The 72,089-nt window shown below is 44.1% G+C and overlaps 2 protein-coding genes and 1 long non-coding RNA gene across 5 annotated transcripts; 2 read left to right on the forward strand and 1 right to left on the reverse strand.

Annotated features, from left to right (window-relative positions):
* Nucleotides 1–7,225: 7,225 nt before the first annotated feature.
* Nucleotides 7,226–10,404, reverse strand: LOC123072510 (uncharacterized). 3 transcript variants are annotated; one of them, XR_006435204.1, is made up of 5 exons: nucleotides 9,965–10,402; nucleotides 9,203–9,669; nucleotides 8,173–8,666; nucleotides 8,038–8,086; nucleotides 7,226–7,432 (listed from the first exon to the last, which is right to left on the reverse strand). It is a non-coding gene; the product is annotated as an uncharacterized lncRNA (long non-coding RNA). The 3 variants fall into 3 exon arrangements; XR_006435203.1 differs by having other exon boundaries at nucleotides 8,173–8,228; nucleotides 8,578–8,666; nucleotides 9,203–10,402; XR_006435202.1 differs by having other exon boundaries at nucleotides 9,203–10,404.
* Nucleotides 10,405–13,218: 2,814 nt separating this feature from the next.
* Nucleotides 13,219–23,587, forward strand: LOC123067941 (uncharacterized). The gene is made up of 8 exons (XM_044490511.1): nucleotides 13,219–13,368; nucleotides 14,181–14,322; nucleotides 19,298–19,386; nucleotides 19,466–19,552; nucleotides 20,930–21,115; nucleotides 22,220–22,432; nucleotides 22,554–22,700; nucleotides 23,216–23,587. The coding sequence occupies exons 1-8, from the start codon at nucleotides 13,219–13,221 to the stop codon at nucleotides 23,585–23,587; spliced, it is 1,386 nt and encodes a 461-aa protein (XP_044346446.1).
* A 12,304-nt stretch (nucleotides 23,588–35,891) lies between these two features.
* Nucleotides 35,892–37,477, forward strand: LOC123066668 (putrescine hydroxycinnamoyltransferase 1-like). The gene has a single exon (XM_044489707.1). The coding sequence runs from the start codon at nucleotides 35,950–35,952 to the stop codon at nucleotides 37,267–37,269; it is 1,320 nt and encodes a 439-aa protein (XP_044345642.1). The 5' UTR covers nucleotides 35,892–35,949; the 3' UTR covers nucleotides 37,270–37,477.
* Nucleotides 37,478–72,089: the final 34,612 nt, after the last annotated feature.

Genomic DNA, 72,089 nt, shown 5'->3' on the forward strand with positions numbered 1-72,089 from the left:
GGTGCTCCGGTGGAACATGAGCCCTTGGATTAAAAAGAGAGGGACAAGATGCGGTGCAAGGGGGGCTACTGGTACATTTTGCAAAACTGACCTTCGAGTCTAGCTAAATCGAGCGAATCGACCTCACAAACCCAGTCCGTCTATCCCCTTTTCCTCTGTCCCTGTACGACTGCTCCAGGTTGCCGGCTGAGCTACTGGAAAAATCCCTCTCCTGCTTCTGGCGTTGAAACACGAGTGCCCAAGATCGAAATCATGATGTCCGGCGGCGGCTCGCTGTCATTTGCGTCTCTATGCCGACGCGGGGCTGTAGCTTTGTGGATATGAGGAGAGAGAGGGCCAAATTAGAATCTCTTAAGTGCAGTGTTTTAGATTCCGCACAACTAAAGCACGCAGTCAATAAGTCAAAGCTACTTGGGCGTATGATCTGCTTGACAAATCTTAGGCCCCCCTGAAGATGTGACGGTTGCTTATTTGGCTGACAAATCAAAACGCTATGATACTATGCCAAATGCCGTCAGTTAGGCTGCTTTTGCCTGTCGAAATGGGTGTTCTGCTTTGCCGGGAGATTCAACATTATGCTGTCTGATTGCCTAGGGCTGGTAAATCCGGTTGAAGACGTAGACGACCGAATAGGGCTCCAAATCTTCAGGTTCTTGTGCAACTTCAGAAGCTAAGTAGTGTGCAATTATCTTTGTAAAACGAGAAGCCAATATGGCAGCTCACAAGACTGCTAATTTTACCTCTCGTGCTAGTCCAGATCATGTCCGGTTGTTTCAGGCTCTGGTTTTTGTGGCACCATGTATTCAGCAAGACTTCAAACGTGCTACAAAAATAGTATGCGACTTCTTTTAGCTCAGATGGGCAGTTGTTGTACAATTTTACATGCATGCTTGTTTTGTTCCAATATGAACGAAATGATGTTCTGCCATGGAATCAACTAAAGAAAATGTGTCAAGAGATCTTCGGTTCAGCTACAAAATAACAGCACCACAACTACTTATAAAGTTGTTTTTCTAATACTCACTCCGTCCGAAAATACTTGTCATCAAAATGGATAAAAAAAGATGTATCTAGAACTAAAATACGTCTAGATACACCCCCTTTTATCCATTTTGAAGACAAGTATTTCCGGACGGAGGGAGTACTTAATAGTACAGAGTTATATCCTGGTCAATTTGTTTTACAGAGTTATAACTTTTGATCTTTCCAACTGACTGAAGAATAAATTACATGAAAATTCTGCATTTTTTCCAAAGACAAAAATGAGTAATCAGGAAACAGATACATAAGCTGATACAAGAGCACAACTTCGATTTTCTCAGGAACAATGCATGGTTTAAAACAGAAGCTCGGTCAGATAGATGAACCGTATAAATGAAGAGGACACATGCCTTCATATGCAGTCTAACATATCTTCTTCATTTACAGCAGAGTAAGACTGCTACTTGAAAAGCAGAATCTACAGATATTCATACAGCTCAAACTTTACATATTCTATTGCAATGTCCATTTGAGATTTCTTGAAATTCAGGCATGAGTAATGTCAGAGTTTTAATCACTTCAATGCTGCAGACCGTCATCCAGTTATAAATTTGCCTGAAAATAAGACAAACATCATTGCAGGTTGTAAGTTATCATCACTCTCGGGCTCATATGTTGACCCCTATGTATGCACAATAATAGCGATTTAGTTCATGAACTGAAGCTCACACATTGGACATACTAATTCTTTTTAGCCTGTTGTAGCTATTTCCAACATTTTCGACCAACCGGATCGTGCCTTAACTATTTGAGAAAAAGAATCTAACAAGCGACAAAATCTACTCCCGTTGCCATAGTTGACCCGATGCTTAGAGCAGCACTTTCCATTGACTCCATGATTACCTATTTTCCTGCAAATATAATCACAAAAAATCACATTCAGGTTCAAAAGTAGAGAACTAACCTACTAATCCATAGTTGACCCAATGGAGTACAAAGCAGCACACATCCAGATTTTTACCTCAGAGAAAAGCAACAATGTGCATTGCAGAAAGACAAATGAGGAACATTAACAATCAATGCCATGAAAGTTCAATTGGACATTGTAAAGGCCCTTTCCATTTAATATAAGAAAATTTAAGTGGGTCACAAGAACATATAATACATTGCTAGTTCATGTCCAAGAAAATCACAGGAATATCGGTAGTAAACCTACTCTTGCCATGTATGGAGGCTCTCAGGTTTCCATTTTTCTCACATACATGTCAAATTGCTTCATATCATGGCAAGAGTACATGATATGAAAATTGTATACAAATGAAGGATCAGAACACATAGATCGCATCATCAATTTTCCACTATCTGCAGTAATTACTGGTAAGAATTTCACCATTATAACTGCATGTCTCGCATCGATTTGGTGCTCACGCTTTTCAATTTCCCAAATGCCAGTGGCTTCAAACAAATTGGGGGAACTGGCGAATTGGAAGATTAAAATATGACTGCACGTGGTTGACAAAAAATCAAATTCAGTGCTCATACCTCGGATCCTTGAGCTGTAGAAAGATGATGGGTGGCTCGTAAGCAGCTACAGCGCCGGGTCGCTATGTAGACGAAATCGCTGTGAGCCGCCGGTGGACCACATGATCTTGATCCAGGGCAGTCATGCGTCAACGGCGGAAGCCCTGGAGGGCTCAAGCCTGCTGCGATGGTACAGGATATGGCAAGGGGACGAACTGGGCTCGGGAAGGTCCATCCACTTGATTTAGATGTACTGCAAGGACTGTTTCGCAAATGTACCATCAGGTCCATGTGCTAACCGGATCATGTCCCTCAGTTTTGCATCGAACGAGCCATATATCACCGGTGCATCTGGTGCACGAGTTCGCTCGTTTCACCAGATACATTCTCCTCAACCGAGAGTGTAAGACATGCCTTGTTCCTCTTGTCCCTCCTCAGTTACTACCTCCATTCCTAAATATAAGACGTTTAGGTAGCCTATAAGAGAAACTCTAACCGTTTCCTTATTCAGCGCTAAGGGAGGATAAATTTGGTTACCCTCCCTTACGCCGCACCTATTCGATCCCCTAAACCTCATAAGGGAGGATAAATTATCCTTCGCCGCCAAACCCCCCCCCCCCCCCCCAAAAAAATCTCCCTGAATATACTCACCACACACTCGGCTGAGAAAAACCAGCGCCTCCTCTCTCCCGCCTCCTCTTTCCCGCCACAGCCGCCACCACCCCCCGCCACCGATGACTAGCCTTCCCGTCGGAATGGGGAGACCGGACCATTCTGCAACCCCGCCGGCCACTGCCGCCAACTTGCCGCCGTCGGAAACCACCCCCGCGTCGCCGCCCGCGCCAAAAAAGAGATTGGGGATAAAAAAAAATTCACCGGGTTCAAGCTCCGGCTCCAACCGCGGCGAAGGCTTGCCGGGGTGGTGAGCGCCTCTTCGATGACGACCGACCACCCTCCCACCGCTTCCGCGATGCCAAAAGAGCTCGAAAGCCGATAACGGAGGCATCGGCCCTAGCCGAGGAGGCCGAGGAGAAGAATAAGAAAAAGTCGACTCTAGCATCCAATCCACAGCCGACGGCATGTGCAGAGTCTCTGGCGACACCCACGGGCTCTACTCCTGCGCGTTCGGCGGCGACAGCTGGTAAGAATGGTCACGACCGCCAAGTGCTCGATGAAATGCCAACAAGGTAAATAAAAACCTCTTCAACATTTTGGCTGATGGTGATTGTTGGTCGCCGATGGTGATGTACTTCGGATGTTTTTGTAGTGCAGTGATGAACGTGACCAAATTCTTAGCATATTTGGAGTCGTCGGCCACGATGGGACTTGATGAGCTCAACTACGACTCCATTTGGCATCATTCGGAGGCGTCCCAAGACATAGAGCAAGAGGAGGTGGCCGAGGAAGAGGAGGAGGCTGATGAGGAGGTGGGCTATGACGAGGAGGTTGTGGAGGTGACCGAAGCAAGCGCGCGGTGTCAAGGTCACACACCACCAACTACAATGCAAAAGAAGATGTTGCTCTTTGCGATGCTTGGATGAACATCTCCATGGATGCAACGATTGAAACGGATCAAACCAAGACTATGTTTTTGGCGAGAATTACCGACTACTACTACAACTCCGTGGATGTGACATCAAGCCCTACACAAGGTTATTTTGGGCATTGTTGGAGCATCATTCATGACCAATGCAACCGATGGTGCAGGTGCATCAACCAAGTGAATCATGCACCACCGAGCGGTGTCCAAGTGGTGGAGTATGGTCCCTACACAAGAACTATTCAAGCATAGGAACACAAAGTTCGGCCACAAGCCCTTCACGTTGTATCATTGCTACAAAGTGCTACTACCTCCGTCCTAGTTTATTTGCCCCCTTTGTTTGTGCCAAATTTGACCAAAGATTTAACTAACAAGTTAATACATTTCACAAAAAATTATACCATTGGATTCGTATTTGAACATAGTTTTCAATGATATTATTTTTTATGACATGAATTACTATATTTTTAGTTAAATCTATGATCAAAATTTGGCAAAAAATACGATAGGGACTAATAAACCAGGACGAAGGTAGTATGCAAGAACGAGAAGAGGATCCATAGAGTTTCAGATACCACTCCAAATAAGAGATCAAGGTTAACCATATCCGTTGAAGAGGACAATGAGGTTGATGAAGAGGCCAACAATAGACCGGACGAGAATAAAATTGCAAAAGAAAGAAAGAAGAGAAATGCATTCGGTGGCACATACAAAGAAGAACTTGTGGCTATGATTGAGTCCAAGAAGGTGTTGGCGGACGAACGCAAGGAAGAGAGGATGGCAAGGTGAAATGAGCTCAAGGTGTTGGAAAATGAGAAATGAAAGACCAAGTTGGTGGCCCAAAAGAGAAAGTTGAAGGCGGAAGAGCGTAGGCTTGCACTTGACAAGGAGAGGATTCGTGATTCCAAGAAGGCCGAAGAGCATGCTATCATGTTCATGAATCCAACCACAATGGATGAAATCGCAAGAAAGTATTGCGAGCTCACTCATGGGGAGATCTTGACCCAAGTGGAAGCCGCTCTTCAGAATGGTTGTGGTGGCCGAGCGGGTGGTGGTGGTGATGGTGGCCGAGAGGATGGTGGTGGTGCCCTTAGGGGGTGGTGGTGGTGATGGTGGCCGAGAGGATGGTGGTGGTGGTGGTGGTGATGATGATATTTTCTTCGCTGATGACCTTGTTTGAGTGATGGTGACCGAGGGGGTGGTGGTGCATGCATTGGTTGGCTCGATCCCCAACATGTAAATGCTATGTTTTTGGTGATTTTGGATCAAACATTGTGTTCGAAGTGATGCCTTTTGGGTAAACTATGCATGTGTTTTATTTGAAAATCACGATGATGAAACTATATGTTATGACGGTTATGTTATGCATGTTGAATTTCAATAATGATATATATTATGAAGTGTTTAGGGGATCAGCTAGGTGCGGCCACCTATAGAGGAGGATAACTTTCCTTCACTAACTTTACTAGGCCGGATACTCCACTAACTTTTAAGGGATCGGTTAGAGTTGCCATATTTTTAAACTGCCCAAACATCAATAAGTTAGCTCGTGGTGTCCTTCAGCCCATCCATTGGAACAACATACGGGTAAGATGTGTAATTTCTCCCCCTTCGCACTTCTTCCAAAGGCCGGGGGGGACCCGTCATACACATAACTTCACCAATGATACTGTGTGAGCCGTCCTTTTTTTTCTAAAATAGTTTGAATTGCTTACCACATGTGCCATGTGGTAATCCTTGTTAGTCAGCATGAAGACTCGGTCACGCAGCACGATTGCCTGGGACTCGACCACGATCGCCCACGTTCTCCACTAGCCCTTGCAGCTAGAGTTGTCTCCTGATCCTATATGCAGTGGTGGGGGCAGGACTAATTTTCAGCTGTGGTGAAGTTTTTGAAGGAGAAAATCATGTATACTACAACAATGCATGAGCTCAGTAGAATACTTTATATTCAAGAAATATAACTGAAATCCAAAAGTAAATACTGACACTCAAAATACCTCACTAGATGAAGCTTATATGAATTATGGATCACCAATTTATCGTTTAATAACTAAACACACAAGATGTCTATAAACATAGAAACCATAGATAAACCACGGATTTGTAACTAGTACAATATAATCATAAAAAACACACACTATACAAGTGAGAATACCTACCTATAATAAAGCTTTACTTTATTAAGTAGACCGTGGCAAAGGCATTCTTCTTGGTCTATTTTGACATTCATTCTTAATTTCAGCAAAATCAATTCTTCTAAATATCCATATCTAGTCACAAGAGGAAACAAATCAATTAGTTTTTCAATGATGCGAGAGCACTAGAATAAAAGCAATGCACAAGTACAGAGCTAAAACGGTAGACCATACGTATGTATTTTAATACTTGATGTAATACAATTTCAATCTACAGAAGTCAGCGGCATAATACAAGTACTCGATCTTTTTTTCCCGACCGCATCTGCTGATCTGCTCACCCTTGCGGCCTCGCTGAGTCGCCATTCACCTGCCCGTGGCAGATGCGCGCCGCCGGCCGCTACCACCCCGTCGTGTCCTAGTGCCCTATCCGCTGCTGCTGCCGCCTCATCGGCAAATCCTATTTGCCATCCGTGTGCGGCAAATAGACGAGCTTTCGCTGAAGGTTTCTCTCGGCAGGCCAGGCAGGCCAGCCCAAGTGTTTCTGTTTCGTTTTTTCATTTTTCTTTTCTATACCACTATTTCTGTTTCACTTTTTTTCTTCTCTTTTCCTTTTACTAGTAAGAGTGCACGTGCAACGCACGTATCAAACATGAAAAACTCTAACGAAATATAGATAGATTTTTTGAAATTTTTGAAAATTCATACAAAGTGCATTTCTTGACTCACAAAAAAATTTGATTATCATTCGTCATGATCAACATTCTTGTTGAAAAAAACATCCCACGTCTTTGCGTTAATTATATAATCTCTGATCTAAATGCACACTTTCTCAATGCATAGCGCCCAAATGATTATAATCCCCTGTAAATGAATTTCAGTATTTGAACAAAGTATACAGGAGGGCTTCGGCCCATTGCAGTATGTGTCAAATATACAACCGTTTGAATTTTTGCTAATCATATTGTTATAGTATAATCTAATCAGAAATTAGAATCACCTTGTTGGATAATAGATTATTTAAAAGGTTAATCACCATTCTCCGTACACACATACAAGTACGATTCAATAAAGATCCATTTATGTATCAACAATAATAAAGAACTATTACTATGAGAAAATGAAGTGTCTTTCACAGAAGTGATAAGATGCCAGGTGAGAAAATCAAGTATCAACATTTATATATCTCCAGCCAATTGAAGATAATGTCATGCAAACCAAACCATGCCTTCGCACTTTACAACAAGAATTCCTGCCAAGCAAAGCAGAGAAGTGCAGAATAAGGAATTTTGTTTATAGAGCTATCCTCCAATTCCTAAAACACATATAAAAGTCATGCATGACACACTTTACATTTTCAGTGTTGGCACTGCAAAAAAAGCATATCATGATTTCCCTATATAGTACTTTCTTGGCGCATATATACGGAACTCCTAACCCAAACTCAGCCAGGAAACTGTAGGTTCTTATCAACAAAATTCCATCAGACTATCAGAATGGACAAATGAGGATTTTTTTTACTTGGAGAACCTCACATCGACCATCCGACATGTCCCAATTTTGTGAAAAATAGCAGATCGTCAGCAAGCTGACACAACATTGTTCATCAAGCTCTAAACACTGAATGCAAGGGGAGCTCACAATACATGTTTACCCCGCTGGTTTTGCAACTGGCCAGTCGGCTGATGGTACCAAACCAACTGCAATACATAATAAGACTTGTTGGTTGATGCAACCAAACCAACTACAATACATCCTACGCCAAATCGGTTGACACACCATAAATGGGTTGCAACTCCAAATAAGAAAATGTTCAGACAGAAAAAGACAACAATGAACTTGAGATCTTGCCTGCACCTTGTCAATCTCCTCCGGGTCTTGTTGACGCCTTTGAGAATTGTAAGCACTACACGCAGAGGAAAACAACATTCAGGCAAGTCGGCGTCACTACATCAGTGCATCCACCAAGTATAAAAAAGGTTCCCAACTCACCTCCACGGCAAACTCAAAGGAAATAATGGATTTACACAGGTTTAAAGTAGGCTTTTCTGAAAACAAACTCAAAACTGAATTAGAGCACAATTTACAAAATTAAGGTAACTCGGAGAAAGATATGAAAAAATTCCTGAAATTCTCATAACATTTGTACTGTGAATGACAACAGAAAAAAGAATAGAAGATCTGAATAACAGTAATTGGAAGGATAGAACAACATTTGCTTTAAATAAAATTAGCTAGTTGAGGCTGCAAGAACAACATAGAAGCAAGCATGGATCTAGCAAATGTTGGGCAAGCACACCTGACCAGCTACAGACCATTTAATCGTTAGTGCTAAAAGAGATATAACTCAGAAACGCAGACCTACACGTTTCCTTGTGTTCTTGGCTATTTGTGTACCTGCCCTTTGTCCGGATGGTCTTCTTCATGTTGCACGGGCCACCACACTCGGAACTCGCTGACGCGTTTGCCATTAGCTGTTGATCCTCCTAAACCACATCTCCAACCATTATGAAAGAACAAAATGATTCAAGCTTGACGAAAATATGAATTGGTTTGTTACAAATTATGTGAAAATGCACATGCACCAAATCATGAAGAAAAAGCAAAGCGATTGAAAATGCAAAGACTCAGTATCACACATCAATTCAACATGAGTACACACGCATAGTTCATATGATGGACATGAGAATAACTATACACAGAATCCAGCTTCTAATTTTGAACTAAAACGCTAAATTGGAACGTATGAACAGAACAGGAATCCCAGCTGGAACCTTCAGAATTTAGAATGTGGCGGTTGGGTGTAGGAAGAGCTAAAACAATTGATATATCCAACAGAAAGTATTGATTGGCATCTTTCATGCTTTCTAATTATTTTTCTTGCCCTATCCATGGGTGTAGGAAGAGCACATTGGGCAAATCATAACATACAAGAATCCCATACATGCCAACGTTCAGAGAAGCATGTACTAATTTAGCTTGTAGAAATTCAGAGAAACATGTGTTGAAGAAGCTAACTCACGGGAAAGCATGCCGCTTGGTGGCGAGGGCCTCAACATGGTGGCGGCGGTGGTCAAGCAGAGGAGTGGAGGCCGGAGCAGCAGCCCGCACTCACGTCCATGGGTATTTCTTGTGCTTGAAGACCATATTGCCTCATCAAGTTTACACACTCATGGCAAAGAAGCATCTGTATGCCATTTATATCTCGAACCTGCACAAGAAAGGTTAATATGCAAATTTCTGCCATATTTCTTTGCTGGGTTCTAAATCTGACATAGACAGGCAACATAAGGTTAATAGGCTCATCTATCCTTGGTAGGGAAAAAGTGGTACCATGCAGGAATAGTAGGAAATAAGTTAGAGAACACTAATAACTTAAGAGCACATATAGCTTGCACATGCATGGACTCACACTCAACATCAGGGAATAAGATAGCACATAACTGCATGACGAACAGATCAGCCATGCCCATCTACTTCCCTCATTGCCTGCAGGAAATGTCCTGTCAAATCCATTCAATGAACACATAACTGAATTGTGCAAATTCAAGTGAAGTAAAAAACACAAACTTCCAGGTTTATCAATTCACTAAGTTGGCAGGCATTATAAGTCTCACACCGCCCTAAACAATTTACTAAGCACGTACATTATAGCTTTAATACATTGGACAGAAAAACAAATTACCTTCTTCGATGCTACGCTGCATTTAAGTCTCACGCCCACTCATGACGACAGAAGAAAAAAGCCACAGTAATTTAAGCAAAAGAGAGTGAGGGAGAGAACCTTGGAAGAAGCGGACGCCGGCGTCGAGGAGCTGCTGGGACCAAGAGGAGGAATCGCACAGATCGAGCCGTCGAGGGAGCAGACCTCCAGGGCGCCGCGGCGAATCAGCTCCAGGCATAGCGCGGCGCGGACGATACTCTGCCCGCCAGTCACCACGAACCGCACGCCCTCGATCCCCTCGTTCTCGCTCAGATGCATCTCGGCTGCAGCTTCGGGTGTGGGGCTACGGGGCGGCGCGGCAGATCATAGCGACCGCAGCGGGACTCGGGCGGCGACGCGGCGTGGCCGTGGAGGTGAGGAGGGAAATAGGGGAGAGATGGTGTCCGTCGCGCGGGGCGGCGGCAGAGCCTGGGAGGCGTCCGTGGGGAGAGGGGAGCACCGCGGTGGGGAAGGAAGGCGGGGGCGCGGTTGGGGCAATGGATAATTTGTTGGGTTCAGATGTGTTTAGCGGCGTGATGTGCGGAGGGACAGGACGTGCGCGGGGTAGTCTGCCTGGCAGAACATTTAATCTGGAGCGTTAATTTGTGTGGCAGACCTTAGATGTAATATGGGTTGTTGGATGTAATTTAGTTTGATTGATCTAACATCTCCAATATTCCTGTGTACACTTTGGTGTGTGGCTTTAGAGGAAGTTATGTTTGCTCTTTTAATAGTAGTATAGAAGATGATGAAAAACCAAAAAACCCTAAGCTACTAAGGCCTAAAAATTAAATCTACACGATCCACGCGCATATCCACAACGATCCTCCTCACCACCGACGACCGGGGTCGTCAGCGGAGCGGAACCGTCAGAGGATGGCGGCGGAAGTAACTCTCGTGATGGCTGCTGGCGAGATTACTTTTTCTTTCTTCATGGGAAGAAACTTTAGTTTTTGCAGGAGACGGAATCATCCTTCGTTCCGTCGGATCAGAGAGTTACTCACCTTAATTAGTATGTCCTCCCAGTGTCGTAACATGATATGAAAAGCGATGCTATATATACGTACAGCAACGAAGGCCCGTTTGTCATACAAACTTAAAGACGAGCAAACTAACACAATGCGGAGGCGTACACAAAATATCCCACCACTCAACACAAATTAGGCAAATACACGCTTGTCGTAATCTCCCACCAATATCAGGTGGCTTTGTCGAATCTAAATCTCATTTGTCAAATAATAACACTGATAGAACTGCTAGTTAAGAGTCAAATTCTTGAAAGCTATCCAATTTGTAGCCATGCATACATAAGCATAAGTAACCACATAATGTTTACTTTGTTGTTCTCATCACGCCATGTTTCTTGTACCGTTTTGGTAGGCGGTTGCAAACTTGCAATAGTGTGCAGTGCGAGGGGAGGCAGGCACCATATTTGTCTATCAGTTCCATTTAGCTAGGAGGCAGTTGAGGAGAGAATCTCGAGCTAAACGAGGGTGATGGATCATGCTTCTGCTAGTGGTAGTACGATAACGCGGCTGGATATAAGGACCCCTGTCTCTTTGCACCAGGGCACTGAAGCAAGCGGGTGCATCTTGGGGTACATCAGCATCGCCGATCTCCACTGGACTGAAGACGGCGGCACCCTCACCAGTTCTTGAGCCTTCTTCTTCCGATGGGGATGGGGCGGCAGGTACGTACGCTCCTCCACTTAATCCCCTCCTATCGATTTTGCTTTATTACCACTTAATTCTGGTAGAGTAGTATATTCAGCCATTAGGGGCGAGTTCCTTCCTCTGCTTTCTCAAACTGCAGTAGATTCTATGCATCACATTTAAACTGTTGGATCAATCTCCTAAAACTCTAAGCTCCCAAGAAATTAAGGCCGCCTTTAGATGAATCCTGGCTGGGGCGACGCCTAGGCCTCGCACACGTAACTGGGTGTCTTGTTAGGCCGGCGGGGTGTGGGGTTTGTTGAGGTACTATCGCTCCTCACACACATACGAATCACTGTGAGGAAAAGGACCCAGCGTACGTACAGGTGCGCTGCGCGCCGGTGGTTAAGGGGAAGCCGGATGCTCGCCCGGATAGATGAAATCGATTCCTAGCTAAGTACTCCGGTTTACATTTCCCACGTTACCTTCATCGTCCGGTTCCAACATGGCCTTCTCATTGCAAGAAAAGGTGCTTCACTTAGGTTCCTGTGTCTTTTTTCTTTTGTTCATGTGTCTGTTAATTGTCCACCAAGAGCATGTTACTATCCTCACACACATATATACCACTTCTTTTTTTTAGAACGAAGGCTCAAGAAAGAGCCCGGCTTTGAATTAACAAAGCCATCAACCGGCCAGGCGAACAAGACTGCAACTTACAACAAGAAAGAGGAAAGCGGAAAGAAAAAGATACAAGGTGCTCAGCAGAACAACTCGAAGGCAAAGAGCACACACCACTCTTGCCATCGAACGACGCAAAGCCAAAAACTAGCTAACCTACGGAGGCGCCAGGAGGAGAGCACCACCATTCATGATTTGTGTCGCTAGCTGCCACCAAAGGGGACAAACAGGGCACACCTGATCTGACTCCGCCACCGCAAAGGGTCCCTACCCTACCACCCGGGTTCGACGGGTGCCGCACCGGCGGCCGACGGAGTGATTCACCCTAGAATCCAAATCAGAGTGCCCCGGCTGCCAAAGGAGAGGCACCAGGGACAGACCCACATGAAACGGAGGGCCGACCACCACAACACCGTCGATGGCAGCAGCAAGGCAAAACACCGGACGAGAGTTATCGGGCACAGACGCTGGAACCTCAGAGAAGGCCAAAAGGATGCGACACCATGCCCCTGGTCAAGGATAGGAATCGCCACAACGAAGGCCTACCGCCGGCATGGAGGCAGGGACCCCAATCCCCTCGAACCTGCGGCTGGAACCCTCCGCACCTGGACTAGAGAAGGATGCCGTTGATGAAATCAGGCCATCATTTGCCGCCCTCGAACCACACCCAACTCCACCACCACTCGAGCCATCCCCGGACGACACCCTCAGGAAGGAACACGCCACCAAAATGCCGTTGTCGCCAGGAAAAGGGGACCTGAGGCTTTCACCTGAGCTCTTGGACGGGATGGGAGGAGGAGGAGTCCCACCGAAGCCTCCAACAAGGTAAACGATGCACAAAGGCGCCGCCTTCGGTGTGGCCGCCGCGCCGGCCAGGGGTTTCCCCCGGATCCGCCCCCAAGCACCAGATCCGCGCACCCGACGTCGAGATCCAGCGGCCAGAGCCGCCAGAGGCCGAGATCCGCGCGAATCGGAGTGGATCGAGGTTGAAGACGCCACTTCTCCATGGCGCAACCAACTGGCGAGGAGTCGCCGCCGCAGCCGTCGCCCGCCGCCCTCCGCGCCGCCCTCACGGCCAGGGAGGTGGCCCACCTGCACCTGCCGACGCCACCCGCCGCACAGGCTGCATCGCGCGCCGCCGCCCCGGGAGCCGAGGCCCTCCACACGGGGTGAAGCCGCCGAGATCCCGGCCGCCACCTTCATCAGAGCCGCGCGGGCTCGCCGAGGAGCTCCTCTGGCGGCGGCGGCGGGGGGGGGGGGGGGGGGGGGGGGGAGGAGGGGGGGAGGGGGCTAAAGTGTGGCGGCTAGGGTTGCCCCCCGAGTCGCCTCGAAGGAGACGACGCGGGGGGGGGGGGGGGGTGCAAAATCTCGCGTCTAGCTCGAGTTCACCCACATATATACCACTTGAGCAAACGAATCACTAATACACGGGGGGCTCATAATTAGGGCTAATTGGCGCAACGAGAGTTATTTCAACCAAACTAATTGATAATATACCAGGGATACAAAGCTACAACTAATCAGCGGTCGGTTAGGAAAATGTTTATCGCCAAGTTGCATTTTCCTAACCGACCGCATATATCTAATGTTTATCGTCAGAGGACGGCGACGGAAGAATTGTTCTCAGATTTTGATCTGGATTTTGGGCAGAGTTCATCCTGAATGATGGAACCATACAGGCCTACGTCTGTTGGTGCCTGCGGTTATTAGTTTTTTGTGTGTGCAAAGATACCATTATTAATTTGAATTAAGTAGATTCATTAGATTAATCAAGTGAAAGGATAAAACTATCCCCAATAGGAAATTAACAATATGTTCTCAAACTAGATTCTAGCCATCACATATAAACCGCTGGATCAACCTAATATATACATTAAATTCTCGAGTACGATGTACCGTAAAAACCTCCAAGTTCTTTTGTGGGTATATAGAGCTTAATTTAGTTTGCTGCTTTCATACATATACAGGATGATCTGCCTGATGATGAGTTCGCCCGCCCTGACACCAGCTTTAGCGCCTGGCTGGATAATATCGAGCAGTCACAGCGCGTCCAGACCGGCGTGCGTGCAGCGGTGATCGCCGTGGTGGTGATGATCGCCCTCGGGCTGTGTTTGCTGTTTTAGGAGGTGGAGGGCGGCGGCCAGAAAGCGGCAGCTCGTCCATCCCGTGTCCGAGGGTGTGTTTGCCGCCGCTGTTCCTGCGCCGGCTCCAGCCCCGGTTCCCGACCCGGCCGGCGACGCTTGAGCACCTACCTCCATGCTTTTCGACATATCATTACTATTATTACCACTGTGTTACGACTGGAAATCCAAATACCCAGGCTCCTGATATCTATACCGGCCAGTCATACTTGTTTGGATTTGCACCAGCTACTGTATTGCAGTTGCAGACCATATATGCATTTACATATTGATATGTGAGCTGATCTGATGATGCCTAGCCATTTATCACTTCAAATTTGTAGAGTGGCACTGCAAATTTGGCATCTTTTTCTAGAACACAGTCATCACCCCAGTAGTTAAAACACCACCATGTGCAAACAGAAGAGAACTCACGTCCAATCTCGTTCTCTGTAACATGAGTTCAGTTTATTAGTTTACATACAGTAATCTGCATATGCACATATGACAAGCATATCGAGACTGGGAAACGTGTCCTGTTATTGTAAACAGGGTTTCTCCCTGCCGTATGTATGTTCTGTATGAGTCTAGGTTTTGGATTCCAGATGAAAAACAATCTTGTGGGGCTTTAATAAGATTCTGGATCACACTGCAGTGCAAGTTCAATCATGGCCATTACATTTGAGTGGTCCTTTGCATTGCTTATCTGCCCCCATCTGAGATTATGTATGCCTTGCTTATCACAAGATTCGGATCAATCAGGACCTGGATCACTTCGAGAGTTCTAGTAGAATCCCATACTCATTTGCGATACCAACCGAGTGCAACCACGAATCAAGTCAAACTAGTACACTTGACTGCAACTTCTGTAGAAAGCAATGAACTAGGAAATATCCCCTGAAACATCACTGCCATACAACATAACAAGAGTTTCATAATCCATTATGCAAACCAGCAACAGCGCAGTATAAATCCATTAGAAATGAGACATAACTGAGGTTAAAATAAAGCCACTAGTTTGAGAGCACCCAAAGGCGTTGGAGTTGAACAATCCAGCAACGAGCAGTCGTCATCGCTCATCTGTCCACATGAAACCATTAGTTAGTTACAGTACGGTTTGATGATTTACAGAGCAGCAAGAAACACATGGAACCCAAGGGAATGTAGCAGAAACTGACAATATCAAAAGAAATTAATATGATGCATTCTGCATATAACAGCGCAGTATAGATCCATTAGAAAGGAGACATAATTTCAGAATTTTTAAATCTTTTCTAGTATTTTTTATGAATTTACTATTCACGTGGGTGCGCACGCACCCATGTTCACCTTTGTATTTTCGATGTTTTTTTGGTATACTTGATTTGGTTTGGGTATTAGTAGTGGAAGGCAAGAAAAGTTTGGATTTAGTTGAGATTTTCTTAAAATTTGATTAGAATGAGTCAATGCATGATGTTATTTTTGAAAATTGTCGAGTTGATTGAATTAATGCACGCGTCAAATGGACCGGCCCTAATTGGTTGCGCTTAAGAGAAAGGTAGACGCTTCCGGGCGTAATATTGGGCTGGTGGGAGTAAGGCGACGCTACCAACTCTACCTTTAGAAGTAAAGATGTGTGATGTCGAAAAATAGTTGACATGCATATACATGGGATTCCTCCTTCTAGTGAACATCAGTTGCACACAAGCCTTTCGTTACCCATTAGCTATACCGGCATGTATTTGAGATTCAGCATGTCACCTAATAAAAGAATTGAGATTTATGTAAGATTTCTTCTGCATTCTCGCAAACTTTAGTTGCAACTAGCACCTTAATACACATGTAGCTTTATTTGTGCATATGTATTTGCAAGCCTCAGTCAATTATCATGTTGCAAATGTTTCTATGCACTGTCAATTTCCTTGGTCACTCATTTTAGAAGTTTATCACAAACTGTAATGTACTACTCCTTGCATTCTACCAGCACATGATTTATTTCAAAAGCTATTCCATTGGTACAAGAGAAAAAACTTCATGGCACAATTTTTGTTAGTTTGGTTCATTTGATGGTGCTTCAAATTCTTGATTACCCATACATAAAGTTTCATGAAGAATCATGTATAATGTTTAAGATCGTAAACATCAGAAGCCTGGATTGGGGTATGTGAAGTTCCCTCTATCAAGCTGGTGTTGGTGGTGGTGATGTAAGGGAGCGGCGAGCATGACATGGCGGTAGCAGGTGCCTTCCCGTTCCCTCGTTTTGTTCTCTTTCCCCATGCATTCTTCTTCAAGATCCATTGATGTTATTCTATTCCTCAACGTCTCTGTTTGTGCAGGTGGTTGAACTGCATGGCTTTTCCGTTGCCGCATTTTCCTCATCAAACAGATCATTGTCTCTTCTCTCCATGACTCTTATAATTATTACTCTCTCAGTCGCCTATAATTCGCTCTGTACTACGGCAGAGAAATGATAAATGTATGCAATTGCTTGTGTATTTTTTCCTTGTAAGAGTACATATTTTCTCTTTAAAGCAAACTAATATGAATTATAATAAATTAATATATCTTGTTTCTTTGTTGTAGTGGTTTTGGAATTTGTTTCGATCATGCATAAGAAAATTTGTTGTAGTCCTGATTTTGCAGTAATGATTAATTGCAACAGAAATAGGGTATAACTATTGTATATTAGGACTTCTATGGTGAATAAATCTGATGCTTGGGTCTTAGGAAGACACAAGGAGGAGGCTTTTTTTATTCTCTGATATTCATATAAGTATCTGATAGAGTAGTTACAACTACCAATTTGTCACAGGCTAATAGATTTCCCACCTTATCCTCAAGTTCTTTCTATCGATTCATTACGATTTGTTTGAAAATTGATTTTTGTTGTGATGTGTTTTAGTTGCAAGAAGTACCAAAGGTTATTGTAGATGTCTAGCTCATCTTAAAAATGGATCCTGGTAAGATTGTGAAAATAGTTCTTATGATCAACAAATTTGGTTTGCTACAAGTTTGATTTAAATCCTTTGTCGTGCTGGTATGCCTTTGATAATTGCCCCTTGAAAAAACTCTTTTGTTTTGATGCATTGCAACAAGTATGTGTCTGCACTACTATGTTGGATCCCAAGGCTTTAGATGTTATGTTTCCTCCTTCAAGAGGAAAAATGCATGGATTTATATGTGTAAAATTCAGTTGGTGATGCCTAAATGTGTTTATGGTTCTGGACAATTGTAGGCTTTTCTATGAATACATGGTAACATCATATGTCGTGATTTGTATTTACTACTCCCTTCATCCAAATATATACGACCTAATACGTTTTTTGAGGTTGCCTTTGACAGCATGTTAGAGCTATATTATATGACATGCATGTTACAAAAAGCATACCTTATATTCATATGTGAAAAAGAGTTTCCAATGATAGAAATTTTATATCATACATCTCATATATTATTAATCTTATCAATAGTCAAAGGCAACCTTAAAAAGCAGATTAGGCCCTATATATTTGGATAGAGGGGATTATTTTTTTGGCGAAAGTATTTACAATTTAGGTGGTGTATTTCCACGAAACAAACCCCGCCCACTCAAGACTATTATCTCCTGTCTAGAAGAATGGTGGCATATATAGTTGATATTGTTGGTGCAAGCCTCATTATTAAATTATGTGACATTTATGTTACTGTTGTATTGAATTTTCCAAAAATATAAATTGCACGATATTTTTGATGTTATTCTTGAGTACTTCTCAATTGTGAGGAACAACCAAAGACTCCAACTATCCGTTTCTCTGTAAAATTATTACACGCTCTCATAGTTCCGGGAAAGATTTCTTGAAGTTTGATTCCTCTTTACTCTTAGCCTTTGATATTATCTATCATTCTTTTTGTAACAAATTATGGTCTATTAAATTAAACTATTTTGTCTTTCCAAAATCAACAAGTTTTAATGAAATTTTGTTCCTATTTTAAAGCTGTCGCAAATATGCAACTCTGAATTACTTTCTGACCATTGTAGATTTTGTTGTTTTTATGATATTTCTGGCTTATAACAGAACAGTCGGTTACTAAAGCCATTACTTTCAAGTTTCAATATACAGATAAAGTAAGCAAACCATGTTTTGAGCTAATTACATATGCCATTTTTATTCCCGGGGTTATATACCAACACCTTGTGGTGCAAAAATACTAAGCCAATACTTTCAAGCTTCGATAGAAAAAATGATTATGCTTCATGTGTTGATTTATTTGGTAACTCTAGAGGATATTGCTTAAGAGTATAAATGGGATTTAGGGTATATTTGTGTTCAGGAACTTGGTTGACATGTTTAAATAGATACTGGTACTTGGCTCGGGATGGGAATACATCATCCTCTAGAGGTTCTTACCTCTGTATAAGCAAGCAGTAGATCACTAGGGTTACTCCTAAACAGATTAGGCAATCTTCTTGCAGTTTATTTTTGAGTTACCTCTTCAGTAACAGTGAGAATGATTCATGATTTCCAAAGTTCAGGAGACCTATATATAAGGAGGTGCTTCCCCTTAGAGACGTTCGTGCCCTGATTGCAGGTCTAATAACACAATCAGTGTAATATGAGGCATGAATATATATCACGAATATTGGATTATGGGCAATTCTTAATATTTTCTCTACATTAAATACCTCAAATCCTCTATACGAATTAATACCTTAATATTTATGTATAAAATAGAAGCATACCATATCTTAGGCCATAAATTGCATGAATGGTAACCATTAAACTTTTTGCATGAATATATACCATATGTTCTATACTAATTATATACATAGAGAAAATCCGACCCTCGGGCCATAAATTACATGAATGGTTACTAAATCTGTCAGATGCACAAAAGCTTATAAATATGTTAGTGCACGCACAATGAAAATTGACCATTCAAGTCTTCCAGAATGAAAGAAAAAAAGTCTTTTACAGTAGCCCTTCTACTATCATATCTTGTTCTAGTTGCCGCAGGAAAAGGTGCAAGAACTATACAACAATGGGAAAATACTAGCCATATCCCCACATATCAACAATCTAATAAAACCATTATGGTATGAGCAAGTATACATCTTACTTTATATAATTTATAATTGTTTTGATGGCTAACAAGCAGAGGAAACATCAAACCAGATGGAAGATGGAGATATCTATGATTGCATCGATGTGAATCTACAACCGGCTTTTAACCACCCGTTGTTGAAAAACCACACAATTCAGGTAAATATAAAGTTAGGATTTACAACCATTCTTTGATTCAAATGATAATGACTCATGTTTGGGGACAAATGAATAGTATGTCCTCTGAGACACATGAATATTAGTTTGGCAGAGAATTGTTTAAACAGATCATGAGTTTTGGGATAATACATCGTGTTGAATTATAATATTTCAAAATATTGCTTCTTCTACTCCCTTTTTGTTTCAAATCAAAATTGTGTGTTTGTTTCAAAGTTACCTGATATGCTACAAGAGGCATCGAACTCTGACCCTGATTAATCAAATTAGAACGGGGTGTAATTTGCCCCCATCGTCCCGGGTTCGCTCTCAGATTCTCCGAATCCAAAATTGTGCGCATCTTCTTGCACTTGAGTTCTTCACCACGTGTCACTCAGCCCCATCTGCCCATCGACGAGTAGGTGAGGTGTAGAGGGATTTTTGTTGGCTGGCGCGAGGCTATAGTGTTGGTGACCTGCGCAGAGATGAGAAGCTCACATCAGATGGTTCCTGTGGAAAAGAAGCTCGATGTGGAGGAAGAGATGGCAGAGAGACATGATACAGTTGCGGTTGTGCTATGGCATTGGCCATGGCACTATAACAGACCAATTTGAGGGCTCATTTGATTCAAAGGAGTTCCAGAGGATTTTCGGAGGGTTAGAATCCTTAGGAGTTTTTCCTACATTGGTCATTTGATTAATAGAATTTAATCATATAGGAATTTTTCCTATGGAATCATGTGTACTACATTTAATTGGAAATCTCACATCCACTCCAACCTCTTTTTCATTTCCTTTGTTTTTCCTATGTCATCAAACACTGTGTGCTAATCCTACGAGATTCAAGTTGATTGCCGCTCCAACCCTTTATTTTCCCTATTCCCGCATTTTGAGAATCCTACGAATCAAAGAGGGCCTGAATGGGTAGCGAGAGTGCAGGGTTTCTTGTGGTTTAGGGTTGACCATTGGCGTGTTGGGATTACGTGGGACAACCCAGTAAAATCTCTCTTTCTCTGTCAACATTTTTTTAGAATTTAGGCATATAGGATCTTCAATTGTTTTTAGGTATGCATATTCTTTACGATCATGATGCGAATCTGAAACTTTGAATCCCTGAACCCAATCTCCGATTCGCGAATCAGAGATGTAAACCCGAACAAACCCAATTGTACGAGGTAGCGAATCATGAATTGCAAATCAGGTAACTACTATTGTTCATAACATATTCTGCAAAATAAATAGAAGTGAAAGTGAAATACATAAATCTTATGATATATGGGCTTCGCCAGTAATGAATTAAATGGCATAATTTCTGTACATCTGAGTGTGCTTTGGCAACATATACATGACTATAAGCTAACCAAGTTTTCTTGTCAAACAGATGGAACCAAGTTCTTTTCCGATTGGACTAAACATAAAATCTTCGTTCCCACGTGTCGTTTCACAAGCGCATTTGTCTATTGTCAAATGCCCAAGAGGAATGGTTCCAATACTACGTAATGGTAGAAGGGATCAAATATCAGCACACTTTATAGATCAAGCGATTAGCAAGGATGCACAACTCGAGGTGAGTTCTCTAGAGTTATTTTCAGGAAAAAAAGATAGGTTAATTTTGCAACTAGCCAGAGCTATTGCATGGCTAGCGTAAGTATGACATAATTGAGCAAAAAACAAGGCAACTTAAGCTGATTTAATTCCAAAATATTATTCTTGTGCAAAGTCATGTTTGAATGCTAATATTTGTTCTTTCGATAAAGATTCTAAGGTGAAGTATATAAGGCCAATAAGTTATAGATGTAGGACCTTCAATTTTGAAAATTTGAGAGGTTAGTATTTAATGCTATATCTTAAGAATGGGAGTGGGCCAACCCACTGCGGCCTCAACCCGGTCCCCGCTAGCTCCTCTGGTCTGTATAGGGACATGGACCCAGCCCAATGGTCCAACAATGAATGGCCTCATGTCGCATTCGATAATACGGTCCAACACATTTAAGTAACATATTTGTATGAGAACATGGATTAGTTACACAACAACATACCATCATTTGGCAACTGAATTTTATATCAAGTTAGGATATTTAGACATTATTCGTTTAATGAAGAAGGCACACATATACAACTCCATTTCAATTTTTACGATGAACCTGTTAAAATTACAAGTTAGCATATTTGCAACTCAACAGTATAAGCAATTTTGGGTCAATAGTTTGAATTTTCTACAAGCACGAAACTAACAATCTAAAAGTTATGTGATATTGTAATGTCATATTACATCCCAAGGCAGCAAAATCTAGGTCAACCTTCTTGCATTGATGGGTCCTCCCGCCCCAATTTAATTACGAGCCAACCAAAAACCCCGTTGAGTTCCAAATTTTGTGTCAGGACGATATCCCCTGTCGGTCCATGCCCATTGTCATTATGCCTTCACCTAGTTCTTTCAACTAAACAATACATTGAGTCTTGATGTTCTTTCAGTAATCTATGAAGGAATTTCATTTGTCTTACCATGTTTCTCCAAGACTTTGTTGAAGCGTTTGATCTATATTGATCTCTCTAACTCTCAATTGACAATATTAAGTTAAATTCGCTGATTTCATAATTCATTGTAGTAACCTATATGTAGTTAATATCTGCTCCTCACATATACCAACATTAAATATTTTGTCTTTAGGAGGCAGGGCTGAAATATTTTGATGATTTATATGGGGTACAAGCTACAATAAATGTTTATGAGCCAAAGGTGAAGAAGGATAGCGGGGATCTTAGTCAAACAGGGATCCAAATTGATAACGGACCAAAGGGTCATATGGACAGTATAAATGCTTGTTATTCAGTATCTCCAAGCTTCTATGGCGATACTTTTGTGAGGTTTCATGTTGGTTGGGTAAGGAGCAATATTTCTTTGGTTACATATAATGTTATCAACCACACAGTTTTTATATCATGAAGATACAACCATAATTTGATGCAATATTTGTTTATCTTTGGATAAACTTGGGTAACAGCGCGATGGTGTACAAAACAAGTCATGCATTGATCATGATTGCCCTGGTTTTGTTCAAGTTAGCCACAATGTTGGCCTTGGAGGAAGAGTAAAACCTGTTTCAGTTTACAATGGACCACAATATGTGATACACATTCTTATTTTCAAGGTATTCACTTAGTCATTGAATTTTACAATTTCATATATATGTTATACGGTGCATATGGAAATATTCACTTGTCTTATTTGTTGCGCAACAACACATTTTGGCAGTTCACTATGATATCTGTTGAATAACTTAACATAGTCAAAATCCTTATCTAGATAAATTTAATACAACCTTTTCGGGACGGAGGTAATATATATTATCTTTTGACACACATTTGAAAAATTATCAAGAACAGGGGCCTAAATTTAAAAGGTACCTACCAATAAAAGAATAGAGATTGGATACAAACTTTCAACCGTGGAAAATATTTCTACTTCTAGGAATCACAAATGTATCCTCTTGATTTACATCGGCCCCTTGTTATGGGAAGAGGTTATGAGACAAAATGCTTACTATGAACTTCAGAGGAATATAAAAAAATGCATGGATGCTATGAAATTTAGTAGAGTAGCATAGAGGATTTTATGTCCTCGATATGTTCAACATACTTTCATTCACATTTTTATTTATCTTAGGACCCAAAGACACATAATTGGTGGTTGGCGTATGGTAAAGACAAAACACCAGTTGGATATTGGCCAAGTTCATTATTCACTCGCCTTAAGGATAAAGGGAACTTTTCATACACTGGTGGGCATGTTTCAGGACCGACGGCTTCATCAGACTCTCCACAAATTGGCAGTGGGCATTTTGCCTCCGAAGGCTATGGAAAAGCGGCTTTTATAAAAGACATCCAAATTATTGATAACGACAACAAGCTTGTAACACCAAATGAAGAGAAAGCGATTAGAGGCAGTAGTGATGTAAGGAAATATACCATCGGCAATTATGGAGTTGACGACCATGGTGTGCATATGTACTATGGTGGGCCGGGTAATTTTGTCTAAGAATGTACCCTACAAACTACAATAAAGATGTCATTATATTCTCGAGTTGGACATTTTTTTCCAAATAAAAGTAGAGCATTTTCTATGTTATGCATTTCAAAACAGGCAATGCCTGGTGACCAGAGTCAATTACGTGGTAGCCGCTGTGAGCACCGCACTAAGGATGCAGCTGGGCATAGACGATCCGAGAGGAAAAAAAACTAAAAGCAGAAGAAACATAAATGGGGGTGTGGGAAAGAGCCGGAGAGCAAAGTGGGTACACTATTTGCTGGATAATTATTTTATTCCTATATAGGATTTATCATTGACATATAACTGTTTTGTTTCTGCGAATTTTGTGAATTTCAGAATCATGAGCATACTTCAAATACGAAATCTATCTCTGCGTTTGTGTTGGTGGGGCTGCATCCTTTTCATGCACCCCCCCTGAACCCCTTCACCCTCGACATCTTCACGTGAAGTTGCATTTACCTATCTATGCCTGCCATGGAGTCTTTTCTTTAGCACCACGGTGCTACGGCTCCATTTCTGGATGCAGTTGAACTTGAAGTCAAAGGCCAGGGGACACCCGCCAGCATACCTGCGTTGCACGAGCATTAACATGTGCGGATCCCTTTTCTCTTTTCTATGCCCTTCTCCTCTCTCTCTCTCTCTCTCTCTCTCTCTCTCTCTCTTGCCCGCCGGCCATGCGATCCATTAGTTTGGTAGAATGGGGAGTTTCCACTTAGTGAAAAGGTTAATTTCTACCATACCCTTGTTTGAAAACAAATTATGTTGTATGAGTATTTCATTGTTTACCTGCATTAGATCGCTAGTCGAAACAAATAGTGGTGTCATTTTTTCTGCAATTAGCAGCAGTCTCATGGGCGGTACAACCCCCCTCGCAATACGTATAAAGGGTAATATGGACTTTTCACAATTTGTATCTACTTTGGGCAGCTTACTTGGGCCGGCCCATTTGGGATGGCATGCGATGAAAAATAGCGAACAAGGAACGCACAAGCTGGGATTCAAACACAGGACCACTTAAAACATTAAGTGCGTCCAGAACAACTGCAACAGTATGCCTTTTGTGAACAATCTAAAGCTAGATACATTAAGTAATGGATGGGCTGGGAATTTTCAAACGATTTTAGAAACACTTTGAGAAATGGTCTTTTTTCCATAGTTTCTTTTTATTTATTTATTTATTTTCCTTTCCTGTTATGTTTCTTCTTTCTTTTTCAAAAAAAGGCCACGCTTTCAAAATGTTGTTCAAAATTTCAAAAGGTTCGTTATTTCCAAATTTTGTTCATAAATTAAAAAATATTTGCATTTTTGAAAATGGTAAGGTAATATCAAAAAATGTTTATGTCTCTAAAAGATTGTTCAGAATGTCAAAATGCGAATAATTTTTTGAAAAGCACAAACAAAATAGTGAAAACAAACATTTTCTGAGAGCACGGACAAAAAATTAAATTCCAATTTTTCCTAGAAATGACACTAAATAAATGGTATAAAAAAGTGTTCTAAATTTGCCCGAACATTTTTTGAATTTGTGAACAATATTTTTAAAAATGATAACATTTTTTAAATTCCGAACAAATCCCAATGGTCGCCCGACATGAGTGATGCCATCACTTAGTTAGGCAAGGCCTAAGATTTTTTTTTTCTTTTCTATTTTTCGTGTTTTCTATTTTTTTTTGTTAATTTGCCTTTTCTCATTTTTAAACTTTATAATTTTTTGAAACCTGTTCAAAATATTTAAATACCAAAATAACAGCTTTAAGTAACTATTTTAAATTATGATTTTAATTCTTTTTTGTTTAAATATTTATTAAATGCTTTAAAAAGCATTTATTGTTTTCAATTCTATCATTTTGTATTTATTAGTTATGTTAGGAACTTAAGATGTCATTTTAAGTATCTATATAAATTATGATTTTAAATACATTTTCCCTTCAAACCTAGCGTGGATGACTACTCGAGCACGCTACGTTGAACATGGTGTTTTTATGGACATTCTTGAAATGACCGCAACATTTGCGAGAAGGTGGCATGCCCATGGTAGGCATCCATGCCCCCAATATTTTTTCAATGGCCTTGTATGACCAATTCAAGGCACCAATCCAAGTTGCTTAGGTTTTCGACAAGTTTTGCATTTTCTAAAGTTTTCTTGGTCAAAAAAGGTCGATAAATGGCTAGATGTGTCGCAACTTGCATATGGTGTCGTAAGTAGTTCAAACCTGCCATGGATGCCTACCATGGGCATGTCCACCTAGTGGCAAGAGTTGTGGTAATTTCAAGGATATCCACGAAAACACCATGTTCAACGGAGGGTTTTCAGGTTGGCCAGAAGGGTATGTCAAAGAGCACGTTGTTTTTCGACATCCTTAAAATGACCCTATTTTTTTTCATGGCCTCATTTGACCAATTCAAGGCAACATGACAAGTTGTTTTGGTTTTCGACAAGTTTTATATTTTTCTAGAGTTTTCTCGGTAAGAAAATGCAGAAAAAAGGTTGGACGTGTCGCAACTTGCGTACGGTGTCAGAAATTGTTCAAACCTGGCATGGATGCGTATGAGGGGCATGCCCACCTAGTGGCAAAAGTTGGGATCATTTCAAGGCTGTCCAAAAATAGACCTTTTTGAACGAAGTGTGTTCTGGCGGCCAGAAGGCTCCGCCTAAGAGCATGTTATTTCTCATCATCCTTGAAATTACTCCACTTTTTTCAACGGCCTCATATGACCAATTCAAGGCATCATGACAAGATGTTTGGGTTTTTGACAAGTTTAGCATTTCTTGGAGTTTTCTCGGTTAAAAAATGACAATTAATGACAGAACATGTCGCAACATGCATACGGTGTCGGAAGTCATTCAGACCAGGCATCAATGCCTAACATGGGCATGCCCACTTCCTTCCAAAAGTTGGGGGCAGTCCTGATATTTCCAAAGAAATACCATGTTCAATGGAGGGTGTTCGAATAGGCCAGAAGGATATGTTTGGGAGTTGAAAGTGCAACTAATCCCCGGGTGGTTTTGATAATTCATGACAACATATATCTCATTGAATTAATATTCATTTAAGATAAATATTTCAGGATGTTCAGTGATTGGCATGGCTAACATAGAGATGTGGACCCCTCAAAATGCTTAGGACAAGGATTGGCAAAAGCTCAAGACTCTACATTTTTAAGTGATCCAAAATCACATTGAGTCCATAGGAAAGCCAATACTATTAAAAGGGGATGAGGTGTTTCTTAATGGTCTACTTGCTCAAATGCTTAGTGATATTGCTCCAAAACCCTCAGCCACTTTCTCTATCCAAATATGTCCAAAATCTAAACTCCAACTCGGCCCCACCGATATTTCCCATACGGAGTCAACGAGTTCATCTTGACATAGCCACTTCCAAAAACCCTAACAGTTCGGTCATACCGATACAGATCTCGGTCCCACCAAGATGTCCTTGCCAGCACTTTGTGACTTGTTGCATTCACTTCGGTCTCACCGATATGTTGCAATCGATCCCATCGAATTGGCTTGACTGATTCTCTATTGCTCATTGTATTTAGTTTGGTGCCACCGAGATGATGCAATCGGTGCCACCGAGATGAAGTTTGCCCTAAGCCCTAGCATATAGGTCCCACCGAGTTGTTCCAGTCGGTCCCACCGAGATTCTTAACATTCATATTTTTGTACTGATCAGTGCCACAAAGTTTACTAACCGGTGCCACCGAGATGGGTCAAAAGTGTGTAACGGTTGGATTTTGTGTGGATACTATATATACCCCTCCACCCCCTTCTTCTCCATAAAGAGAGCCATCAGAACATGCCTACACTTCCACCATACATTTTCTAAGAGAGCACCACCTACACATGTGTTGAGATCAAGATATTCCATCCAACCATTTGAACCTTGATTTCTAGCCTTTCCCAAGTTGCTTTCCACACAAATCCTTCTTCCATCATAGTCAAATATGTGTGAGAGAGTTGAGTGTGGGGGAGACTATCATTTGAAACACAAGAGCAAGGAGTTCATCATCAACATGCCGCCCATTACCTTTTGGAGAGTGGTGTCTCTTAGATTGCATATGTGTCGCTTGGGAGCCTCTGACATGATGTGGAGTTGAATCAAGAAGTTTTTAATGGCAAGGAGATCGCCTACTTTGTGAAGATCTATCCGAGTGAGGCAAGTCCTTCGTGGACGATGGCCATGATGGGATAGACAAGGTTGCTTCTGGGTGGACCCTTTGTGGGTGGAGCCCTCCATGGACTCGCGCAACCCTTACCCTTCATGGGTTGAAGTCTCCATCAACGTAGACGTACGATAGCACCACCTATCGGAACCACGCCAAAAAATTTCGTGTCTCCATTGCGTTTGCCTTCTCTAAACCCTTCCCTTTACCTTCATATGTAATGTTTTACATTTCGCTGCTATACTCTTAGAATTGCATGTGTAGGTTGATTGCTTGACTTGTCATAATTGCTAAAATCTGCCCACAACTAAAATTAGGAAAATGAGAGATTTTTATTTGGTCAAGTAGTCTAATCCCCCACTAGACATATTTTTGATCCTACAGGAGCACCTCATTTCTCGACATCCCTTAAATGACCCTTTTTTTCATGGCCTTGTATGACCAATTCAAGGCACCATGCCAAATTGTTTGACTTTTTTTTTTGCCAAGTTTTGCATTTTTTGAGTTTTCTCGGTGAAAAAATCCGATTAATGGCAAAATGTGTCAAAATGTGCATACGGTGTCGGAAGTCATTCAAACTAGGAATGGGTGCATACGGTCCATGCCAGGCTCTTACAAGAAGCTGGGATCATTTATCCATAGCCTAAAATATACCAGTTAGATGAGTGTATTTGTAATTCCTGTCATTATCACTCAACATAAACATTATATTTTTCCTAACAATTTGCTGAAATTTGTCAACAATTTTGGAATTTCAAAGCGTGTATTAAAATTTTACTAACTTCAACACTTTTTTCCAAAATTGTTAACAAATTATGGAAAAATGATGAAAATTTCGAACAAAAATTTCAAACACGTACTATTTTTTTAAAAAATTATTAACTTTTTTGAAACACATACATTTCTTAAACTTGTGAACAAAAAATTCAAAAACTGGAGCATTTTATAAAATTCCAGAATATTTTTTAGAATTTTAAACAATATTTGAAAACTAGAACATTTTATGTTATGCTAAACAATTTTTCAATTTTTGTAACAAGTTTCAGAAAGAATAATAAACTTCAAAAGTAGAAAAATGGATTAAAAATAAGAGAATAAAAACAAAAATAATTGCAACGAAAAAATACTTAGGCCCTTGAAAATAAGAAATGTTTTCAGAAAATGTTAGTATATTTGAAATAATATTAGTAAATTTGAAAACAAATGTTTGTGTTTTCAAATAATGCTCACCAATTTGAAAAAGTATTTGCATTTTTTCTAATGTTCGGAAATTTAAAAATTGTTCATGTTTTCAACAAAATGTTCAAACATTTGATAAATTATTCATCTTTTCGAAAAAATGTCTGCCATTTCAGAAAAATGATTACAATTCTGAAAAACTAGTCATAAAATTTGAAAAAAATCACAAAATCAGAGTATTTTTAAGCTATAAAAATGCTTTATATAGAATGTCCAGCCCAATTTTGATCTGCTACTGTATTTCTAATAAATAAAACTACAGTACATCCATTCTAGGTGATAAATAACGGCGCTACATAAGTATCAACCAATTGTGATGGGTCTGGTGGGAATTAGCAACTTCACGACCCTCGGAGGTCCTGTGTTTGATGCCTAATAGGCGCACTATTTTTTTGGATTTTCCATCAGTGCTACCGTACATACTCACTAATGGGCCGGCCCAAGGCAGACTCAGAAGGTGACAAATCTCCGCGACGTATTTTCTAGAAAGACCATCGTACCCTTTGTTATAAAGGGGTATGGATAGATCTTGTCCGTTGATGTGTTCAGGAAGGTTATACCGAAGAAGTGCTCATGGAATCTTACACAACACCTAACCTATGTATTTAGATTTCCAATTTGTACCGCAATAATTAGATTTGAATTGACTCCACATGTGTAAAAAATTGTTCTCTGGACCTGGTGCAAGCATATGATGTTCAATTCTGGTAATATTAAAGCCCAAATGCTAAAGAGTGCATATGTTTTCAGGCACATCCATCGAGGACCGTTGGATCTCCTCACGTGCGAGATCACGATGTGCAGGTGTTTTCCGGTTGGAAGCGAACTGTCGACGCGGCGGAGGGAATTAAAACTGGAAAGCGGTGGAGGGCCCACCATGACGCCCACTTCTCTCTCTGCTGCCACCATGACCTCCACCTCTCTCTCTCTCCCTCGTTCGCTTCCACTGTATTCGAAATCCACAAGAGAGGAGAGAGGCATGCTGCCGTGCAAATCGTCTGCCATCCAAATCCACCGCCCAACAAAAATCAACTGTCGTGCGCGGCTGCCGGTGTTTGGGCGGCGCAGTGGGGGTCGTGTGTCTTCGGAGGCGAGAGGTGTAGATTGGGCACCTGCGCGTTGTTGGCGCCGCCTCCTCGCAGCGCTGCTTCTTCTACCTCTCAACTCTTTCTTGTGGTTTCCTCAACACACACCATGGAAGGGAGCTCAACACAGACACACGCACACGCACAAGGAAGAGCACAAAAGCTTTGCGAATGGCTCTGCTCCTTGACGTACACATGGGCTACATTTTTCTTCCAGCCCTCACGGCCGCTTTTCTCATTCATTTGTTCAACTTATATAGCCAAGTACAAGACTCACACACGCACCCACTAACCCCACGCACACACGCATGCATGGTCAAGCCCACGGTTGCTTGATCCGATTAGTACTCCACGGGCTAGCTACACACACGCTTGGATAACAGCCAAGTCTGCAGAATCTTTGGATACACATGTATAGGACCAAGCCTCAAGTATTGCTTCCTATTCTTCCTCCATGCAGAACTGCACGCGACTCGGCTGCTCCGGCTCCATAGCTAGCTAACTAATCCATCCATGCATGCAGATCACACACACGAGCACATACTCATGCGTGGCTTATTCCTAACACGCGTAGCTGCGGCGGCAATGTCTCCTATGCGCTTTTTCGCACGGTGGATTTGTTGCCCTTTTGTGCTTGCGGTTCCATTTTTCCACGGTGAACATCGTCGTTGCTTGCTGGGGGTAGTCCTCATTTTCATAGGAATTGTCTGACCCATGACACGAGGGTTGCTAGAATTCCGGGTAGTAGGTTTTTGATTTGGAGGTTGCCAATAGATAGGCTAGGCATTCGTCCACTTGTTTCGTGACATTTTTGTTTGAGGAACGGGGTCTAGATGCGCGACGATGTTGAAATTAAGAGTGGCGATGATCTTCCTCGGAGCATTTGCAACAGGCGGTTTTGTACATGGGGTTTGGGATAGAAGTTGCCAAGATAACTAACGCGGGTGGTGATGCTTCTGGTAGTATGATAATGCAGATATAAGAAGAACCCCCTCTCCTCTCTTTGATCTTCTCTCCGACTCCAAGGCGCAGCAACGTAGGGTCTCCAAGCTTCTCACCACTCCAAGTCCAAGCGCGAGCATGGGACCGAACGGGAATCCACAGGTACAGAAATTCCTTTCGACACAGATCATATGGGCAGAGTTTTATATTCGGCGAGTGTGTATCAATAAAATCATAGGTAGGATTCTCGGCATATCATCATCATGGTACGAACGTGATGTATACAACCGTCCAAAGTCATAGGAGGTACAATTTCTTCACAGATTTTTCTAATTTGGGGGGGGGGGGGGGGCATGGCCCCCCTTAACACACGTAGCTCCGCCAGTGCTCGTAAGCTGCCACTCTTACCCGTAGGTGGGAGAACCAATATCCCACTACTAGTTTCCGTCATGTACATTTGAGAAATCCAAAATACGGTGACTATATTTCTTCAGATAACCAAAATACAGAGGCCCACCACTCTTACCCGTCTAGTTGTCCGCATCTCACATTGTTAAGGCTAGTCTACGGTGGGGAGTAACATAGAAGGCTTCACTTATTACCTTGTAGACTCATTTTACATTGAAAATCTCTATGTGGTGCTAACATATTATGTTACTCTATTTATATATCTTATCTTTAATTACTTGTCACATCATTTTTTTTGCCTATGTGACATGCATGTTACTACCTATGTTACTCCCACTATGAGTAGCCTAAGAAGTTGGTCTCAATTCTCTAGACATGCAGTCTATCCATCTCATCTCAACATGCAATTATTCCATCCCGTGGAATAAGCAGATAGCTACCTCAAAAAACAATCAACAACTAAAAAAAACATGCAATTATCCATCTGAGCACTCATGCCACATGCAGCCATCCCACGTCAGCACATATGCCATGTCAGCAGCCAGGGCACTCATGCCACATGCAGCCATCCCATGTCAGCACATATGCCATGTAGCAGCCAGGTTCCAATCAACAGATCCGTTTCCAACGGTAATAGCCGATAAAAGCTCAACATCTCTCCGTTAGTTTCATCGTACCGATAGAAATAGACATAGAAAGCCAGCCCCCCTCTTGCTTAAGAAAACGTTTAGTCTTCATTTTCATAATTGAAAATGTTTAGCATTCTGGTGACATTCACGATGTTCCCATGTTTTAATTACTAGTGAAAGGGCCCGTGCATTGCACCGGGAGAACGAAATCACATGCCCTTAGCCCAATAAGAATCAATCTTAGGAATAGTCATGTAATAAGAGTTAATCGGTACACCCACCACAACTTCTGATCATGGCGTTTTAAACATAGTGGTACACTTAATTCAGAAGCCGCAACAACTACCAAGAAGGCAACCAGCTCGTATGAGGTCTTCCACTGTGTTACAACTGCCAAATTGTCTAAAAGGTTGCCACATCACCACCGATGCCAAATGAAAAAGTTATTACACCAGCTTCACATCATATGGCACCGCCCAGTCTGAAAGAAGGAACCCATGTTTAGATAAAACGCTATATAAAATCATCACTGGAGCATCTCGAGCGAGTTCTTCGTCTGCCGAAAATTCACTTTGTTCTCCAAATCAATTCTTTCTGTGGCTGAAACCACCACCCCATCATATTTTTATGTTTAGTTTAGCACACATAGTTTAGTAGTACAACATAGAGAAAAGCACAAATGTATTTAGAACTGAAAGTAAATATAAGAAGCATGACCATATTGTTGGAGATTATTAATACAAGTCCTATAGAAAATAGAAGTGTTGAAGCAGTCTGTACACAAAGTTGCAAACCCATCCGGATGAAGTAGTCTATAAGTAGTTACTTATTGTACCGAGCTGATGTCAAAACTAAAACCAGAGCAGACACACAATTTCTCTCTCAAAAGAAAAAAAATATCATTATTATAGCCGACTACATGAATTTATAAAAAGAAAAGAGAAAAGAAAATCAAGTTACAGGTGAATAAATTACAACTACAGATTTAACAGTACCTACACTGCGTGTAAGGTCAAATTGATTCAATTGATACTAACATTCAACATTTCTTATGATAATGTCTAACGCTTATAGTCTGAAAGCTGAAAAATTCTTTGCAGATTGTTTTATTTTTTGGAGCTTATACATGTATGGGTGGGTGCCTCAGTTCAGGATTTAACTAAGTAAACATCTTAATGTTGAAACTTTTGGTGAAATCTTATCACAAAGAGGAATACTTATGCAAATTTCATCAGTGTAAAGTGCCTTATTGCTGGCCTTTCCGCTATGATTGCAAGAATCAATTTGCACCAAAAAGAAACCCCCAGAGACATGTGTATTTAGACGATGCTAATGTGCACTGTATAATGGTAGAATAAAAATCATCTCAAAATTAGGTTCAACAATACATTAATTAGGTTTCTTTTAGGAGCAATTACCTACTCACGTCCATGTTCACAGTAGTGGAAAAAGGAATATAATTTCTACTAAAGCAAACTACTTTGCTTCCTGTACTAACCTTGGGCATTGCTCGAATGTTTTAGCGTCTGCTTGTGTCATTCTTAGTTGCAAATTGCAATCAAAAGCGCAGTATTTAGAAGCAACTGACGTAACTTGCAACAAAATAACTATGTGTATAGTAAATGGCCTAGTTCAATAATCAGGTAGACACTGTTCAGGCATGTTGTCCTTGAAGTTCTCCATGTCGTGAGCATAACTTCATTGGCTGAAAAAACTGATGATACGCTTAAAATTAACAACCAACACTATGCTAGAATAAAAAAACAGTAAGTATACCTGTTTCACACCAATGTTTCTTCCAACGAAGGATCACCCCATTGCTATACCAAACTGAGGCTCTTTCCCTTTGCTATACAGAATAACGAAAAGGGCACTACGCCCCGCTTTATAAATAAAGCATCACACCACACAATCTTCCAAGGATGCTATACAGAATTAGGCACTACCTTACAAACAATTTCAGAGGAGGATACTGACCAACAAATATTGTAGTGAAAAATTTCAAGTTGTGATCTCTGGCGCTCCCCAGCTCGGTTGTGATGGTCGTGGAGCACAGCCATATCCTAGTCCTCCTGTGGATGCTGACGCGCAGATCCGACCATAGGCGAAAGAGGCCATCGACCAAGAGAAACAAATCGATAGTGGCCTAGACCATGCGATTCCATCGTCCTGGATCCCAGGAGCCATGGCCTTAGTGGCGACATGGAGATCATGGCCGATGCCCAGCAGAGGAACAAAACTAGCAAAGAAGGATAAATAGGAAAATATTTCTCACCTTGGAGATGTTGCTGCTGCTGCTGCACTGAATTGTTTGAACTTCGCTTTCTGTACCTCCTTGGAAACCTGAAATATGCAGATGTTAGAAAGCTTATAATTTGTACATGACGATTTTAAGAGAAGGGGAAAAGAGTATCAAGAATAGATTCATACTTTTGGCCGTTAGCCATTACAGGCTTGAATATATCTATTTCTGTATGTGCAAACTATCATAAATCAATAATAGTATTATCGTTTAGCTATTCTATGGAACAATTTCTCTTAACATTCTTGCTTCAAAGTTGTCAGAAGTTCTAGCTATGACAAAGACATGTACTAAAAGTTCTCACAAATAACCAAAATTAAAAGGCATATGAAGACAGGAAGATGTTTGTTTGACCAAATAGTTACCACACTCTGAACCATATTGCAAATTTTTACCTTTTTTATTTTCCACCGCAAATTTTACTTTATTTCCATGGCGATTCTACCCTTCATATACATGGGAAATTTACTTTTTACTTGCCATGGCATATTAGCTTCACACCCACGACAAATTTTACTTTCATCATTTCATTGGTAGTTTTGCTTTTATGCACCATGGTAAATTTACTTTATAAAACATGACAATTAAATTTCATCGCTTATGAGAAGTTCTGTTTTCTATGAACCATGGGAAATTTCACTAAACAATCCACGCTATCTTCTTTTATCTATTATGACAAAAAAACCTTTGTTTTTTAGACCATGCTAATTTTTTCATAGCTTGGTAAAGAACAACTAGTTTTGCCATGGAAAAACTAGTTTTTAACTAGACCATGGCAAATTTATTACATAGACAATAGCAAATTTAGTTAATGCATGGATCTCAAAACATTTAATAATTGATCATGTCAAATTTAGTTTATGGATCATGGAAATTTTAGTTATTGACCATGATAAATTTAGTAATTGACCATGGAAAGAAAAATAACTGATCATAGTTAAATATTATGCCATGTTAATTACCATATTTTTGTCATGGCAATTTTCGAATTTTTGTTTTGTTTCACACACAAAACCATCTAGTTTTGCCATGGATATTGGTGTTATTGGTTCAAAAATGGCATATGTTTTGAAATATGTTTGCCTGAATCGAACAACGTAGAGGTGGGAGGTCCGGTGTGGCCCGGCAAATCATTGTTTCTGCCAGGTTATCCTTTTCTTTTCTTTTTTTCTCATTGTTTTTTGGGTTTTGGACTTCTTTCAGTGCAACAGTAGGCAACTGGGTTGTGCCGACGGCGGCGAAGGGGGGGGGGGGGGGGGGAGGAGGAGGGGGCAGAGACGGGGGAGTGGGGGTGGCGGCGCTCCGTCGCCTCGGGGGGCGACGGGAGGGTGTGTGTGTGGGGGGGGGGAGATATTACACGGTGTCTATTATTAATGTCCTATTGCTGTCACGTACAAAAATGTCCTATTATTGCTGTCTAATTAATAAATATTTAAACATAATTCAGTACAGTCTATTATTTTGTTCGGTAGCAAGGCTATAAAAGGGGAGTGTGAGAGCAAGAGAAGTCGACCCGTGTCTCTTCCTCTTCTCAGTTTCTCAGTTCTCACTCAACCAGCTGAGCTGAGTAGAAGGAAAATGGGTGTGGTGGGTCAGCAGGAGGTGGAGGTGCTGGAGTCGTGCATGGTGAAGCCGAGCGTGGAGACGCCTAGCCATGGCCTCTGGCTCTCCCAACTCGACCTCAAAATGGTCAACAGAGGCCACACGCCGAACGTATACTTCTACACTCCCCACTCCGGCGCCGTCGGCAACTTCTTCGACGTGGCCAGGCTGAAGGCGGCGATGGCCAAGGCTCTCGTGCCCTTCTACCCTCTCGCCGGCCGTCTGGGCGTGGACGGCGAGGGCCAGCCGGAGATCGACTGCGCCGGCCAGGGCGTGCTCTTCGTCGTCGCTCGCTCGGACCTCACCGTGGACGGCTTCGTCGACTTCCAGCCGTCGCCGGAACTAAGGAGGCTCTTTGTTCCCCGCGTTGAGGACTCGCCGTCCATCATGTGCGCCATCCAGGTGACCTTCATGGGATGCGGCGGGGTGGCCTTGGGGACGGCGCTGCACCACGTTGCCATCGACGCCGTGAGCGCTGTCCACTTCTTCCAGACGTGGTCCGGCTTCTGCAGGGACGGCGACGCGGCGGCGGCGGTGCTGGAGCTCCCATGCCACGACCGCACCCTCCTCCGCGCGCGCTCCCCACCCGTCGTCCACCCCGACGCCCTCACCGTGTTCTCCTGTCCGAAGCTGAGCCTAGCAGTATCTGCCGAGCCGTCGGGGGCCGTCGTCAACAAGATCTTCGTCCTCTCCAATGACCAGGTCGCCGCCCTCAAGCGCGCCTGCACCGGCGGCGGCGACGGCGGCCGCGTGAGCACGTTCTGCGCCGTGAGCGCCCACGTGTGGAGGTCCATGTGCACCGCCCGCCGGCTGCCGACGGACGCGAGGACGCGCCTCACCTTCCCGGCGAACATCCGGGGCGCCCTTCGGCCGCCGCTCCCCGCCCGCTACTTCGGGAACGGGATCATCGTCCTGGGCGCCGCTGGCAGAGTGCGGGACATCGAGTCGGAGGAGCTGGGCTCCGTCGCCCACCGGATCAGTGGCGCGGTCGGCAGGATGGACGACGAGCTGGTGCGTTCGGCGATCGACTACTTGGAGATAAACGGCAAGAGCAAGCAGCCCCCGAGCAGCATGCCGGAGACGGAGCTGAGGGTGGTGAGCTGGCTGGGCATGCCGGTATACGACGTGGATTTCGGGTGGGGGAAGCCCCTGGTGATGCACCGCGCCGTGCAGCAGCGCGCCGGGATGGTCTACCTCATGGACGGCGTCAGCGGGAGTGGCGGCGTGCGCATCCTCGTGTCTACGGAGGCTGTGATTCTCAACGACTTCCAGCGCCTGCTATATGCCAACTTCTAGTTGGATGCTTTCAGAAGCCTCCGGTATCACATGTCGTATGTTTCCTATGCTTCCCCAAGCAATGCTCAATGCCAACTTCTGGTTTTAATTTGTTTTTTGGTTGATGCCATTTTTATTATGTTTGTTTCATGCTTCTTCTGATGAAGTTTCATAATAAATATTTGTTTTTTCTATTAAAATTTATATAACTCATATTAATGAAGTTTTTTAACACAGCACAATAGCAGATGTTTACATATACACACCTTATGTGTGTATGCACACAACCCATACCCATATGAGCAAGTACGAGATACAGAGTCGGTAAAACATCTTGGGGTTTCTGCCACCCGTCGGCGGCACCGCCGATCAGCCTCCTCATCTCCATAGGCCTCGTCTTCCTGATGATGAAATAAGAATCTACCAAGAGGAAAAAGTTAAGATGTATCAAGGTCCAAATTTTGCATATTCATACATCCAACTCTAAAATCAAATATGGTGCCTATTATATAAAGGTCCATTGTTTGGAGCAGGTTATCAACAGGAACTGAGATTAACATTTTCAGGTTTTAGTCCCCGCAAAAAAAACATTTCAGGTTTTAGAAAACTAACTTGGTGAATGACGTGGTGCAATTTTTTTGTATGGAGAAATAACATCGGCAGAGGGAGAACAAACCCAAAACCATTGGAGGATACTGCCAACAAAGCCATGTTGACTTGCCACCTTTAATGGAGCCACTGGCTTACCTAGTGAATTGCTCATGACAAAAACAGGAAAAAAAAAGGTCAAAAAACTACATGGGAAAAAAATCATATTGTACGACTCCATGTTTGAATTCACATCAAGGGGAGGAAAGGTTAACGAAGAAAGAAAAATGGCAATGAACCTTATGTATTCAAAGCGAAAGGGAAAATTACCATTGGATTGAGGCTGCTACAAGAAGAGGGGCACAAGCCACGCTGGGAACAACTGTACATACTCCCTCCGTCCGCGAATAAGTGTACTTCTAGCTTTTGTCTTAAGTCAAAGTTTTAAAATTTTGACCAACTTTATAGGAAAAAGTAGCAGCATTTATGACACTAAATTAGTATCACTAGATTCGTTTTGAAATGTATTTTCATAATATATCAATTTGATATTATATATGTTACTACTTATTTGTATATAGTTGGTCAAAGTTTTAAAACTTTGACTTAGGATAAAAACTAGAAGTACACTTATTCGTGGACGGAGGGAGTATATGACAAGGAAACGAGGTCAGAACTGGATAGTTGCGGTTACAACTTCAATAGATAAAGGAAGACAATAAATCCCCACATCGTTGAAGGCTTTCAAAGTACTCTCTCTGTCCGGAAATACTTATCGCAGGAATGGATGTATCTAGACGTATTTTAATTCTAGATACATTCATTTTTATGCATTTCTCCGACAAGTATTTCTGTACGGTGGGAGTACATTGGCTAGACATAATATATTAGTAAAAATACTTAGAATGACTATCTTGGTGTGAAATTAAAAACAGTCAATAAGAGACAGATGGTAGACAACATCTGAAGTGGAGGCCCTTAATGTCAATGATACAATGCAAAATGGAAGTGAAGTGACATCATTGCTTAGAACACGAATATGATACCTAGAATAATATCTGAGAACCATCCAAAATTTGTGGATATGCAGGTATTCATTACTATTTTCCTTATGGAGAAGACAAGTATAGAGAAAAAACAACCATGCATATCAACAGAAGGTGCAACTTGCAAGAGAAAGCATGTTACTCCCTCCGGTCCATTTTAGTCTGCATATAAGTTTTGTCTGAAGTCAAAGTATCTCTATTTTGACCAAATTTATAGAAAAAAAGTATCAACGGTCTCAATGCCAAATCAATATTGTTAGATGCATTATGAAATGGAGTTTCATACTTTATATATTTAGTATTATAGATGTTGATATTTTTAACCTAAATTTGGTCAAATTTTGCAAAGTTTGACTTGACACAAATCTAATACGCAGGGTAAAAAGGACCAGAGGGAGTACAATGCTTGAGTACCATCGATATCAACTACAACAATACATCAACCAATTGATGCATTTGTTGTGATTGCCTTGCATGTATTTCACAGTTCAGCCTGGACTAGATCATAAGACATCAAGGAAACCTAAGAATAGACCTCTATGTTTTGTTGCAGGATGCAATTGACGGGGAGATAAGGCTCGACAATCATTGCTCTCTCATTTTACTGTTTAGGTATCAAGATGTTATGTTCGAATGCTTGCTTTACACCTGAGAGCCTAACTCGACTTCAAATATTTTTGCAAACAAATCAAATAATAGTGTAGTCATGATAAGAATAAAATATGTAGCTTTTGCAACATAGCTTTGTTAAAAACAAATCTGCAAAAAAAAAACACAGTTCTTTCATAGTTAATTAAACCAGTTAAATTTAACAAATAAATTTACTAGGCAAATCTCACATGAATAAGATATTTTAAGATCTGTTAATGTAACAGTTTGACGTGTAAATGTAGTTTATACATTTTACTTCTAAATAACTTTCCAAAAATGAAGGATAAAACAGAAATAAACTACATATAAAACCAAATTTACATGAATATACATTCCTTGGAATTAGAGCTATTTTAATTAAAAATCGTATTAATGTAAATAACCAAATAAGTCAATATGTTAAAGATCTTTCAAATAATATTAAATAATAAAGTAGAGAGTACACTATAAAGACGACGCCCACACATTTGCTCGGACTGCCCTCCTAGTTAAGACAAAAGTAATATGCAGAGTAAATAAAAACCAAGGAAATACATACAACGTGTACATTGTAAAAGAGATTGACAGTGATATGTACTCCATCGGTCCCATAATGAAAGATATTTTTTAAAACTAGTGTAGTGCCAAAAACATCTTACATTACGGGACCGAGGGAGTACTTGTTTAATTATTTGGCTGGCAGATTTCAGAGTCCCCTCAAAGGTCCACTCAAAGTCGGTGGTTGATTTTTTTCCCGAAAAAAAAAGGTGACCGCAGGCCCAGCGCAATGTTGCTTTCTGAGGGTAGAAATCACTGTTTTGACCCCAGGACGAAATCAATTCATGAACTGTTTCGGAAAAAGGTTCACCCAGCTGACCTTTTATGTGTGGCGCCCGACATCTAGGCGCCACACTATACTGCGCAGCGTCTAGATCTTAGGCACCACACTTCTGGCCAGCGTGGCACCCCTGGACCCTGCATCCAGCAGTGCAATGCCTTTGGGCTAGGCGCCACCCATATAATGTGTAGCGCCTAGCCGTTAGGCGCTGCACATGCACTTACTAACTGGCGCGAACATCTGTTTCTGGTGCCTGAAAATTACTAAGTCAGTGTGCAGCGCCTGAGGATAGGCGCTACACTATACAGTGTAGCGCCTGACGTCTAGGCGTTGCACGATTGATCAACAAGGCGATGGGCGCGTAATGCTAGCTTGTGAGGATCATGCATGTAAGGTCGGACCAAGCAACCAAGGGCCAGCTTAAACCTCTCGCTCTCTCCTATCCACCACGCCACTACCAAGTACAAGACGCAGTGCCGCAGTGCCAATCGCAGTTTGCCGCTAACTGCTTGTGTAGTCGGGCACGCCTGGACCTGGCTAGCTAGCTTCCTCAACTATCCTGCAGCTGCATGCATGCTGGTCATGGTCAGCCTGGTGCTACTGCTAGCTAGCTAGCTAGCCAGACATAGGGCGATCATGCGTGTCCCAGGAATGACATAACTCTTGGCAGATTTAGGACTTAGGTACATATATGTACACACACGCATCGCATGCACGCGCAGCTACTAGCGATATGGGCTTAAAGCTAGGCTAGCTAGAGAAGGAAGACAAATTTCATTTCATTTTTTTGGGTCTAGGCTTTCGTGCACAATGATCCGTAGCTGTCAGTGCCCATCGATCGATCAGCCGACCGAGTGGCCAAAGGGATACAGGCGTACGTACGGGCTCGTGTGACTCCGTCTACCTACCCATCGCCATCGTCCGGACTCCTTGCTTGTCATGCATAGTGCAACGCCTAGACGTCAGGCACTGCACTGTATAGTGTAGCGCCTAACACTCAGGCGCTACACATTGACTTGGCAATTTTCAGGCATCAGAAACAGATGTCCGCGACAGTTAGTAAGTGCATGTGCAGCGTCTAGGCGCTGCACATTATGTGTGTGGCGCCTAGATCAAAGGCGCTGCACTGCTCGGTGCGGGTCCAGGGGTGCCACGCTGGTCAGTGTAGTGTGATGTCTAGATGTCGGGCGTCACACAAAAGGGTTCCGAGACAGTTTAATTTGTGAATTGATTTCGCCCTCAGGTCAAAACAGTGATTTCTAACCTTTCTGAGCATAAAAATGGGTCACAAACTGACACCCCACTTGAGTGGACCAGGCCCAGCGCGCCCTAGTTAATGGCAAGATGCCACGGCCAGATCGATCACACTTATGACTTGTCTCCCTCCTTGGCTGCTTACACTGCCATTAATCTTTCGTCTCAAGGTAGGTACGCGTACGTACTATTGACGAAACGAAGATCGGAGTATGTGGTTTATATGGAGAACACGAGAGAGGAAGATAATAAGTACCTGTTTTTTTTTCATTTCTAATGACCAGGTGTGGCTGATTACCTAATAAGTACCGACAGGAACATACTGGGACCGATAATGGTGTGGTGACAGGAGGAGGTGGAGCAGTGCTGTTGGAGTATATAGCAAAAAACTACCACATTACGGGCTATAGCTACAAAAAACTATCATTTTTTTTATTTTTTCAAAAAACTACTACAAAATTGGTTGGCTGTTTCAAAAAACCCAAATGACCATCTGATTTAAAATTGATCTGGTTTATGACAGATCGGGCCCGCTCCTAAATAAACCGTTTGTTGACTGTTTGTTTGACCGTTAGATGACATGTGGGTCCCACATGTCAGGCTCTCTCTTCCTTCCCCTTCTCTTTCTTCTCTCCCTGACCTTCCCTTATCTCTCTCTCTCCCGAGCAACTACAGCCAGCGCCGCCGCCGCCATGGGCCGTGAGACCAGCAGCTCAGGCCGCGCGCAGCAGCCGGCACGACGGGCTCCTTCCGGCCTCTCCCCGTGGCGACGTTCAGCAGGAGCAGGAACACGAGTTCCAGCCGCGTCCAGCGCCGCAGCCGCCATGACGGGCTCCTTCGGCCACTCGCTGTTCCGCCGGAGCACGAAAGAAGCAACCTCCATCTCGATCCACAACCACTGTCGGCTGCGCCATGGGGAGGCTCGCGCCGCCGCCTGCGTGCTCAGCCCGCGCCATGGGGAGCTCTGGCGACCAGAAGCCCGGGCGGGTGAGCGGCACCACGGAGTTGGCTCCGGTGGCCAGCAGCCTGGGCGGCGCCAAAGCGCTCGTGAGCAGCAGCCTGGGCGGCGCCAGACGCGAGTAGCTGCTGCTTGCCGCCGGCCATGGCCGCGAGCTCGAGCACAGGCGGGGAGCTCGGGCGGGGAGCAGCCAGGGAGCTCGGGTTGTTCTAGCCCGCCAGGGCTGTTGCTTCCCGCCGGCCACGACCAGAGCTAGACGGCCCTGACGAGCTCGCCGGCGTGGTGCTGGCCGGCTCCGACGACGAGCTCCCTGGGAGGACGGGATTGCTTTTATTTTTATTTTTTCAGGGACCCAATTGCTTTTATATTTTGTTTCATGGACCTGTTTGCTAAAAAATACTTAGGCCCCACCTGTCATAACCTATCAATGGTCAAACTAATGGTCAAATCTAACGGTCAACCTGAGGAGTGGAACCGAGCTGTCATAATAACGTTTAAAGTTAATCAAAGGAGTCATCAGTGCGGGCCTAGATCAAAGGCGCTGCACTGCTCGGTGCGGGCCCAGAGGTGCCACACTGGTCAGTGTAGTGTGATGTCTAGATGTCGGGCGCCACACAAAAGGGTTCCGAGACAGTTTAATTTGTGAATTGATTTCGCCCTCAGGTCAAAACAGTGATTTCTACCCTTTCTGAGCATAAAAATGGGTCACAAACTGACACCCCACTTGAGTGGACCAGGCCCAGCGCGCCCTAGTTAATGGCAAGATGCCACGGCCAGATCGATCACACTTATGACTTGTCTCCCTCCTTGGCTGCTTACACTGCCATTAATCTTTCGTCTCAAGGTAGGTACGCGTACGTACTATTGACGAAACGAAGATCGGAGTATGTGGTTTATATGGAGAACACGAGAGAGGAAGATAATAAGTACCTGTTTTTTTTTTCATTTCTAATGACCAGGTGTGGCTGATTACCTAATAAGTACCGACAGGATCATACTGGGACCGATAATGGTGTGGTGACAGGAGGAGGTGGAGCAGTGCTGTTGGAGTATATAGCAAAAAACTACCACATTACGGGCTATAGCTACAAAAAACTATCATTTTTTTATTTTTTCAAAAAACTACTACAAAATTGATTGACTATTTCAAAAAACCCAAATGACCATCTGATTTAAAATTGATCTGGTTTATGACAGATCGGGCCCGCTCCTGAATAAACCGTTTGTTGACTGTTTGTTTGACCGTTAGATGACATGTGGATCCCACATGTCAGGCTCTCTCTTCCTTCCCCTTCTCTTTCTTCTCTCCCTGACCTTCCCTTATCTCTCTCTCTCCCGAGCAACTACAGCCAGCCCCGCCGCCGCCATGGGCCGTGAGACCAGCAGCTCAGGCCGCGCGCAGCAGCCGGCACGACGGGCTCCTTCCGGCCTCTCCCCGTGGAGACGTTCAGCAGGAGCAGGAACACGAGTTCCAGCCGCGTGCAGCGCCGCAGCCGCCATGACGGGCTCCTCCGGCCACTCGCTGTTCCGCCGGAGCACGAAAGAAGCAACCTCCATCTCGATCCACAACCACTGTCGGTCGCGCCATGGGGAGGCTCCCGCCGCCGCCTGCGTGCTCAGCCCGCGCCATGGGGAGCTCCGGCGACCAGAAGCCCGGGCGGGTGAGCGGCACCACGGAGTTGGCTCCGGTGGCCAGCAGCCCGGGCGGCGCCAAAGCGCTCGTGAGCAGCAGCCTGGGCGGCGCCAGACGCGAGTAGCTGCTGCTTGCCGCCGGCCATGGCCGCGAGCTCGAGCACAGGCGGGGAGCTCGGGCGGGGAGCAACCAGGGAGCTCGGGTTGTTCTAGCCCGCCAGGGCTGCTGCTTCCCGCCGGCCACGGCCAGAGCTAGACGGCCCTGACGAGCTCGCCGGCGTGGTGCTGGCCGGCTCCGACGACGAGCTCCCTGGGAGGACGGGATTGCTTTTATTTTTATTTTTTCAGGGACCCAATTGCTTTTATATTTTGTTTCATGGACCTGTTTGCTAAAAAATACTTAGGCCCCACCTGTCATAACCTATCAATGGTCAAACTAATGGTCAAATCTAACGGTCAACCCTGAGGAGTGAACCCGAGCTATCATAATAACGTTTAAAGTTAATCAAAGGAGTCATCAGTGCGACATGTTAGTTTTTTGGAACAGCAGAACAATTTTGTGGTAGTTTTTTGAAAAGATTAAAAAAGGTAGTTTTTTGGAACGATGATCCGTAATGTGATAGTTTTTTGCTATTCACTCAGTGCTGTTGAGACTCAACGTCGCGACGCGTACCGTAAGAAGACACGGGGTGCTACATTTACTAGAGTGGGTGGAGGCTCACGGTCTGGTCTGGTCTGGCTTAAAAAGGCTCTTGGTGTCCTGGTCACGGATATTCAAAGCTGCTCCCAATTCACATGCACCGGATGAATAGTAAGAAAGAACAATTGTTATGGAATTCAAAACATTCAGAATATTTGCCCCCAAATATATCTGTGTATTCTACCCTGCGTCGCCAACCCCTGCCCTCAGCCTCCTCTCCTCGATCCCTCCCTCCTGCCGCCGTCGGAGATCACGCCGGGCGAAGCCTGTGCTGTGGGCTATGACGGCGACGGCTAGGCTTTCTCCCTCGAGTGGCAGCGGGGACACACATCACGACGGTGATCCGACGGCAAGGAGCGGCGGGATCCCGGTGGTGTGAGTGGCGGCGGCGATAGCAGTGCACTACTAGGGAAAAGCCTAGCAGTAGCGCTCGTTTTAGGTGTATCAGTAGCGCGTGGCCCTGCGCTACTGATACGGCGCTAAAGATAACATGTATCAATAGCGCGTGCTGACCCATGCTACTGCTATACATGGTTATCAGCAGCGAGCTTTAGCACAACGCGCTGCTGCTAATGTTTGCAGCGCTTTAATCTAGGGCGCGCTACTGGTAAGAGCGCGCTGCTGCTAACTCTACTCCCCTCGCTATTGTTAGTTTTATTAGTTTTTTTCTTCTGCATTTTTGGTTTGTACTTGAACAGGCTTTATGCAATAATCTTTAGTATGTCATACACATACAAATGTAATCATAGCATCAAATCATGTCATCATCATAATCATCATCCAATACAAAATGGTCTCTCGTCATCATCTCGAAAATAGCGATACAAGTTCTTGCAACTACATATCCATCTAAGCAATGATATACACGAGAAGAGCTGTCACTATGAGTGACAGCGGAACTATGCAGTACATGAGTTCGTATCCCTCTCTCGCACTAGCATGAACCTAAACTAACTACTGGCTGTCGCTCAGAAACCGGAAACCGGTACACCTGGGTCTGACACTCCGGCCACTCGTTGTATACTCCTGGCATAGCACTTCTTCGCCACCGATGATCTATGCACCTGCATCATCACATGAGTCGATGATATGCAACATATATAGTTAAGCAACAGAAAGAGACAGACTTGGCAAAAATAGAAGCAACATATCATAAGCATAAATAACAAAGTTCATCGTACCCAAAATGCCCTAACTAGAGTGATCTTCACTAGTCGAGGAGGACGGTTTAATTACATCACAAATAAAGTTTCGTCGTGCATAACTCAAAGTTTCGTCATACAGAAAGTATGGACTAAACGGACACATTGTCATATATCGACAATCACTCCAACATGTCGTGCCATCCATCCAAGTCAGGGAGATAGTCCCCGAGCTTAGTCAAAGGCTTCATGTCGAGACGCTGAGCAGCTACGCGTGTTCGGACGTCTTCCCGTGACATTTGCCCTTCCTCGTAGAACAACCCTGTTTTTTCGAGGACCTCCTTCATGATGATTTGGGCAAGTACAAGCTGGATGTGATAGAACTCTGCTCGAAGCCGATGATCCTCGATATCTCCTACGTTCCTTGCCCATTGCAGAATATGGGCATCCTCGGATGTAGGTGACATGCAAAGGTTGTGCTGATCCCGTCTATACTCCAGCATGTGGTGTAGGACATAGAATCCATCACTAAGAGTATCACTCGGTTGCTACATGCAGCAGAAGTCGGTCTTATGGCTGAAGGCGGGCCTGCCATTCCTAGTCTTCTTGGCCTTAATCTCTCCACCCCGTACGCCGTAGAAAAAGATAGCATTGTCAAAAACATACTTGATGTGGGAGTAATCCTTTTTGTTCATGTTCTTTGATGAGTCCAAGTAAAGAGCGTGGGAGTATCGGGGGTAAAGGATGATGAGGACGGCGCGCCCGTGGCTGCGCAAAATAAATACACCTCAAATTAATTAGCCTCCATCGTGCAAATGAATGATTGAAATCTAAGGAAGGATATCCGCGCAGATGACTTACAGGGGATGATAAGGCACGAGAATTGTCTCCTTGTCCTTATTGGCGACCATGAAATCGACGATGTAGTCCCTCGCGTATTCACGGTGCTCTACGCAGACTGCCAAGAAGCCCTCGTGCATGAGTACGAGTCAGCGACACAAATATAAGGTATCTGCTCAATCCCAATGATGAAGTTCATGTACAAGGCATAAAGGCGAACAAACATAAAATCCAGCTTCTTCAAGTGAAACATGTCGAAGATGTAATCAAATCGAAGGAAGAACTTCTCCGCGGGGAATGAGTCGACGTACAACCTTTTTCACGGCACATTAACCACGTAGAGTGGGTATCCTAGATTTTCCGAGGTGATTAGGCTTTTCTCTCTCCGCGGCACATCATCATGAAGTCTCCTTAGGTCATCGCGTATGGCCTCTACCAATGCCTTAGGTAGGATTGGTTCACTGATGATATGGTATTTCGCCGCACCGCGTACAGGTATACGGTCTTGAACCCGAGGCTGCGGAGGCGGCTGGATCATAGCAGCAGCTTTATTGTTGCCTTTCCTCGCTCTCTTCCGATGCTTCTTTGGTGAAAGTTTGTCTATAGTACGTTCAGGCTCCGCAGGCGGCAATTCAGGCACCGACTCATGACGCTCAAACCCTGAGTACTCATACTGCTGAGCCATCAATCCTCCGTCATCAATGGCGCCAGTATTGAGATATTGTTGAGTGTCATCGTCATCCTCATCCTCATCTATGGCGACGTCATCAGCGACTAATGGAGCCTCTTCCCCACCCCGTCCGCTATCACCCAACACGACAGGCGACGCTAATTGGGTAGGTGGAGTGCTGATGTTCATACCTTGCGGAGGTTGCATGGTCTTTGGTATGCTCCTGGCCGCCTCCAGACGAAGCAGACTCTTTGGCCACAACAGGACCCATGTCTTGCAATCGCCAAGCCACCGTGGGGTCTTGTCGTCATCTCCCCCTAGTACCGGAGAAGCCAAATTCTCATGGCCCGGTTTGACACTGGCCACGGAATCCTTGAAGACGTGAGGGGGGATCGGCTGGCTGTGAAAAAATTGTTCCTTCGACTTCATTATCGTCGCCTTCCCCATGTCCACCTTCTAGCCGTTGATGTCATACAATATGGTGCACGGAGCGTCGTCCTGCAAGACATGTCTGCGACGTGAGACATCCGAAAGGCAACGGAAATGGGAGATTATACATTTATTGAAGAGGGACAGTGTGACAGGTACCGTGAGGGCGTCGAGCTCAGCCAAAGACGAAGCACCGACGAGCATGTCCAAGACGGAGGACGGGATGCTATGAGCAGGTGCGGGAGCCGGTGCAGGAGCAGGTGCTAGTGCTGGTGCAGGTGCTGGTGCAGGTACTGGTGAAACGCTAGTCGAGCTGCTCCTGAAGAAGTCAGCAAGGGGAAATTCCGCTGCATCTTTATTTGGATTTTGCCTGGTCCAACTGACGATAGTCGGAACCAAGACACCATATTTTAGGGCAGCTACCACATTTTAGTTGCCAACTCCCATTTTAGGGCAGCTACCGCTGTTGCGACTGTCTTAGCTGAGTTCTTCTCAACTGCAATCTCAACCTTCTTGTCGATGTTTTCTTCAGTTAAACTCCGTCTGTCCTTTCTCTCCTCCATGGTCTCACCGTAGTACTTCTTCCACGTGGTGTTTTCTCCGACACCGTGCACGTGTCCATGCGACGGTCGAGTGTCCACTGGGAGTTGTTTCAATATGTTCAACGCCCGGTTGAATGGGGTGTCCCACTTGGGCCTCGCCAACACCTCAGACGGCGAGTTGCTTTTAAAAGTGCTAGTAATCGACTACAGGGGGGGTGAATAGGCGATTTTTATGGATGTCTTCAAAACACGAATGCTTTGAAGCCAAACAATAGAAATGAACCTATTGATATGCAGCGGAAGGTAGACTACACTAGACAAGCCATAGTCAAGTAAGCAATGAAGTGAAAGCACGAAGACTATCAGCAGCTAGGTAGTAAGGATCAGGATGGAAGATAGTATGAAGCCAAACAGTAAATTTTCTTCACTCAGTGAAGTCAGTCAGATCAGACAATTGGGCAATGACTTCACGAAGACAAACTATAAGTAAAGAGAGGTGAAAGATAGAACCAATTGCTCGGAGAGGACAAGGATTTGTTGGACCACTTCCAATTGTTGTGACAACTGTATCTATGGTTAGGGAGGCTGAGATTCAATTCAGAAGACCGCGTCATCACCTTATTCCCCTTGAGCTAAGAACACTTAGTCCTCACCCAATCACTCTGGTAAGTCTTCAAGGGAGACTTCCAAACCTTCACAGATTTCGTTCACCGGCAATCCACAATGACTCTTGGACGCTCAGAACACGACGCCTAACCGGTTGGAGGATTCACAGTCCTCAAGTGTAATATGTCTTCAGATCACGCGGACAGAAAGACTTCAGTGGTGCCTAACACTCTTTGGCTCTGGGTGTTTTGGGCTTTGGCCTTGCAAGGATTACTCTCTTAAAGGCTTCGGAGGTGGGTTGCTCTCAAACGACAAAAGCATGCACTAACTCTGAGCAGCCACCAATTTATGGTGTAGGGGCTGGGCTATTTATAGCCTGGAGGCAATCCGACCTGATTTGTCCAAAATGACCATGGGTCACTAAGGAACTAACACGTGTCCAATGGTCAGATTTCAAACACACGCAGAAGGTTGACTTGGGCTATAAGTAAAGCTGACTCATCCAGCTCTCGATAAGATTTGCTCTCGTTGTCTTCGCTCAAAGACATAGGATTTGGTTGAGCATCACTTCAGTCACTCTGACTTTGTTCACTTCGACCCCACTTAACAATACGGTGGTTCCTATGACTCAATAAAGAAGAAAAGGAAACTACGAAACAACTATGTCTTCGTACTCCATAGTCTTCATGCGATGTCTTCTCATGTCATAGTCTTCATTGTAAATATCTTCACAGACCAACATTATCTTCAATGGCTTCACACATTTGTAGGGGTCATCTATAGTAGGTAAACCGAATCAATATGGGACTACTACCTATGTTATCCTGCAATTCTCACAAACACATTAGTCCCTCAACCAAGTTTGTCGTCAATACTCCAAAATCAACTGGGGGTGGCACTAGATGCACTTACAATCTCCCCCTTTTTGGTGATTGATGAAAAACCAGTTGAAGTTTTCAACGGGGATAAAAGTATGTGAAAGTTCAGTGTTGTGAGTATTGTCTTCACACATATGACGAGGCTCCCCCTGAAGATGTGCATATAAATGATTTTCTTTTGAACGCAAATGCACATGGCAGGTTTTGCTTTGTGGACGCCATCTTCAAAGTGTGAAGACAATGCATTATGCATATATGACCATAATGAAGATAATGATATGCATAATGCAAAATGGACGTCTGCAGAATGACTTCATGCGGAATTTATCATCGCATCACAGAGCAGCAGAAAAAGTAGCAGACGACCATAGAGTTTAAGTGTTACAACTCAAAGAACCAAAAGTATCAAAAGACTAGAGTTGTAAAAACTTGGCAAAATAATGCAACCACCCATAAGGACCCGCTTGAAGACTATCAACTCATATGCTTCTCCCCCTTTTGTCAGTAATGACCAAAAAGGTATGAAGACATAGAGCATCTACTCATTCCTAGGAGGAGCAGATGCAGGAGCAGTGTCGACGTTGGAGTCTGGTGGTGCAGAAGGGCCTGATGTAGTGTCAAGATGCAGCGTAGCCATGGTTGGTGAAGTGGCGTCGTCTTCTTCATCGACGGCATTTGCAACAATAGTTGCAGCCGAAGATGAATATTCAGAATCTTCAAGTGAGGGAGTGCGGTGCTAGCTTGCATTTTGTGGAGGCCTGGAATCAAACTTGAAGTCCTCGGTGAAGCCATCTTCACGAAGATTGTCTTCAGAACATAGTAGGGTGAGGCTCTTCCAGGACCGCCGAGAGGTTTCATGGGCAACAAATGAGTTCTTGGTGGCCAAGTGTCGAATGCGATTAACATCCACCAAGAGACTCTGCATCTGACGCTTTAGCCAGTCATGGTGCTTGTCCTTCTTCTGATGTAAAGCCACAAGCACCTCTCGGTCATTGAGTACACGAGAACGCTTCCGAGGCCTTTGGGAAATTGTACTAGCAGTGCCTTCGGTATTGGCACGATGAGGCATACGCACATTGCCAGCCAGAGGATAAGCAGGAGTTGTAGCATTGGGGACATGAATTCCTTCTATTGGTTGCGTGAAGCTTTGATGATCAACATTATGAAGATATAGTGGCTCCTTGGCAGGCTCAGGGTTGATGGCTTCAACTGACAGATCAACCTCAGGCAAAAAGACAAGATGGTTGCATGCTGAGGGCTGATAGTCGACAGAGGAATGGAGTTTGATCAGGCGCATCACCCATGGAGCATAAAACTTCAGGCCAAATAGATCAATCCTAGATGTAGGAAGTTGTCTGATGAAGAAATCCTGGGAGTTGAATCTGATTCCATTGACAATATAAAATACCAAAGTCTTCATGGCTCCTTCAAGTTTGGCTTCAGAAGAATGTCCCTTGATTGGCCATAGAGTATGCCTCAGTATATGATAGACTGTGCGGGGCAAGTACTCGATGTCCTTGACGAAGAATTCCTTTGGATATTCTGCATCTTGAGGCAATGGCTTCATCATACTGGGCATCTGACTCATATTGGGTTCAAGCCTCTGAAAGATACTCTATAGTTCTTCCCTATGACGCTGACAACCAGGCTCATATAATTCACCTGGAGTGGGCAGGGAGGTAAGCTTGATGATGTCTTGAGCTTTGGCTTCATGGTGCACATCTCCTGTCATCCACTCAAGGATCCATGTCTTTGGATCCCTGTTGTAGACACGAATGGGAAGAGCAGCATAGAACTGCAGTAGAAGCTCTTCATTCCAGTGCTCTTTGGCAGTGACAAATTGCAGACGACCAGCATCCTGAAAGCAGTCCAGTGCTTCTTCGAGACAGGGCTGCCCAACAACAGCTTCACAATCAAGACGCATGTGAGGAAAAATTCTCTCTTCATTGTAGAGGATACATGAGTAGTAGATGTGCTGTTGATGGCTCCAAAAGCAATCAGAAGAGATCTTTGGCTTCGAGTATGGGTTCTTGGCACTGTCAAAGAATGTATTGTGTGCTCTGAAGCTAGTGACACTGAAAGATCCTGGCGATGTAGCAGCACCTAGAAGCCTTGGCAGCCTAGGCTTTGGCTTCTGAACTTGTGGTTGCTGCTCCACATGATAGTCATATTGTGGTTCGGGAGCTGTGGGAGGAACCAAAACGGGCCATCTCACTGTGACAAGCTGGCCATGATCGTAAGCTTGTCCAATTGTGTGATGCCTTGGTGGTGGTACAGGGGCTTCAGCATTCACAGTGGCTTCAGGCACCACATTAGCTTCAGGCTCCACATTGTCTTCGGCCATGACAACATATTGGCGTCAATAGCAGTGTTTGTGAAGCCTTAGTGTTTTCAACCTCCGTGCGTTGCAGAACAGGACGGTCTAGCACAATCACATTCTCCTCGAGAATGACTTGGTCTGTGGCAGGGGGTGTGGCAACTCTTTCTTCTCTTCTTTCTTCTTCTTCGGCTGATGCAGCCGGAATGTCTTTAGCAGCTTTAGCTTCAGACACTGGAACCATCACAGAAGGATTCTCTTTAGGGAACACTTGACGTGCCACTGAGCTGGATTGTCGTGAATCTTCTTCTAGGATGGTGGACATGGAGACTGATGGCTTGAGACCTTTTTGAAGCCGTTGAAACACGGGTGACGCCTTTGGAGATGGGGTGGTCTCCATGTAGTTGTCGTCATTAAGTACCGGATTGGTAACTTGTGCTGGTGGAGTATGGGTTGTCTCATCTTGAAAACGGGTTTCTTCTTATGGGCGCTCAGCCTAGGAATCATCTTGAGCAATTGGCGTCAATGGACGACCAATGCTAATGTATTCACTGCTCGTTGGAGCACGCGATGATACCAACTGGTGCTCAAGCTGAGGAAGGACTTCATCATCAACAACATTGTCTTCGTGACCGATGTCTTCAGCTGCGTTGGGGTTAACAGCTGGAACTTGTTCATCTTCACGAGCCTCTGTGGAAGCAGGCTAGTGGATCACAACACGTCAATCTTGGTTGGTGGCAGCTGGAGGAGCGACAGAGATGGGTTCAACAATGAGAGGCTGAGAGGCCGCAACACGCTCTTTCTTTGAAGACTTAGTTCCCTTAGTCTTCAACTTTTTCTTGGAAGGGGCATTGTCAGATGCATCCTTGTGCTTGCGCTTCTTGGCTTCGGCTTCAGCTGCCCTTGTCTTCTTCAGCTCTGAAGCTGCTGAGGTGACCTTAGGCTTCGAACCTATCATGCTGGAAGGGAAGACAATGAGAGGTTCTTCCTGACTTGGTGCCTCAGTTTAGGTCACAACAGGCTTCTTTTGTTTGGCAGCCATCCTGGGATAGATGCCAGGGCGCCCAAGAGCTTTCCGCTTCTCAGCTTCATTGTGTGCTTGAACACATTTCTGAGTGAAGTACTCCATGCGCTCTAGTGAGCCTTTAGCTTCATTGCGCTTCTTGTGGAACTCTTCCTTGAGGTCATGCAACATCTTCTTGAAGATTTGAACATCTACCACGCTGAGCTTGGCCATGTTCTTCTTGAAGTGAGCCCTCTCATAATCAATTTTGTTCTTGAGCTCGACAATCTTCTGAGCCAAGACCAACTCAGTAGCAATGGCTCCGTGGAATGTGACGCTGATGTCCACCGGAAGCTAGAGATCATCAATACTGATGCGCTAGTCGTCGAAACATTCAACAATGAAGTTGTTCAGAATGTCAACATCAAGAGGGGCAGGTCATTGAAGAATTATGCCTCTTGCTTGCTCTTGATAAGCATCTCAAGAGCATCATCACCGAGATCTTCATCGCTGGACAAATCAATGGTGTCATCCTCGTTGCGCATAACAGCAAAATAGTGAGGGGTTGCCCAGTGGCCTTCTTGGGCAATGGCTTCTTGGTCCTCTTGGACACGCGAGATAAATCTTCGGACTGTACACTGGATTTAGGTGGTGCAGTATTTAGAGGCTTCCTAGTTGAAGCTTTTGGTGAAGCAGATGGCTTTGAAGCTTTTGCCTTCTTCTTCTTTTTCTCCTTTGAAGGTGAGGGAGCATCATCAAAACCAGCTTCTCCAGCAGATTTCTCCACAGCTGCTCTCTGGGTAGCAATGTGAGACAGAAGCCCATCAAAATTGGCGAAGGGGTCAATTCTATTCTCATTAGCTTCACGAGTCCCATCAGGTCTTGGAGCGGAGGGGCCAGGGTTGAAGTTGAGGCAAAACTCCTTTTGATTCTTCCCAGCAAAATCTTTAGCAAACTGATTGTTGCGCTTGAAAAGATTGTATTCACGACACCATAAAAGATAAGATGAGTCGGCATAGCCATGCTGTGGTCCTCTGGCCATACAAGGATATAACTTTTGCTCAATGGCTTCAGCCTTGCTCTTTGGCAACAAGCCGCGGTACAGACAATCACCCCATGGGCGCTTGATGACATTCTTTTCAGCATATTCAAGTGTTACAAACCTGTTTTTGAACCATTGCTCAGCCTAATACCTTCGGATCCACCGAATCCGGTTCTTGCGCTGGGTGTAACTTTCCTCAGGATCTGACTTGTACAGTTCATACAGATCAGGAGGCAAATCAAGTGCAGTGTTGCCACGGTGTTACCTGCCACCTTTCTGTGCTGATTTTTCTGAAGCCATATTATTCATACTGATTGGCTTCAACACAGTGAAAGGCTTTTGTCTTCTGGTCAGACAAGAACTGGCTTCAGGAGATTCGATGTGACACTATAAGTATTCTACAAATGAATGCAAACTATGAGAACCAATGCATTCTCCCTTGGACATGTACCTGTGACTGCATTAGAGATGCGAGGGAAGGGGAAGAGGTCATATGCATTCTCAGAAGATTTTGAAGATAAATCAGTTTAGAAGACATTGACCTCATAGTGCGAAGACATTCACTTATTTGAAGAGAGTTGGTTCCAGATTTGTACAAATCCATGAATAAGTACAAGTGAGGAATCTAACTAGTTATGAAGCATAAGTGAATATACTTGGTGTAATATGAGATGCATGTGAAGATATATCCAGATTCGGAAGTGAAGAAACCACTTTTGGTTGAAGTGGAAATATTTGACGGATCAAAAAGGAAGTAAAAAGTAAGATTTAATTATCGCTGATGAACTACTAGATGAGGTTGAAAGAGAGTCTGAGCAGTATAATCTCTCGCGCCCTAACTTGGTGGCGGCAGAGAGGACGAGGTCCGCGGCCGGCGTGAGGACAGCGTCCAAGAAGTAGCGGCAGCTAAGCACTTCGTCTCCGGCATTGACGCGAGCTAGCGGAGGCGCTAGGGTTTGAGCGAGGTGGCGAGGTGGAAGAACAGATATTGACCGCGAGGGGGTTAAGTATTTATAGGAAGGAGGAGGGCGGCGCAGCGCAATTACACAGGTGCCCCTGGCGGTTCACATCTGAGGGCCACGTGGCATGCATGCAACTCATTGAAAGTTGTTCCATGTTCCCACACACGCTTGGATTGTTGGGTGGTCGTTCCGGCTTCTTCGGTATTCAGGCAATAAGGATACAACATTAAAAGCAGATTTAAATGTTTGTCACTTTGTCTTCTGCTGACAAGGACTCAGAGAAGACAATTGACAGGTTTCAATAGAATGGATATGATTTGGACAGATAGAATTTGAGGAAGAAGCACAGAGGAGGTTAGGGTCTGATCACATTCACTTAGATCAATAAAGATTCAAGAATGAAGACATAGCTATAAGTGAATGTTTTAGAGGACAGAACACGAACAAATATATATAAATATATAGAGAACAAATCAACATTGTGAAGATAAACCTTGAAGTCAAATCAATGTTGAAGACAATCAAAATGCAAAGACTATGCTACCATGACGCCAAGAGAAACACTTCAATAAGAGTTTGGTGGTGGCGTTACCCACCGTATAGGAAGTATTAGACCCAGACACGATGCACAATTATGGTGGCGCTCCGAAGTCAAATTCCATGTTAATGTATTCACACTTAGAGGGTAAGTCTTCATTGATTGGAGATATACGTTACTTCGTGTGTTGCACATCTAAGTCATCAACATGCATAAGCGTTAGGACGTGTGTCCAATTACAGGGCATTTGAGGATTCTAAGATATTTAACTCACACCGCAACTTGCAAAACTTTTTCTCATCCAAGGGCTTTGTGAAGATATCTGCCAATTGCTCTTCCGTGTTGACGTGAATGATATCAATATCTTCCTTGTTGACATGATCTCTGAGAAAGTGATGATGAATCTGAATGTGCTTTGTCTTCGAGTGCTGAACTAGGTTGTTGGTAATCTTGATGGTGCTTTCATTGTCGTAGTAGAGTGGCACATGCTACAGATGGATACCATAGTCCTTGAGAGTTTGCTTCATCCATAGAAGCTGAGGGCAGCAAGATCCAGCAGCAATGTATTCAGATTCAGCAGTGGAGAGAGACACACAGTTTTGCTTCTTTGAAGACCAATAGACAAGAGATCATCCAAGAAAGTGACATGTGCCTGATGTGGACTTGCGATCAACGTTGTCACCAGCATAATCAGCATATGAGAATCCAACTAGATCAAACCCTGAGCCCTTTGGACACCATAATCCTAGTGTTGGGGTGTAAGCCAAATAACAAAGAATTCGCTTCACGGCTAAGTGATGCGATTACTTTGGTGCCGCTTGGAATCGGGCACACATGCAAACGCTAAGCATTATATCTGGCCTAGATGCACATAAATAGAGTAAAGAACCAATCATGGAGCGGTATACCTTTTGATCGAACTCTTTACCATTGTCGTCGGGACCCAGATGACTTTTGGTTGGCATTGGCGTCGTGTATCCTTTGCAATCTTGCATTCCAAACTTCTTCAGGAAATCTTTGAGGTATTTTTCTTGTGATATGAAGAGGTCGTTGCTCTGCTGACGGATTTGAAGACCGAGGAAAAATTTCAGCTCATCCATCATGGACATCTGATATTGCTCTTGCATCATGTGCCCAAATTCATCACTGTATCTTTTGTTAGTGCAGTCGAAGATAATGTCATCCACATAGATTTGGCACACAAATAGTTCACCGTCATATGTCTTCGTGAAGAGTGTAGGATCTAGTGAACCAAGTTTGAAGCCTTTGCTCTTCAGGAAGTCTTTGAGTGTGTCATACCAAGCGCGAGGAGCTTGTTTGAGGCCATGCAGTGCCTTATTGAGCTTGTATACCATATCAGAGTGTTTTGGATCTTCAAAGCTAGGTGGTTGTGCAACATACACTTCTTCTTCAATCTTGCCATTGAGAAAGGCACTCTTCACATCCATTTGGTACAGAAGAATGTTGTGATGGTTGGCATAGGCTAGCAGTATGCGAATAGCTTCAAGCCTTGCCACGGGAGCGAATGTTTCATCGGAGTCAATCCCTTCTACTTGAGTGTAGCCTTGAGCAACTAGACGGGCCTTGTTTCTGACAACTTGACCATGCTCATCTTGTTTGTTGCGATATATCCATTTGGTGCCTATGACATTGTGCTTGCGAGCATCAGGATGCTTGACCAATTCCCATACATTGTTCAGCTCGAACTGATGAAGCTCTTCTTGCATAGCTTGAATCCATTCAGGTTCCATGAAGTCTTCAGCAAAATTCTTGGGTTTGGATATAGAGACAAATGCAAAGTGCCCACAGAAATTTGCTAGCTGTGTTGCTCTAGGACGAGTGAGTGGACCAGATGCATTGATGCTATCAATTCACTACTGGAATCAGGATCTTTGCCGTCAGCTAGATCTTTGTCATCTACTAGCTGACGGCAAAGAAGGTCTTTGCCCTCAGCTTAACAGAAGCTGACGTCAAAGATCCTGCTGACGGCAAAGATCATGTTTGCCGTCAGTTAACCCTTTGTCGTCCGCTAGCGGACGGCAAATAATGAGGGTGGCCCACTAACGAGTAACACCTAACGGACACTTTCCTTGTCGTCCGCTAGCTGACGGCAAAGAAAGTGACCAAACTAATGTCCGTTAGCTAGGATCTTTGTCGTGTACTAGCAGACGACAAAGAACCGTGCCCTAACTAAAATCCATCGACGCCCGCCCGGCCGCGCCCCACATCTATCTGTCCCATCTCTCTCTCCGCCCCACCCGATCCGCCGCCGCCCCGCGCCACCCCGCCCCCGTGCGGCTGCCGCCCCGCGCCACCCGCGTCGCCGCGCCGCCCCAGCAGCCTCGGTGACCCCCTTCCCCGCCCCGCGCCATCCCCGTCGTCGCGCCGCGCCACCCCGGCCCTCCCCGTGCCCGAGCCACCATCGGACCGCTAGGGTTGGGGGCCGCTGGACCGCTGCCACCGCCGATCGATGAGTTCCCCTCCCCCTCCGCCCTCCCGCCCCTGAAGCTGCCGGATTTGAGGTACCTCCACCACCCCGACGCTCGACTCGTCGCCGCCGTCGGAGTAAGGCGCCGCCCCACTTCTCCCCAACGCTGCTTATTCGACTAGCAGCCGCACCACCGCCCGGAGTCGTACCTACAGCCACCTCTCCGTTCCCCAGACAGGTAATGCTCCATCCCACCTTCATCCCGTTTTCTTCAAAAAGTTCTTGCGCTGTAATGTACTCTGAAGAAGTAATGGTAGTTAGATTGGGCTATGCTGCATACATCTTGCAAATCTTCAAGGTTAGGGAAAAATGGCACGGGAATTCCTTCTCTGCATAATAAATTGTTCAGGGATTATGATTCAGTAGGCTGCATCATTGCAGAGTTCAGAAGAGTAACTAGTAACAGATCTTGCAAAATCTGCATATATAGTAGCCAATTCCTGCAATCCCTTGCTTCACACTGCATAAATGGAAATTCCTAACTAGTAAAAACATACCATGAGCTTAACCTATATGTAGACTCTAGTGCAGAAACGTTAGCCTAAGCTTTGTCCTATACAAATGGGAGCATTCCCCATGTCCAGGTTGTTATGAATTGTTGAATAGTAGTACAATGTGTGAGAGTGTGATCATCATGATGAGCTAGATTGCAATTCATCAGTGGTGATGAGCTGGGGGTGAGTGTGTAGTGCAATGCAAACGAGTGTAAAGTGGCAAGCAAGCAAGCAAACAGGGGAGGGAGCTGGAAAAGGTGTGAGGTACTACTCCTCTCCTCCCCAGTAGGCATTGTGCTCACGTAAAGGGAGCTGTGATCTTCCTCTTCCTCTTTGTATTCTTCTCTGTCTCTGTCTCACCATGCATCACCAGCATCGGCATCAGCACCATGGAAATAATCTAGGAGTATCTATCTATCTTTGTGTTGTGCAAGGGGAATCGGAGAATATGTTTGTATGTGTGTGTGTGGTTAGCTTGTGTACTGGTGGTCTGGCTGGCTGGCTGGCTGTTGCTCTACCACCAAGAAAGGAAGGACTCACTCCCCACACCCCCTCCCCTGCTTATTTGCCTTGTATGCATGGAAATGCAGTACATATTTGTGTAGTTAAGACAAAACTTGAACCAATATCAACCAGGACAATATTGGATTTATGTGATGTGAATTCATAATTACAAATAATTAAGTATGTTTTTGGTACCGTTGACACCAATTTGCCGTGGAAAGCGATAACAAGATCTTGGTAACTTCAACTATATATTGCCAACCAGAGTTGCTTCCACCTTAGGAATTAACAATCAAGAAGGAGAAGAAGATAATTAAAGAGGAGGAAGAAGAAGTGTATTTTCCCCCTATTTTTAGATTACTATGCTCTTTTTTCAACATTTTCAGTTTTCTTTCACATCTAAAGAAATCCCTAGTTTTGAAGGGTGCCAATTGCCATTGCCAACTAACCTACCAAATTAATTAAGTGTTGTTGATGTTGTCGAGCACAAATGCATTGCTTTTTTTCTCAGTTTTCTTTCATGTCTAGAAACTTGGCTCTATGTTTATAGATATGCTTCTAGATACTAATCGGTCTCTTCTGTTGCTTATTAGAGATGGGGAGAGGCCGTCACCACAGGCTCTGCTCTGCCACACCGGAGTACGAGTTGGATGCTTCCGAGTTCTTCAGTATCATACTTGAGACTTCCTCCAAGAGGCAGGTACATAAAAGGAGAGATCTCCTTTTCACCCATCTCATTATGATAACTCTGCTGTTTGCTACATCACTCCTTGTCCCAAACTGCAAAGGCCACCTGACACTTTTATGACGATGCTGGACGGCCATCGGCCAAAGAATGTGAAGCTGCGACAGGCCGACAGCGGGCTTTGCAGGCTTTGGGACGTGGAGTTGGTGATCAGGTACGGCCACGTGTACCTATGTCGTGGCTGGGAGCAGTTCTACCGTGCCTACGACCTGTGGCACGGGCACTTCCTTCTCTTCAAGTACGATGGTGATGCCATGCTCACCGTGAAGGTGTTCAACACGACTATGTGTCGCATGCGCTACCAGGACAACAATGATGCCAGTACGTTCTGCCTCTTCTTCCTCTACATTTTGCTTTGTCTAACATTGATTGTTAACGGTCATTGTTGCATTTGGTCAGGCAATGGGAGTAGCAGCAGTGACTCTCGCTACAACCAAAGCAGTAGCGACTCTGGCTGCAGCAAAAGCAGCAGCGAGGATGATCCAGAATGGAGTGGGGAAGAAGAGGAGCAGAGTGGGGATGAGGAGGTGCAGGCTGACGATGGGCAACAGATGGTGGTGGCTGAGGATGACATAGCGACGGTGGTGGCTGACGATGGGCAACAGATGGTGGTGGCTGAGGATAACCTAGCGATGGTGCTGCCTGAAGATGGCCTCGCGATGGTGGTGGTGCCTGACAATGACCTCGCGATGGTGGTGGCGCCGGCGATCCCAGAGCCGGGCGACATGACCATGCCAATTGTGGTAGAAGACTACATCCCACTGCCTCCACCGCCTCGCCGCTCTTGGCGCATCAGGATGAGGAAGGAGAAGGAGAAGAAGAATGAGGAGTGAACTATGTCAGGTATGTCAGATCTCCGGAATGATCTATATATACTTAGCTTTGTTTTCCTCCAAAATGACATAAGTTAGCTCTAATATGCTAAGTTATCTCTAATATGCTTAGTTTCCTAGGTTTGCTCAATAATGACATATACACTTGGCTTACTTGTGTAAAAAATGGCATAATTATGCTTAGTTAACTCAAAAATGGCATAATTAGTTAAGTTAGCTCCAAAATGACCCATTTAACCTAGGTTAGCTCCAATATGATCCATTTTACCTAGGTTAGCTCCAAAATGACCAAGTTTACCTAGGTTAGCTCCAATTTGATCCGTTTTAGCTAGGTTAGCTCCAAAATGACCTACATTACCTAGGTTAGCTCCAAAATGACAAAGTTTACCTAGGTTAGCTCCCATATGATCCATTTTAGCTAGGTTAGCTCCAAAATGATCAAGTTTACCTGGTTAGCTCCAATATGATCCATTTGATCTAGGTTTGCTCCAAAATGATCAAGTTTACCAAGGTTAGCTCTGTTATGATCCATTTTAGCTAGGTTAGCTCCAAAATGACCAAGTTTACCTAGGTTAGCTCCAAAATGACCTAGTTTACCTAGGTTAGCTCCAAAATGACCAAGTTGGCATAATATGCTTAGTTCACTCAAAGATGGCATAATTAGCTAGGTTAGCTCCATTTTACCTAAGTATATGCTTACTTATTTTTCTAGTCTTCTTCTTCTTCTTCATTTTCTTCTTCTTCATGTTCTTCTTCTTCTTCTAACTTTCTTGTTTCCCATTTCGTAGATCTCATTTAATTCACGGAAGCTTGCATGGATGGGGTGCTTATTTTCCCTTTCTGCTTTTATTTTGTATCGATGAACTTGCATGGATGGAACTTGTTATATGGATGGAACTTGTTATATGGATGGATGGATAACGGTGTTGGATGAACAATGTGAAACTTTTGTAATATGTATGGATGGAACTATGTACGTGTTGGTTATGTAATGTATATATGATGAAACTTGTGTGTTGGATATGTCTTTTGTGAAATTTGTGTGTTGAAATTTTTGTGTTGAAACTTGTGTGTTCAAATTGAATGAATTTAAGAAAAAAAATGGGGCTATACAAGATCTTTGTCGTCCGCCAGCTGACGGCAAAGCATTTTGCCATCAGCCAGCGAACGACAAAGATGCCACGTGGCAGCTCCCTGTTCAACCTGGGTTGTCCTATTTGGTTACTTTGCCATCCGCCAGCTGACGGCAAAGCTCACCGTTAGCCCCGTAACGGCCGGACGTTGTCACGTGTGCCGTCCAGGACCGTTGTCGTTAGTCGGCTGACGGCAAAGACCATTTTATCTTTGCCGTCCACCAGCTGATGGCAAAGAAGTTTTTGCCATAGCCCATTCAGCCGGACCTGTTGCCGCCAGCTGACGGACGACAAAGGTCTTTGTCGTCTGCCATGTATGCCTTTGCCGTCCGCCATGGCAGACGGCAAAGAAGCTGATTCCAGTAGTGATTATCTTCTCGATCTGTACTTCATTTGCAACTCGGGGATGTACTGGACGAAGATTTTGCCCTTGTAGATCATTGTCTTCAGCTTCAGCATTGACTTCAGGCTGAGCATTGTCTTCGGGTTGATTTGGTGCAATGATGATTTCTTCTTCAGCCTGAGCTTCTGAAGGTATAATTTCTCCAGTACCCATAATCTTGATAGATTCACTAGGAGGGACTTCATCTAGCACATTTGGCAGGTGCTCTCTTTGCGAGCCGTTAGTCTCATCGAACCGCACATCCACAGTTTCAACCACTTTATAGTGAAAGAGGTTGAAGACTTTGTAGGAGTGCGAATCATTTCCGTATCCAAGCATAAAACCTTCATGTGCTTTCGGTGCAAATTTTGAAGTGTGATGTGGATCCTTGATCCAGCACTTGACACCAAATACTCTGAAGTAACTGACATTTGGCTTCTTACCAATTAGTAGCTCATATGATGTCTTCTTTAGAAGCTTGTGAAGATAAACACGGTCGATGACATGACATGCAGTATCAATGGCTTTAGGCCAGAACTTCCTTGGAGTCTTGTACTCATCAAGCATCCTCCGAGCCATCTCAATGAGGGTTTTGTTCTGCGCTCCATGATGCCATTCTACTGAGGTGTGTAAGGAGCTGAGAATTCATGAGTGATGCCTAGTGTATCAAGACAAGTGTCGAGGCCGGTGTTCTTGAATTTTGTGTCGTTGTCACTTCTGATGTGCTTGATCTTGATGCCATAGTTCTTCATGGCACAATTGGCGAATCGTCTGAAGACATCCTGCACTTCATTCTTGTAGAGGATTATATGCACCCATGTATATCTTGAGTAATCATCAACAATGACGAAGCCATAGAGACAAGCGGTGGAAGTAAGAGTAGAGTAGTGAGTAGGGCCGAATAAGTCCATGTGAAGCATCTCAAAGGGACGTGATGTCATAATGATTGTCTTCGAGGGATGCTTGGCCCTAGTTGTCTTCCCAACTTCACAAGCACCACAGAAGTGATCCTTCTTGAACTTGACGCCCTCGATGCCCACGACATGCTTCTTCTTCGCAAGAGTGTACAAGTTCCTCATGCCAGCATGCCCTAGCCTCAGATACCAGAGCCAGCACTCTGAAGCTTTTGCTAGAAGACATGTAGCCAATTGTGGTCCTGCTGAGAAGTCTACCATGTACAGATAATCTTTTCGATACCCTTCAAAGACTAGAGACTTGTCAGATTCCATAAGCACAAGGCAACGATATTTTCCAAATATCACAATCATGTTCAGATCACAAAGCATTGAGACAGACATTAAGTTGAAACCATGGGAGTCAACAAGCATCCCCTTATCCATGTGTTGATCCTTTGAGATTGCAACTCTACCCAGACCCAGTACCTTGGTTTTACCAGTGTCAGCAAATGTGATGTGGCTTTTGTCAGATGGGCGTAGGGTTGAATCCATCAGAAGACTTCGATCACCAGTCATGTGGTTAGTGCATCCACTATCCATAATCCATTCCGAAGCCTTTGGTGTCATACCCTACAGTACAGTTTGGGGGATAGGCTTCACCAAGGGTATTGTGAAGCAGAAGCATTTGACGAACAAGCGAAATATGAAAGTTCAGATCTTGGTTAGGATAAATAGGATGATTGTCAAGGAATCCCAGGACTAAATACATAGTAAGACCATTTGGACATTTTATCTTGCGTCCCACAAGATGTTTAAGGTCCCCAGCATGAGCACCAGACGCCTTTGATTTCTGGCTGGAGACCTTTCCCTGCAAAAGAGAGTTAAGTTTTCTTAACCACCCACATCTTCAGGGGTGGCTTAGAAGCAATGAGTCTAAGTGCAGCATCTGAGAACTTCGGCTTTGGAGCCCTAGCAAATAGCCTTGCAGGAGGTGAGTGATACTCATAAGAATAAGCAGAGAAGTTTTTGGTCTTTACATAGCGGTTTGACGAAACACGCTCATATTCAAAAGTTTGAGTATGGCTTCCCTGCAAAACATTGGCGTTAGGGTGACTCTGGTGAGTCCTCTATCTGTATGAATCCTTTGGACCATATGAAGCCTTTGGTCTGGGATTTGTCTTCTTCACTGGTGGTGTCATGATGACATTCACGGGAAGATTCTCAAGACAACTTTTGGGTACCCAGATCTTCTTAAGAGGTGGTCCGTTCCTACAGTTAGTACCAATATACCTGGCAAACACTTCACCATTCTGATTCCTGAACAGTTTATAGTTTGCATCAAAGGATTCATCAATGATAATTGGGTTAGCACAAGAGAAGCCAGATGAGGTAGATGGATCCACTGAAGGTCCCTTTGTAGCAACCCATGTGGTTTTGGGGTACTGCTCAGGCATCCAGTAAGAACAATCAACATTCATTTTCTTCTCGAAGCCAACACCCTCTTTCCTAGGGTTTCGGTTCAGAATCTGTTTTTTGAGGACATCACATAATTTCTGATGCCCTTTGAGACTTTTGTACATTCTTGTCTCAAGCAATGTCTTCAACCTGGCATTCTTATCAGCAATAGTAGTGGTATCCTCAGCATAGGGGTTAGTTACCACATTAGCAGTTGAAGATATTGCAATAGTAGCAGCAGTAGAACATTCAGCAATAGAGACAACATTATCACGCTCAAGACATTTTAGACATGGTGGTTTAAATCCTTCCTGAGTGGAACTGGTCTGTTGAGTGCGGAGTGACTCGTTCTCCCTTTGAAGATTTTCATGAGCCGATCTCAGTTTCTCAAGCTCTTGCTTCCTTTGAAGATAATCATATGAGAGCTTTTCATGAGAAGTTGAGAGCGTTTCATGACGACTTTCAAGTTCCTCGTACTTAACATGAAGATTTTTAATGTCTTCAATTAAGGACTGAGTTCGGGTCATTTCCGCGTCCAGCAGGTCATCGCTTTTGTGTAGCAACTTTTGAATATGTTCCATAGCATTATGTTGTTCAGTTGCAATTTTAGCAAGTTTTTTGTAGGTAGGCTTAGATTCACATTTAGAGTCATCTTCACTTGATGTTTGAAAGTAAGCATCGCGTGAGCTTACCTTAGCACCACGTGCCATAAAGCACTAGGTGGGAGCAAAGTCATTCTCATCCTTGGCATCAGTGTTGGTGGCGAGGCCATTGTCCTCAGTGTTGAAGATGGTCTTGGCGACATACACAGAAGCTAGAGCCAGGCTTGCTACTCCAGAATCAGATTTCTCTTCAGACTCCACCTTCGCCTCCTCAGATGCAGACTCCTCCTCTGAATCCATCTTTTTGCCAACAAACGCATGAGCCTTGCTTGATGAGCTCTTCTTGTGTGATGAAGATTTCGACGAAGACTTGGAATAAGACTTTGAGGATTTCTTCTTCTTGTTGTCATCAGAATCATATTCCTTGCTCTTCTTCTTGTTGTTGTTCTCGTTGTCCCACTGTGGACACTCAGAGATGTAGTGACTAGGTTTCTTGCACTTGTGGCATGTTCTCTTCTTGTGATCACGAGAGGAGGCTTCATCATTTCTAGAGCTAGATCTTGAAGACTTTCTGAAGTCTTTCTTCTTTGTGAACTTCTAGAACTTCTTCACAAGCATAGCAAGCTCCTTTCCAATATCCTCAGGATCCCCAGAACTATAGTCAGATTCTTCTTCAGATGAGGAAACTGCCTTTGCCATCAAAGCGCGAGTTCGGCCAAAGTTGGGACCATAGATATCTCTTTTCTCAGATAGCTGGAACTCATGTGTGTTGAGCCTCTCAAGGATGTCGGACGGATTGAGAGTCTTGAAGTCAGGGCGCTCTTGAATCATCAGGGCGAGGGTGTCAAATGAGCTGTCAAGTGATCTCAGAAGTGTCTTGACGATTTTGTGCTTGGTGATCTCAGTGGCGCCGAGTGCATGAAGCTCATTTTTTATATCAGTGAGGCGATCAAATGTGAGCTGGACATTATCATTGTCATTTCTCTTGAAGCGGTTGAAGAGATTGCAGAGAATATTGATCCTTGAATCTCTCTGGGTGGAGACGCCTTCGTTGACCTTGGAGAGCCAGTCCCAGACTAGCTTTGCAGTTTCCAAAGCACTCACACGACCATACTGTCCTTTGGTCATATGACCACAGATAATGTTCTTGGCAGTCGAGTCCAGTTGAATGAACCTCTTGACATCAGCAGCAGTGACACCTTCACCGACCTTGGGAACACCGTTCTTGATGACATACCAGAGGTCGACGTCAATGGCGTCAAGATGCATATGCATCTTATTCTTCCAGTAGGGGTAATCAGTGCCATCGAAGACAGGCCACGCAGCGGAGACCTTGATTATCCCTGCAGTCAACATAGCTAAACTCCAGGTAGTTAAACCGAATCACACAGAACAAGGGTGCACCTTGCTCTGATATCAATTGAAAGTGCTAGTATTCGACTAGAGGGGGGTGAATAGGCGATTTTTATGGAAGTCTACAAAACACGAATGCTTTGAAGATAAACAATAGAAATGAACCTACTGATATGCAGCGGAAGGTAGACTACACTAGACAAGCCATAGTCAAGTAAGCAATGAAGTGAAAGCACGAAGACTATCAGCAGCTAGGTAGTAAGGATCAGGATGGAAGATAGTATGAAGCCAAACAGTAAATAGTCTTCACTCCGTGAAGTCAGTCAGATTAGACAAATGGGTAATGACTTCACGAAGACAAACTGTTAGTAAAGAGAGGTGAAAGATAGAACCAGTTGCTCGAAGAGGACAAGGATTTGTTGGACCAGTTCGAGTTGTTGTGACAACTGTATGTCTGGTTAGGGAGGCTGAGATTCAACTCAGAAGACCGCGTCTTCACCTTATTCCCCTTGAGCTAAGGACACTTAGTCCATGACCAATCACTCTGGTAAGTCTTCAAGGGAGACTTCCAAACCTTCACAGACTTCGTTCACCGGCAATCCACAGTGACTCTTGGATGCTCATAACGCAACGCCTAACCGGCTGGAGGATTCACAGTCCTCAAGTGTAATAAGTCTTCAGATCACGCAGACAGAAAGACTTCAGTGATGCCTAACACTCTTTGGCTCTTGGTGTTTTGGGCTTTGTCCTCGCAAGGATTACTCTCTCGAAGGCTTCGGAGGTGGGTTGCTCTCAAACAACAAAATCCATGCACTAACTCTGAGCAGCCACCAATTTATGGTGTAGGGGGTGGGCTATTTATAGCCTGGAGGCAACCCAACTTGATTTGTCCAAAATGACCATGGGACACTAAGGAACTGACACGTGTCCAACGGTCAAATTTTAAACACACGCGGCAACTTGACTTGGGCTACAAGTAAAGCTGACTCATTCATCTCTAGATAAGATTTGCTCTCATTGTCTTCGCTCGAAGACATATGATTTGGTTGAGCATCACTTCAGTCACTCTGACTTTGTTCACTTGGACCCCACTTAACAGTACGGTGGTTCCTATGACTCAACAAAGAAGAAAAGGAAACTACAAAACAACTATGTCTTCGTACTCCATAGTCTTCATGCGATGTCTTCTCATGTCATAGTCTTCAATGTGAATATCTTCACAGACCACCATTTTCTTCAATGTCTTCACACATTTTTAGGGGTCATCTCTGGTAGGTAAACCAAATCAATATGGGTCTACTACCTGTGTTATCCTGCAATTCTCACAAACACATTAGTCCCTCAACCAAGTTTGTCGTTAATACTCCAAAATCAACTAGGGGTGGCAATATATGCACTTACAGCTTTCAGCCGCAATCCTGTGCTACTCTCTCTGCAAAAGGAACAAGGATCATTTACAAATATGACTAAACATGCAGTCGAATTGATCAGAAACTAAAATTACCAGCAGACTCATGAACTCCATCGTGACCGGGCCCGTCTTGAAAACCTTCTTGACTGGGTCCCAACGGTACGGGCCCCTGAGGACGTGATGCTCCTACAGGACGGTGAATCTGCCAAGGGGTCTAGGATGCCCAGACTTTCGCGTTCCGCATCCTCCTTGGCCCATATGGACCTCTTCCCCGCATAACCACGACTTCCGAGGTGGTGGCACCCCATGTTCCTCTATTGAAGCCCCTTCATGTACTTTGACTTTTTTTGGCATCTTCGGCATCGCAAGCTGCCTTGAATATTTGAAATTGCTCTTCCGTGATTGTCAGATTATCCTTTATAATCTCGGAGTAGGGTTCCTTTTTGTCGATGGCATGTTTCACCCTTACTTTCCAAGCGGCCAACGTGTCGCTAAACTTGGTCATGGCGCGTTTATTTATCTTCTTCATTGTCGGGTCTTTCTATGGATCAGTATATTGGATTTCATCCTGGCCCGGGAACAAGAATATATGGTGCAGCAGGGTTAGGAGGGAGTGCTTCATATTTGGCATCTTCTTTAGTTTCTCATCATTGATGGTGGCACACGCGCGTACGATGCAGCCTATTTGACTATCATAGTAGGAACGCGCTTCCACAGGCTGTTTTGGCTCAAAATTGCCGTCGTCCACCTCCGTGACCACTAGACTAGTAGGGAGGAGCTGGTTTGGGCATCGACATCTCCTCTTCGGTTTTGGTTCTATGGTTTTGCTAGTCTCGGTGCCAGTCTAGGTCTCAACGCTAGTCTTGGCGCCAGTCTCGATGTCGGTCTCGGATGTGACAGGTGGGTGAAAGAACATGTGGTGCCCTCATGTTTGGTTTTGGTAATTGATGACAATCTCTATGGACTAATGGTTGTCTTGAGTTGTATTTGAAGGATTTGTCCATAGGTTTTTCTTGAAGTCCATGTGTTGGTTTCAAGGAGTTTTTGAGTTGACCAAGGTGCTATTAAGGAATTATCCAAAGATTGGTCATGCGAGTGTTGAGCTTATTGCAAGCATGTCTTGAAGAAGAAGGTTGTGTGATCATTCATGTTTACCTTCAAGACATCATCCAAATGAAGAGAGTTGCAAAGATTCAAGGTTGATCAAGACTAAGTCAAGAGTGAATCAAGTTAATCAACTCACAAAGCGTAGAAGATGTACCGAGAGGGATCAAGTGATCCCATGGTATGGTAAGCATTGTCCATTACACTTCTTGTACTAACCCATGGTCTATGTGAGAGTTGTATGTGGGGTTAGGTACGTATCCATGGGCTTGCGTCAAGAGGAAGATATCATACAACCCATGGAAAGGATGACATCAAGTGGTGATCGTCATCAAGATTGCCGTGTGCAAGTTCAAGTGGAGCATCACGAAGAGATCAAGTGCTTGAATCTTGCCATCCATTGTGGTGTCAATGGACTTGTGAAGATGTGCCGAAGAGTGGCTCACCCATAGTGAACTATGGGGGAGCAATCATCTAGTCTTCATCGATCCAACGCAATCAAGAAAGGTGGTCCAACTTGAGGGAGTCAAGATCGTCTTCATCTAGCTCAAGTGGACCATGTGCAAGGCAAAGGTTTTCCCTTGATAGGTTTTCTATTTTACCGGTCTTGTGGTGGTAGTTGGGAGACCGAGTTATAGGATCGTTTGCCGTACTATCAAGGGGGGCTCTCAAGTTGGTAGCTTGATCGTATCGTTAGTAGAGAGCTCAAACCATTGCATCCTTGCATCATGTTTCTTGGTTCTTGTTTGGTTATCTTTGTGAGTCTTAGAGCTTATGGTCATCTTGATGACAAGCTTGAGTTCATCGAAAACGGAGTTCGCATGCGTCTTCTATGATGTTTTCGGTGTTGGAGGTTTTACCGGTCTTATCCGATGAAGGGTTCTCACCATTTTCTTATGGGACTTTTCTCATTTGCTTATTCTTGATATTTCTATCAATATTGTGTTAGCCCATGTCGTTAGCTTTCCAACAAACTTGGTTTCGTTGAATTCGGAGTCCGTTTGCAAAAGTTGTGGCTGTTTTGGTAAAGGCTGCAGCGGTACTACCGCGACTAGAGCGGATGTAATTTTTTACTACCGCTCCAGAGCGGTACTACCGCTGCTCCTGAGCGGTAGTACCGCTCCAGAGCAGTACTACCGTGGCTCCTAAGCGGTAGTACCGCCCCGGACCAAAATCTCGTGTTTTCTCTCTCGTTTGGGCTGTTTTGGCCGTGCTAAGCGGTAGTACCGCTCCTCCAAGCGGTAGTACCGCTTGTGCACGACCTGAGCACATAACGGTTGGATTCGGGAGGTCCTATAAAAGGGGGTCTTCTTCCCCAATGAACCTAATCCTTTGAGCTCGTGTTCTTCCCCCATTGTTGACCTTCTTCGAGCTTGCTAACTCTCAATCCCTCCATGGATTCTTGCTAGTTTTGAGGGAAAAGAGAGAGGAGATCTAGATCCACGTTTCCACCAATCACTTTCTCCTCTAAGTGAGGGGAACCCCTTGGATCTAGATCTTGGAGTTCTTCGTGTTCTCCTTCTTGTTCTTCCTCTCATTTTCCTCCCTAGCATTAGTTGCTTCGGTGGGATTTGGGAGAGAAGGACTTGGGCACTCCGTGTGCCCTTGCCATTGCATTTGGTGCATCGGTTTGAGTTCTCCACGGTGATACGTGGAAGTACAAGTTGAGAAGCTTATTACTCTTGGGTGCTTGGGCACCCTTGAGCTTGTTCCTCTTGGGTGCTTGGGTGCCCTAGACGGTTGGTGGTGTTCGGAGCTCAATCATTGTGGTGTAAAGCTCCGGGCAAGCGTCGGGGTCTCCAATTAGGTTGTGGAGATCGCCCCGAGCAATTTGACGGGTACCGGTGACCGCCCCCAAGGGTTGCCAAAGTGTACGGGTTCGGTGACCGCCCCCAAGGGTCGCCATTTGTACGGGTTCGGTGACCGCCCTCAAGGGTCCCTTAGTGGAATCACGGCATCTTGCATTGTGCGAGGGCGTGAGGAGATTACGGTGGCCCTAGTGGCTTCTTGGGGAGCATTGTGCCTCCACACCGCTCCAAACGGAGATTAGCATCCGCAAGGGTGTGAACTTCGGGATACATCGTCGTCTCCGCGTGCCTCGGTTATCTCTTACCCGAGCCCCTTTACTTATGCACTTTACTTTGTGATAGCCATATTGTTCTTTGTCATATATCTTGCTATCACATAGTTGCTTATCTTGCTTAGCATAAGTTGTTGGTGCACATAGGTGAGCCTAGTTGTTGTAGGTTTTGTGCTTGACAAATTAACCGCTAGGTTTATTCCGCATTTGTTCAAGCCTAAACCGTAATTATTTTAAAGCGCCTATTCACCCCCCCCTCTAGGCGACATCCACGATCTTTCAATTGGTATCAGAGCCTCGTCTCTCTTTATTAGGCTTTACCGCCTAGAGAGTAAAGATGTCGACTAGAGGATTAGGATTCTCTGACACTCTTAGTTTCGATGGCACAAATTTTGATGTTTGGGTAATTCGCATGCTTAATCTCTTTAGGGTCATGGACCCAAATTTAGAGCGAATTGTAGATATGGGTTTTTCTCCTCCAAAGGATCCCCAAAGATTATCTTTAGAGGATGAGAAAAACTCTTATCTCAATGCTCAAGCTTCTAATGTGCTTTTCGATGCTTTGAGCAATGTAGTTATATTTCAACTCATGCCGTTCCGGGATGCTCATGAGTTGTGGACAAAGCTTCAAGATAAATATGGTGTGTCCAATATTTGTGGGGATGATTGTTCTCCCTCCACCTCCGGTCGTATAGTCTTCTCAACTTCTTCTACTTCACCTACATGTGGTTTGCCACAAGGTAATG

This window comes from Triticum aestivum, chromosome 3B, assembly GCF_018294505.1.
Source record: "Triticum aestivum cultivar Chinese Spring chromosome 3B, IWGSC CS RefSeq v2.1, whole genome shotgun sequence".
Classification (NCBI taxonomy): Eukaryota; Viridiplantae; Streptophyta; class Magnoliopsida; order Poales; family Poaceae; genus Triticum; species Triticum aestivum.

Bases quoted from the DNA above. Each gene is read 5' to 3' on its own strand.
- LOC123067941 (XM_044490511.1), top strand. From the start codon at position 13,219: ATGGCGCAACCAACTGGCGAGGAGTCGCCGCCGCAGCCGTCGCCCGCC. The intron at 13,369-14,180 runs GCCCTCCACACG...ATACATATACAG, and splicing joins CCGCCGCCCCGGGAGCCGAG to GATGATCTGCCTGATGATGA. The intron at 14,323-19,297 runs GTTTGCTGTTTT...ATCTTGTTCTAG, and splicing joins GATGATCGCCCTCGGGCTGT to TTGCCGCAGGAAAAGGTGCA.
- LOC123066668 (XM_044489707.1), top strand. From the start codon at position 35,950: ATGGGTGTGGTGGGTCAGCAGGAGGTGGAGGTGCTGGAGTCGTGCATG.